At 38.0% G+C, this 72,089-nt stretch overlaps 1 protein-coding gene across 6 annotated transcripts; it reads left to right on the top strand.

Annotated features, from left to right (window-relative positions):
• The first annotated feature begins 13,414 nt into the window (after positions 1 to 13,414).
• Positions 13,415 to 68,011, top strand: MDFIC (MyoD family inhibitor domain containing). 6 transcript variants are annotated; one of them, XM_054814677.1, is made up of 6 exons: positions 13,430 to 13,511; positions 13,809 to 13,958; positions 15,693 to 15,848; positions 27,316 to 27,447; positions 51,617 to 51,892; positions 64,391 to 68,011. In XM_054814677.1, exons 3-6 carry the CDS (start codon positions 15,758 to 15,760, stop codon positions 64,636 to 64,638), a joined length of 747 nt encoding a protein of 248 aa, XP_054670652.1. In that variant the 5' UTR covers positions 13,430 to 13,511; positions 13,809 to 13,958; positions 15,693 to 15,757; the 3' UTR covers positions 64,639 to 68,011. The 6 variants fall into 6 exon arrangements, with proteins under 6 accessions (XP_054670743.1, XP_054670833.1, XP_054670366.1 ...); XM_054814768.1 differs by lacking the exon at positions 13,809 to 13,958 and having other exon boundaries at positions 13,415 to 13,511; positions 27,319 to 27,447; XM_054814391.1 differs by lacking the exon at positions 13,809 to 13,958 and having other exon boundaries at positions 13,416 to 13,511.
• Positions 68,012 to 72,089: the final 4,078 nt, after the last annotated feature.

Genomic DNA, 72,089 nt, shown 5'->3' with positions numbered 1-72,089 from the left:
TACTTAAAGGTCAGCCAAAGTAAAATTATATTTTGTTGGAGGTGAGATGTAAACAAATGTTTGATCTTGCCCTGCCATTTTTCTTAGGCCTTCTGCAGAGCTGGGTTACAATGTGCCAGTATTCATAAAAGGAGATTATATTTTCGAATCTGTATTGTATTATTCATAAATATTTCAAGGTACCTGCAAACCTAGGTTAAGAGCTATCATGTCTCGGGAAGCTAAAAAGGCAGCCATCGTGCATTCATTGCATTCTGCACAATACAACCATGTTTGTGCGTAACTTAATGCATTTATATATGAATATTTATTTACAGTGCTCACTTTCATCACTGCTTCCCCATCTTAGCTTGAAAGTAACCAACTAAACTAGGAAAAGAAAGCAAGGAATTCTTACAAACCTTGTTTCTCTATATCTAAATTCTAAGCCCCAAATATAAATTATTGAACACTTTGTTTTAAGAACTTAAGCATTTGCTCACTGCATTTTTACTTTAAACATGCTGTAGATACAGATGTAGTCTTTTTGCATTTACATAGGGCTGGTGTTATTAAGAATATCCACATGAGAAAAGGTTACAAAGATGATCCCTGTAAGAAGGTGAATCAGATAGCATATATTGTAATATAGAGTACTTTTTGCTGTAGCTGACTGACACTGAAGCTGATACTTTGATGAGAAGATCAACTGCACGATATTCTCCCAGCATCTTCTCCAGAGTCTCAATGCAAACTAACATAAGGATGCAATGTATGTGTCAAGAGAAATAAACACACATTAAACCAGACATTCATTTTCCTCAAACTAAGCTCTTAAAGCATATGCAACAAAATACTGGGAAAAGGTAGGAATGCCAACTTTACAGCAACAGCCGCATTTCAGATAAAGAAAAGCTTTTATACGAAGTTGTATCCACAGTCCCTAGCATAAAATATTAATAGTTCCAGCTATACCACTTTATAACTGGGGAGGAAGTGTTCCTAGGAGAGAATCATTTGATTACAAAAATCCTGCTGTTCAATAAGTATATACTATTTATAATTAAAAATATTTATCTGTTGGCTAATAGGTAAGACCATTGGTGATACATGTTTGATGATTTAATTCAGGTGTGTGATCAGAGTTTAACATAAAGCAGGATCATATAAACTTGCACAGGACTGCTGTTGAGCTCATATACTGAGGCATTAAATGACCTTATTTTTAATAACTTGATTAACCTAAAATGATCTTCCTGTTTTTTGTGTGAGGAGAACTCCAGTTAAATGTTGTATTCACTTGTCCTCTTTTCTTAAAATAGCCTGGGAGGAACTGAATGGTGTTGTACTTCCCCTCTCTATAGGCAGGAGGTCAGGGATTTTTGTTTCGCACAGGACACCTCTGCTTTACTCTGCCTCACCCCCCCTACGACATCCAGAAGAGGTGGCAAACTGCTTCTGACAACGTGAACCTCGCTACGTTCAATGTGAAAAGGGAGCTGGTTATGGTCAGATGTGGGCAGCAAGTTGTCATTTAGAAAATAGTTCCCAACTAATGGATAAAGTATTTTTAAGCATGCTGGAATGGTTCCACAGCCAAGCTGTTACAAATGAATAGGTCTTTTGTTGTGAGCCTTGATCTCTTCCCTCCTTCCTCCCTTTCTCCTTCCCCCCCCCCCCCCCGCCCTTTGTCAGGATGAGTCAATATCTTTCTAATTGGGTGTCCTTTCTGGACTTTTTTTCCAGGTTTTAGGCATTAAGAAAGTTCAAATCCTTAAACACATAGCCCGGGTGCCCAGAAACCATTTTTTCCTTTAACAGATTTATTGCTTCAAGAGGTATTCATTTCAGAAGGCTCAACAGTATTGTTACGGGTTTTTTGCTGCACACAGAAAATGTAAAAGGAACTCAGTTGTACTTCAATGAAATGGCATTATCATCCCAAGAATGAACAAACTGATTTGTTATGTCCTTAACAAGAAGCCAGTCAACTTCTAAATAGTGTTGCGGGATTGTTCTGAAACCGTGGCCCGGTATGCTTTCAGAGATAACTACCCTGCTATCTCGGTGGTAGCTCTTATTTTGTCATCACATCCTTTCTGCCCGCCTGAGGAAAGCGAAAGTGGGTGAAGCCATCTCTGTCAATAATACCACGGGTGAGATAGGCGAAACTTAACACTGATAGTCGGGCAACACTGAAAATCTGGTAAGGGGGCCTCCGAATGGAACATGATTGACAGGTGTATTTGCTGATTTCCCAAATTCTTGTCTGAAGATTTTTACAAATAAGATGCTTGGAATTCACTGGCACTTGCTGTCCCAGGATCTTAGGCAAATATAACCCTCCTGGGAATCAAATACTGCCATCCTTATTCCATAGATAATAAAAAGAAGGCATGCAAAGATTAAGTGTTTTGCTTGTAGATACAGTGAAAGTTTGTGGCAGATTTTAGAAGAGAGCTGAGGTTTCCTGCATTAAAAAAAAAAACAAACCATAAGGCAATAGTAGATGCAGAAGAAACTGTGTTTAAAGAACTGTAGCTGGGACTCAGAATTTAGATGCACTGAAACCGAATTCAGTCTGAGGCTTGAACGATTTTTAGAGAAAAAATGGAATCCCTCATCACGTTAGAGTGAGATTTTATACATTTCTTTATCAAGAACAGAATCTAATGATCGAACTGCATAAACCATTTTTGCATGTCCTCTTGTATGGACAAAGCCTGATGACTGAAGTGAAGAAAAAGCAGCTTTTTGCAAACTAGTGTGAGATCTCATTGTGTGTAGATGTGAAGGAATTATTCCACAGTTTTTATTACTGACTTTGTGCACTTTTCCCTGAAATACCTGGTGTTGCCTGCTCTCTGAGACAGACTGCTCTGCGAGACTCTCCGGAGTGACTGAACACGGCGGTTCCTCGGTTCTGCTCTCTCTCCGTGTGAGACCACATGCGTAACGGGACTTACAGAGCGTCTGTGAGCAAAGGGGAGCGAAAACCAGTGCCCCTCTGCAATGCTGCTTTCCTCTGTCTTCCCACCTCCTTCTGAAATTACCAAGGGAGAAGAAACTAGACATTGAACTTAGGTATCTAGCGACCGTAAATAAAAGTACCCCTGTATTTTACAGTGCAGTAATAGTCCATCTCCAGGCCTTCCTAGGATGCTGTTTAAAAAGACTGTTAGGTACATTCAGAAATTTGGATTTCCTCCCTTTTATCTCTGTGAACCATTGCAAGTGGATATGAAGTAAGAAAGTCAGAGAACTGAAGACAGAAAACTGTTGGGGCAAATGAGGCCTTCTTTTCTTTTTCTCTGTGACAGTCAGTGAGAAGGACAAACACTTTATGTTTCTTTTCTGACTGACAGTTAAGGAAGTACCAGCTTGCCACCGCAAGCAGTCATACCTGCCTTCCGTGCTGGCTACTTGGACAGACTGCAAACCTGCTGCCTGCCTCTCCAGCACCTTCCTTCAACCTTTTTTCTTCATTTCCACTAAATGAAACGAGGGTTGAATTTTGTACCGCCTTAGACTGACCACATGAGTTCAGAGGAATAAGACAAAGGAAAACGATGATCAGAAATGTCACTGGGTGTGTACAGATCGCTTGCCCCAGTTCTGGAAGTCACCAGATGACAGCCTGGTATTCTCGGGTTTAGTAGTTCAGCTGCAAAAGACATTACCTCATTTTTACATGAGTACCAGAGACGTCTTCTTTGTAAAATCATAAAATAACCAAACATGGCTATTTTGTGTATAGCAGACTACTGTATGGGACCTGTGAAAGATTTGAGTCTCTTCTTATTCACTGTCTAAATAAAGATGGAGTAGTATCCCTGCATTGGCCTTTTACTTGTGACTCACAGCATTAACTAAAAAAAAAAAAATAATAAAAAAAAAATCCCCCAAACCCTCAACTCTAACTTCCTTTCCAAGCTCTTATGAGGGTTTTCCACTAGGACCTCCCTTCTCTTAATTCCGTAGTGACCTCTTCCTAAGGCGTCATTCCTTACTTCATTTATATTTTTGGAGGTATAAACGAAACAGGCCCGTTCCCATGAGACCGGAGAACTGCAACCGCTTTGGACTTGTTTCCAACATGTGCTAACAGGCCAGTCTGGCAGATGAAAATTGTTACTCATTTACAGTAGCTATATGAAAATGAGTCATAAGCCACGTATGTTCACACTTCACTCTCAGCCCTCAGTTTCTACGCAGGTAACTCCCTCATGCAATTATTTGTCCTTAGCCCTGCTCTTAGGGAGATGAACATATTCCTTCCAAATTCTGTATACACTTTACCTACACCTGCCCTTCACGGGACACGAGTAGGGGCTCTCAAATGCAGTTACGTCACAGACTCTCAAACCTTCATTTACCTAGAAAAATCTGTCTTCTTAGTGTTGTTTGTTAAATGTGCTTCTCTTACTGGTTGATGGGAAAAATGTTCATGTGGCTGGAATATTCCAGCAATAAACAGCTCTCGTGATTATCAAATGCCTCGGCTCCACTTCAGCATTTAATCACCCTCAAAAGCCATAAATTGCCTCATATACTCCTCTACTATGAACATTTTCTCTTAATCAAACTGGATTAATAAGTTTAAGAGACATTACCCATTTATATGTGAATTTTGGTAGGTCATGAGAATAATGAGCCAGATGTACAGGAGATGTAAAGGACAATATAAGTTGCAAATCCATAACTTAGAGCTTATACAACATACAGAGAGCAGACATATCCGATATTAGCAGAGAAAGCTACCAAGAGATTCATGCTCATTTCAGCTTGACATGATACATTTATTTACCTTCAACATGAAAGTGTTTACATTATTTCTTGTCCCTAATGATGTCAAAGACAAGCTTAGACCTGTCAACAGGGTTAATTTTCAGTACTGTCTGATACTTGGGACTGCCTGTATTTTCACTTGGAAAGGGTTTTGTATCCCAAAGCAGAGCTACAGGTTTGCTCCAGATATTGGTTTCATTATTGCCATTTCTGAAGTTTCGATTTATGTTATCAATTACCGTCTATATGTTATTTATTTGTACTTAAAGAAAATAGACCAAATATTTGCTTATTCTAGGTGCTCTGAGCATTCCTGCTGATAGCTGTCCATAAAAGTCTACTGTACACACACCTTACCACTGCTCATTAACCGTATTGGAAATTAAAGTTTTTAACTGCTCACTTATCCCAAAGTACTAAAACTGAACTGTGTGGGCTATCAAAAAGTACAACATAAGCAAACCCTATCGGCAGCAAGGAGTGTGCCTCTGTCTGTTTGTGTTTTGAATCATAAAGCTGTAATGACAATATTTTATGGTAGGATCCTCTCGGTCCCAGTTCAAGAGCTTCGGGTCTGTGACACTATGATACAGGCTGTGCTAATCTAAATATAACGCTGGCTTGGTACAGTAGTGTACGTTTTCACAACTGGAACTAAAAATGTTAAATTGTGCTAGGGGATTGCAGATAGAGCCTGTGGTTTGCAAAGATAAGGGAGCTATCATAAACTGAACAAATTTAAATCTCCTGATTTTGCACAGGTGACAATAGTACAACTTTTGCAGTCTTAATAGAGCTATGTCTCTTTTAATTGATTTAGTTACATTATCAGTCTCCCAAATTGCACATGGCATGCAGAAAACTGATTCTTTCCCAACAGTGATATTTTATGAGATTGTCTGTGGATTTATAAATACCCTGAATGTTTTGAAATGAAACCAAAATCCAAAGACCGAAAGGAAGACTTAAGTAGAGAGAACCTAGCCATAAATCAATGAAATTAAACATTCTTCATACATTAAAAAATAAATTGTAGTATTGATTAATGCAGCAAGCAGCACAATTCCATCCCATTGCTACCATATTATTGTCACTTCAACCTGAACTTGCAATTTTCACAAGTTTCAGCATTTATCTTTGGAACTGTCACCTGTCACACTTAATGAAACTAAGTGACAATTGTATTTCTTTTAGTACATTAATATAATTACGGTTTTTTAAAACCCACTTCAGGGTTAAAATAAATCATAGAACTTCATTAACAATTGCAAGATAAGAAATCCAGCTTGCTGCTTTTTTTCTAAAGTACTGTAGGTTTGCCTTACTGTTACTTTGTCTTCTTTAATAAATATTGATTAGGATTAAATACTTTATAATATATCTTTTTCCATTCATGAGTTGTAGGCATCCACCTTCACAAATGAGGATAAATGTATAATCTCATGGTCTACTGTAGCATATCCTTTATGCATGCATATTGTGAGTGTAGTTAAGTATGGGTTTCTAGACAGATACTTAGACAAACATCAATGTCTATGTACAGAAATCTGTTGTGTATTTCTAAAACTTTCACTTTATTTTACCAAATTCCCAAATTGTGTATTTCCCTGCAAACTGCAGAGCGAATTAATGCAGTATTTTACAGATTGCTGTATCCATGGGTCAAGATCCTGATTTTGTTCATCAATGTGAGGGCAAAGTCATCCCATTGTTCCCAAGTTCATTCATTTACATTGAGAAAATGAGATCAAATATCTTCTGCTTTACTTTAAAAAAGTACTGTTCTGTCTCCTTTGTCCTGGGAGCTTGTTGGTGCTATTCACCAGTTCTCATTCCATAACAAATCTCATAAAGAAGAATTTACAGTGTGACAAGATACTAGAAGCTGTGGATGTCTTAAGACAGGGTTCTTTTTTGGTATCATAAAAGAAATAATAGCATACCTTTGTGTTTCTGCTTACCTTCATGTTTTGTCTTTTCCAGTTGCAGTTTTAATAAAAAGAAAATTCAATGGCTGATAACTTAGATGTTTCTGAAGACTTAGGGGTTTTGTACTAATTCTTTATATATGGCACCAGGCCTTCACAGAGTGACTTGCATAATTTTCACATTCTCACTAATTATTTAAGGTGGGTTTTTTTAATTCTTAGCATATTTGATCCCATTACAATGGCAGGCAGAAGGAGACACTTATTGAATATAGGCCTTGAGTGCTTCTTCACATAAATTTCCAGATGTAAATTGTATTTTTTTTTCCTCAAGAAAATAAGACCTTGGTGATGCTATGGTGTTTTGAGAGAGCACTTCAATAACTCTTTTCTAAATTCTGTATGATTCTTTTTCAGAATTACCCACAAATGAAGAGGCAAGATGCAATTCTTGTGAGAAGTATTTATTGGTTTGGGCTGAGAGCGTGGGGTGACCACATGAGGAGCGCTCCCATTCCCAGCCTCAGAACAGACTGATGCTGAGGTGAGGAAAAATGGAGCAGGCTGGAACATCTCATGTCCCTGCTGCAAGTGACAAATACACAAGAAAAAATAGCAGTAGCATTTGTGCTACTCCTTTGATTTACTCCTTAATTATATTTATGGTGTAAACTAATTAAAAGTATACCTTTTACCCTAAAAACCAGATCTCAAATCTCCTTCAAGCCCACAATAAAAAAGTGCTTGACATTTGAACTAGACTGTGGAGAGTATTGGATCAAACTCAGGACTGGTTTACCACTATTACATTAAAAAATCTGACCTTTTTTTTTTTTTTTTAATTTATTTTACTAACATAAGAAAATGGGGCAAAAATCAGGGAACTGGCCAGACATCCAGGAGTGGAACAGCAGAGATTCTACAGTGAAAGCTGACATGCCACAATTGCTTAAATTTTACTTGGCTGCAGATCACGGTTATCGGAACATTACTTTTATTATAATAAAGGATATTAAATAGAAAATCCAAATAATTTATTGAGAAGACTTAAAGCTCACTTTGGCAAACCACAGAACAGTATTTAACTCGTTTTTGTTGATCATTGATGATCAAGGTAATTTACAGACCACTGGCATTTATACCTTGAAACAATCTCTGAGAGAGAGCAGTTAGTATGTTAGAATCATAAAATAATTGAGTACAAACTATCTTACTTTTATTTACAATCATAAAAGAAAAAAAAAACAGCTCAGACCTCAAAATAACTCCTTGTAAAAGTTTACAGGCGCCTGTTTATAGCTCTTATAATGTAAAACAATGTTAAATAAAATTATACTTTAACATTATGCCTTTTACAGCATTTTCATTAATACTTTAAAATGTTTGAAATAAACCACAGAAAAACGAAAAGAGAAATGAAGGAATTTGTACAGTGTAATAGGCTTCCTCACTAAACTAAAATGTAACCATTTCTTTTGAAGGGAAAACACTAAAATTCCAGTGATTTTATGTCCACATACACACACTCTCTCTCTCTCTGATATGTGGCAGATATTGCGCATATTAATGGAGAATATAATTGTGTCCATCATTCAGTGGGCAGGACTGCATCCCCATGTATGTGATCCAAAAGTACCAGCTATATGGGGGACCTTTTGAATCTAATTTGTGTTTTCTGATTTTATTAATATTTTAGCTGAGCTATTATTATAGTCATGCATAAATATTTGGTTCTTGTATAGTTGGTAGTTTATACTTGCCATTAATTGCCATAATGCTTATCTGAATACTTTTTGGAGTTAATGTCTCTGTGCCAATATCAGAACTATACAATACCTTTCAGTACTGCTTATTAAAATAATGTGACTGAAAGTATTTTAAAACTAATAGTCAGTATGATCACTGTGCAGTCCTTGAAACGGTATAGATAATTCCCTCTTGTGTCTTTCTAGCTATTCCAGCAAGTCTAAAGGATGAGATGAGGAAGGGAACTGGGCAAAATCCAAATTGTCCTTAGCTTTTCTTTTGCTTCCTGGGAAAAATTCCCATCCTGTGAGCATAGACACAAAATTATATCAGGCCTGGACCCAAGATTTGCAGTACTTTCATTTAGCTAAGCAAGAAACTGAGGCAGAAGACTATTTTTCTTTAATTCCCTGTTTCAGACAAGTAAGGGTGCCTTTTTCCATCTTTACTTGCATGGGTTGCGAGGATGCTCATCTGTCAATGTAGAAAAACAATAACTTTTTGATCCAAATGAAGTTTTGTAATTTTTTTTTGGTAATGTTATTTTGTAACTGTATTTTGTAACGTTATTTTGTAATTTTAGTTCTGTCCAATCTAGACAATTGCATGTTCCTGGCTGGCAAAAAACCCTGTTAATTTAGGCAAATACACAAACAAACAAAATCATGATAGTTAAAAATACTAGTAGAACTGACTGAGCTTTATTTTTATGTTTGTTTTTCCTACAACCTGTATTTTACATGTAATATCCAAATGAGCGTTTGATGCTAAGACCTTAGTGCAGTCATTTATACAGATGCCAAAATGAAAAAACCAGGAGGATATATTCAGGCAATTAAAGAAAATATTGATTATAATTATCAGCTAGAACAAAGAGAGGGAAAAAAGACCTCATGAAATATTTTACCTCAAGAAAACTGTAATTCATAGAATTGTTGCAGTACCAGATTATTTTTTTTCTTTGTGAGTTGTAAAGATATGGGTGAGAAATGACTGTGCAAGATGGCACAGTTGTGAGTGAAAAGCGTGAGAAAATAACTTCTGCTTGTATGTATAGCGATGACTTTTTATCAAAGGTTTGATTGTGCATTCAGTATTATGGACTCATAACATGCAAATGCATTCTGCTGTTAATACACATTCACAGCATACATGTTAGTGGTTCCAAAGGAGCTGTTACAATATATGCTCTGAATATGTATTAGGAATAATACACAATATGTAAGTAAGGGCACTCTGTATTATGAAAATATAACACAGAATACACAAAATTTTTAATACTCATTCATAGCGTACTCTCTGGCAGCTCAAAAGGAGCAACTGTTCTGTGTATTGTGAACTCCTATTGAAGATGTACAAAATTAACTAAATTTTTATAGATCTCTGGATGTGATCCCGTCATCTCACACAGCAATATAACATACAGTTTTCTGTTCCACTGCATTATTTATTCTGTTTTTAAAATGTGCTTGGTTTAGTGTTTTTCATTTTAATATTTTTGGGAAGGAATGACTAGGTATTCTTTTCATATGGAAATATTTTTATTTTTGTGGAATTCTAGATACAGTATTTTTGCAAAAGTCATTTGATATTGGCAATTAGTTTGATACTGCTGAGAAAAGGTAATGTAAATTTCATGAATACTCACAATTGTAAGGAATGTGCATAAAATACTAATGTAGAATAATGCCAGATCCAGATACTGCTCAGGTTGCAGAAGCAAAAGGATCCTTGTTAACCTGAAAAGCAACAGAAATATTTGGCTTAGGATTTTTTTTTCTTGCTATAAATATAGCCTCCAGGATTATTATGAGTTAGTGGTTCAGGTAAATTCATTAAGTTATTCTAAATTTACTAAGTGTCTATATAGTTCGTGTTACAATATTCTGTGTTCAGTTAGCCACACTTTTTAATCAATATTCCCTTAAAGTTCCTGTCCCGTTAACTCAAAAGATGCTGTTGTCCACCGTTTGTCTTTACTAAGATGATCTTTATTGTCAAGACAAGTTCCAAATAATCCTGAGTGCATCAGTACAGAGTTTGAAGCATTCACTTTTGCTGAATTTCAAGTTTCTTCTGAAGTCCTAAATAAGTTTTTTATTAAGGTGCAATATTAACTGCAAAGTGAAAAGCTGAATAACTGAAGGGAATATATGCAAATAAATTAACTGTTGCAATCCAGCACACTTAGTTGTAATTGAATACTGAATATTTCTTCTTGACTTATTTGTAGGAATGTAATGAATTACTGGTTGACATTTTGTTGTGATGAAACGTCATTTTGCATGCCTCAATATATGATCTGTTACTTTTTCATGTGAGATCTATTACCTGCTTGAGTGAGCTACTTGCTTGAGCTTGCTAAGGAATAGCCGAAACTGCCATAAACCATGCCATGTGATGTGTTTCGCCCTAAGTAGGATAAAGCTTGTTGAGTTGAATTCATCTTCATGCAACTCCTCGGACTTCATTGGGGATACATCAGAAATAATCTCAGAATATTTCATTTTGTTTTACTTCATAATTTCTCAATTTTAATGAAATCTTTGTCATCTGTGTTAGAAAAGATTTTACAGAAACAAAAAATTTTGTATATTGTTATACTTACTATAAACAGGAAAATACCTTTTCATATTTTAAATTCATGTTTACACTACGTTTAATTCTCACTTGCCAGCTCAAGCCAGCACAAAGCAGTCATTAAGCCTCATATTGTCTTTCTCCCCACTGTGGAGCCCATCCTGTGACAGAAAAACATTGAACCTGGAGAAGAATCATTTGCAGCAGAAAGACTTCTTCTTGCTCCCGGGGAGCACCAATGTATCAACGTACAGCATTCCCGGAACCAGCTGCTTCTCTAAAAGAGAATGCATTTCTTTATTCCGTTTCTGGTTATGGAAGGAGTTAAATCTGCAAGTCTCATTTTAGGCATCCTACTGTTTGTTTGTATCTAGGTTTGCGCTCTGTGGAGGTGGATTTCCTCGGGCTAGGAGGGGTTGGTTGCCCTGTTAGGCCCAGCTGGTGTCTCAGGCACCGCCAGTGCCACAGCACTTCACCAGCCGTGTTCTACAGAGCACCAATCCTCACCTGCAACGCCGCTGCACCCAGCTCTGAGCTCGCACCCGACAACTGACGTGGCTTTAAACGGGGTGTTTTGGAGAAGGGTCATATACAAACTAGGCCGTGAACACCAGGAACCAAAAGTACTCCAAACCAGGCATGGTAGTGACCTTCAAATTCCCTTTTACTGTGCTTTTACGCATATACTGCGTGCATTTCTGCTTTGGATCTAAATTTAAAAAAAAAAAAAAAAAAAATTGTAAGCCTCACTTTGAAGACTGTTATTTTATAATATAATTTGGCTTTAACTCCAAGTGTTTTCTTTAGCCCTTTTAAATATCCTGGTGTTGCCACGCTACAAAATATTTAGGACAGAGATCCTGCCATGATCCTAATACTGAAAAGAGCTACGAAGTTTAGAGTAATACACAGATGTTAAAAATGCATATTACAAAGTTGCAACTCATGTTCCTAGACATAGCAGGGTAACTTGGACTCACAGGTACTAAGGTACATGCAATCAGTCACAAAAAGATTTACTAAATATTATGTCCATCTTTCAGAAACATTAAAGTGATACAGGGTGTTAAGAAGGATGTAAGATGTTTCCAGTTTCCTCTGCTCCTGTTGACCGAAGAAGTCGGTATCAGTTAAAGAGTAGCTTTGAGGAGGGAAAGGCAAGTTTTAGGATGGGGAGCAAATTTGGGTACCTACACCTGCATTGATCCATAAGTAATAGCTATTGATCTTCACTGTGTAAGCGGTAGTATATTTAATATTTTGTTTGTAGAATTATGCACAAATTTTCTACAGCATTGTTGAGATGAGCAACTCTGCTATCCAAAACTCCTCCACAAGAAACTGATAGAAAAAACCCCTCAAAGACTACAAGTTTGCCTTGGAAAATTCAAGCTAGAAATACAGCTTGAGTTTTTAATAATGTCAGTAAATAACCTTTGGAACAGTTTATTTTGGGATATTGTGAGTTTACTTTAAGTAAACAACTTGTGTCTTTCTAAAACACTTTATCTCATGCAGTGACAAGTCTATTTTGGCTGGAGGCAATATCTATCATGTGGCTTGTGTAGGAGCTCAGACTAGAAAATGGTGATGACCAATTTTGTCCTGAAGACATACAATTATATTTTGCATTCTGTGCACTTTTAATAGGAACCTGTTTTACAGAAATTTTTTAATGGGGAAAAAACTTGGAAGCTTTTTTTTTCTTTCATAAAATGTTTACCTGCCTACAAACTACACTTATTGCCTTTTGCAAGTGTTTTGAGCTTCCCTTCACATCCATCCCAAAATCTGCCATTATGGTCTAGAAGTCTATACCTTAATGCTATCATCTAGCAATGGAAAGGTATATTGGAATATATATATAAGCAACAGCCTATAACTTGGTTGCTGTAGTGAGATACAGCATACTTGAAAGGCTGCTGATGTTAATGTCTGAACTGCTCACTTCCTGAGAGTTTTCAATAACATTTTAGAATGATACATATTGTAAAGGAAAGAAATAAAACAATTATTTTAGATTAGCTGTGTATTTGTTAGAACGATGTTGTACTGTCAGGAAGTGCTGTATGGTTGGCTTATACCAATGAACTTCGTCTATCAGTGGTATCTCATTAACAGTGACCACATCTGGACCCATCTTTTTTACAATCATTGCAGTCTTTGGTACGTAACTGCTGCCCAGTTGAACCTTGGCAGGGTGAGCTCATCCCATCATGTCTTTAAAGAAGATAAACTGCACACCATGAAGTCTACCATGTGGGTTTCATAGATAAGGTTAAAAATACCCCGAACACCAGCCCTGGGCGGTATCTGCTCTTCATAGGCATTTATTATCCAATGAAATATTTTGAAGGCAGGGTGTGGTTGGCTAAATTATTGCTCCTCCCATTCTCTGCTGTTTCCAGTTTCAGAGGGAAAAACACAAGCTTGTACATTGAGCATGAGTCATAACCTCTCTTCTGCTACTGACTCACTTGGGAGTTTGAGGTAAGTCGCTCTACCTTATGTCTCAATTGCTCTACCCCCAGGACAGCAAGGAGAGAAGGCACTACGGAAAGTTATGCAATGTTTTTGTAGATGAAAAGTGTAGATATTGAGACCAATATTATTATTATTATGCAGTATGATAATAAAAGCGTGCCTCAAATGGATTTTTTACATAGCTTCCTCCCCACATAAAACATTTTTTTTCCATTTTGTCATGAAAAAGTTTAAAGAAAGATTATGTTGTACCAAAGAACATCTTAGGTTACAGAAATACTTAAAAATGATTGTATTTCTCAGAGGGAAGTATATGCACCTTGCATCATACTGCTCTCTTGTGCGCCAATAATGACCAATAATAAAGCTGTGCAGTGGTGCTAAGTTGACGACTTCTGAAATAAGACAAGGCCCTGCAGCGTGGAGTCTCACACAGAACGGGCTCCTACTCAGGTGCTTACACTCTATCCTGGTTGGTTTGCAAGCATTGCAGGGAAATATTAAACTTTAACAAGTGAACTCTTAATACCTGAGCATATTCCTTAGGAATATCAAAATAAATACGCATCAGTTATAGTCTTTTATGTTAGGATGTAGATAGCCTATAACTTGGCTATTTTGTCTTCCTACTTTTGTTTCCTAAAAGATACCTGGTTTTACACTGTAATGAGACATACTAGTAAAGTATATTTATTAAACCATAATAAAAAATGTGCTTGTAAGTTTTAAGGAAACTACAGTTTAAACATGAACACACTTGGTTACAGAAAGGTGATATACTGTGATAGCGTAAGCAAGGTAAAGCACGTAGCTTATAGACACGAGCACACACACGGGCAGTAATTGCAGTACTTCATGGTGCGGGCAAGAGCAGGGTATGAGGCTGATGATCAAATCAATCTGTGCCATAGGAAAGAAATGTGTTTCCCATACAGAGAAAGCACAGGTAAGACCACTTGGCAGGTGATAGCGGAAGAAGCAGTTTGTTCTCTGGGGCTTTACTTTTCAAAAAATGCCTGTTCTATCCTTTGTGTTCCTTTGAATATTTTCGTATGCCCGCTTTAAAGTCCTTTTTTATAGACATATCCGAGTGTTACCAGTTAAGGTACACGAGAGGGTTAGGTGGTGTTAGAACCGATCTTTGAGAGGGGTGGAAAGACCGGGAGGGCAGGCGTGGAGGCCTACGGCGTTTCACGTGCCTGCTTACCCCGCTTCTGGGGCGCAACTTGTTGAAGGCAAACAATAACCGCAGCGGACAACTTCTGAGCCAGCGGTTGCACCATTAAAAGTGCCTCTGCACCGCTGCCAAGCGCTACAACTGCAAACCCTGTCGAGGCATGAAAGCCTCCCTTTCAGAGGGTTGGGGTTTTTTTTTTTTCTTCCCTTCTTCCCTATTTCTGCTTGATGAGTTTCGGCCTCCTGGGGGAATTTCCGTGGCTGGAGGCCCGGCTGGGGGCGGAGGGCAGTGAGGCGCCCCGCCGGCCGCCCCCCCACGGCCCCGGCCCCGGCCCCGGCCCCGCGCAGCCCAGCCCAGCCCAGCCCGCGGGCCCGTCGCTGGCGGGCGGCAGGACCTGCACAACCGCCGCCCCGAGCCGCGGCCGCCGCCAGCCGGAGCGGGATGTTTCATTGTCCGGAAATGATGGAGAAGGAGTGACTGGCGGCGGGGGGGACAGCGGGTGTGAGTGCCAGCGTGTGCGCCCCCCTGCCCGGGGGGAAGACCCGCGGGCGCGGGGCGGGCGGCGGGAGAGGCGGCGGCCGCCGCCGGGGGAGACGGAGCAGCGGCGGCGGCGCGGGGAGCGGCGCGGAGGTTCCCGCGGTCGGGGCGCGGAGGAGGGCTGGGCGCCGCGGGAGGAAATGCGGAGGTAGGGCGCGCCGCGGTGCCGGCCGGCTCTGCCGTAGCGGCCGGGGTCCCCTGGGCCCCCCCCCTCCAGGGCTGTTCTTCTCCCTCCCACCCCACCGGCCGCCCCCCGCGGCCGCCCGGCTCACGGCCCGCGGCCGCCCCCGCCCCACGGCCGCCGCCCCCCCGGCCCCGCGGGTCCTCGCCGCGGGGGGCGGGCGGTGCGTCCGCCGCCGCGCCGCAAAGTTGCTGCCGCTTCGTTGCTGTCCCTCCTCGGTCCCTCGCCCCCGAGCCGTGAGTTTTCTGCATAAAATACATTAACGAGTCCTTTCATTTGCTTGTTCCTTCAGGGTCGCGTGTTAGTTTTGTTGGAGGGGGGTGCAGGCTCTTTATTACTCGGTGAGAGAGCTGGCAGATGTCCCAAGTGAGAGAACCTCTTCCTCCGGGGCCTGAAGGGCCAGAGCAAGCTCCGACTGAAAACAGCTCTTTGATCTCTCTCCCTCGAGGTAAGTTGCTTTAAAGTTTCACTGTAATTGTTGCGCCTTTTATTTGAATGACACGTTTACTGATTTGTTTTGTGGGTTTTAACCCCTCTTCTCTTTCCCCTCCCTCCGACTTCCCCTCTTGGTGTAACTTGGTAACACTTTCACTTCCACCACTTTATTGTTTTAGCCAGAAATTCCTATATAGAAAATGCAAAAAAAAAAAAAAAAATTGCACTGATGTCACCACCGGTTTTCAGTACTTGAAAAACTGCAGTCATTCAGAGGCAGATGCTCCTTAAAAATTGGCTTCTTGTTTCTCAGCTTTGTGTTTGTGTTTAGAAGCTCTTCCCTGTGAAGCTCTCCTTCCAGGTCTTGCAATAGATTGAGAAAGGTTGATCCAGGAGCAGGAGCATTTTTCAGGTTGGAGGTCACTTTGCTGGGTTTTGTTCTTAGGTTACTCTGTGATGCTGCAGCTAAAACCAGTTTCTCAGTGTTAACTTGTTTCGTAGCAGCTGTTGAAAAAGTTGTTTAAAAGTGCATTCATCTTAAAGAGAAATTCTTTAAGTTATGTCTTACTTGCATTTGCACAAAATACACTGATATTCTGGTCACCTTCATGTAGGGAAGTTTGACAAGGTATATTGCAGGTTATCCTCAAAACAGGAAAGCGTGTTTGCCTACTGTAAAGATAAGACTTAATTACTTATTTTCATTTACAGCTGCAGCTTTGTTTTCCAGGATTCTGACAGTAGTTTAAAAAAACTCTGAAGAACAGACAAATAAGCTTGTTCAAAAACTGTAACTTTATTCATAACCGGTTAACTGGAGCAGATCCTGGTAACACAGTTGTGCAACTGTGGATTAAAGATGCAGTCTTGTTTTTGTAACTTGGAAAATCAATAGCTATGTGAAATCAAAGTTGAAGACTCATTTGAGAAACCAGAAAGTATCCGTAGCTAAGTAAAAAATGTTCTGGCAGGGAGACATATTAAATTGGCTTATACTTATCTTATTGTTGGGGGTTTTTCTTGTCCTAGAGAATGACTCATAACTTCTAAACAGTAAAAAATAATAAAAAAAGATTAGATACAGAAGATCAAGCATGCAGAACTGAACTGTTAGAATCATGTTTTTGCCAGAAACATCAGTATCTGTGATACATGTTTATTTTCAATGTCTTGTTTTTATCTGTCATGGGATCAAGTGGCCATACTGGTTAAATTCTGCATGTAGGCCATACATCAAAGTTACTGAAGTTGTAAGTCAGTGAACTAAGTAGCCTGGAGAGCAGTCTACTTTATATTGTGGTTTCACTATGAAATAAAGTCTTATGTGATTCCATTTTGTAAGACTTTCAATATGTGCTCTTCTTTTTATGAAAAAGTAAGGAAACAAATACTGATCTGTCCACAGACAAGTTATGTGCAGAAAATCTGAATGACACAATTACAGCTCACAGCTGTTGAGGTGGAGGATTATAAAGTTACTTAAGGATCAGTAAGGTACAAACAAGTGTAATATATTGCTTCAGGTTTGCTTACTGGCCACACCTTTCAAGGCACACACTCAATTTCAAAGCATATGTATAGTTCACAGAAAGACAAGGCTGGTTTTTTACAGAATGAAGCATTCAAATACATAATTTTTATTCTAGTGAACTTAGATTTAAGGATAACTGTGGATATTTGTTGCTTTTTTCTAGCCTAAGTCTGTTGGGGAAATGGGGGTGGAAAGAGGAAGAGGTGAGTTCATAACATTTCCAGTCTATATTCCAGCATTTCTGTTGTCAGCTTTGCAGTGTGTGGTTACAGGGTAAGGTAGTCCAGATATTCCAGGACTGAAGATATAAGATAATGTGCCTGGGACTTTCAACACCCCCCACTCTTTCTATACTCTGTCCCCTCACCCCCCCGCCCTGAACATCCAAAGGTACACTGACTTCTCTAGAATGTGGCAATAATTTTAAAAGACGGGGTTGAAATTCGTATTATTTCTGGAAATAGGCTAGAGGTATGTGGAAAAATCTGCAATAATTTGAAATAATTACTACTTTACTGAGAATCACCTCGTCATGTTTATGTGATGACTCCATATGTTTGCAGTGAGATACTTGAAATCTGTGTTCACCTAGGAGTAAAGATTCTTTAATCAGAAGAAAATGGCTGATGTATAATAAAGTATTAAGTGCATTCTAGTAAGAAAGAATTTTTAATTGGTAACAGCATACTTTAATGTGCTTTCTATATTTGTTTAACTGGTAGAGATACCTCACAGAACTACAGAAAAGAAGTAGTTTGTTCTCAGCATAAAAGGTATCATAAAAATATCCAGATCATCAAAGTGCTCCTTTTGCTAGCTGTCATACGCATTCAGGTGCTGAAGACTAATTGTATTTTTCCATGAAAAGAAACTTCAGCTGAATTTTAAATATTCAACAAATAGCTACCCCACAACCTAAGAAAAAACGAAACAAAAGTAATAAAGCTTAGGCAGGTTGCAGGGATGTACATCAGTTGTGGAGATGGTGAAAACTCTGAGTTGAGACATAGTTTGGCCTACAGATGTGGCATGCTCTGGCTTTCGCAACTTAAAAGAATTTTTGTGTGTTACTTTAACCAGCATGCTCTCTCAACATCTCCCCTGTCACTGATCTTCCTCGGTAGTTCGTTTTTGATTTAATGCCTAAATATTTGTGAGATTATTAGACTTTGCCCCTCCACAATTAGTACGCTATGAGACACAGTAAATGAAATCATAGCTTCTTGTGGCAATGTCAATACTCAATTTCACTCCTTAAACCATTATTTATGCCAATGGAGTCTGCTGCTCTAAGGTACAGACTACAGGATGAAAGGTTTAACCTAATTTCTGCTAACAGCTAGTTAATTTTTGCCACATCATTCCAAAAGCATAGCTCTACTCGTGCACCCTTGTTCAAGATCCTGGTCATGCCATCCCTCTTCTGTAGCTCCACAGGCCTTGGAATCAAATTATGACTACTGCTTCTGCCTGTGTGCTGTGTAATGCAGTCAGAGTGAGTAGTGTCATGGCTCTGCTTACACCACTTCAATTTGCTGTGATCAAGCATTTTCTGCACTGGTGGGTACCAAAATAATGTCCCTTAACAAGGCATGTGACATTTTGTGACCGTTAGCCTCTCTGCCTTAAGGAGAACGTTTCATATGTTAGAAGTCGTGCCATGTTTATTGCCTGGACTATAGGTAGACTTTTTCCATTAAATCCTCTACATTTGAATAAACCAGAGAATACAGGAGAGAAATTAAACAAGCATGGAGCTATATTTAGAGAATCAGGCCACATTTTAGAAAATGTAGGACTGTCATCTATAAAGTATTTGGAATGCTCTTACATTTCCTTGTTAGTAACTAAATGTAACCTAGAATAACAAGTGTATAATATTTAGTTTTCTCAATTTAGAAAGAAAATAAATAAAGGAAAACCCCCTCTACTATGAAATTGAGACTAACAACTATAAGAACTTTCTAAAAAGTCTTCAAAAGATGGAAATCCACTAGAATTTTTATTTTTATGGAGTGAGGGAGAAGGATGGAGAAGCCTAGTAGAAATATAAAAGCTCAAATTCTGTAAGTGACCATTCTCTCTGGTGCAAATCATGTCGCTGTTGCTGGATGGAGAATGCAATTCTGATTTGGTGTCTGAAGAAACATATTCAGCAACTAATACTCCCATTCAGAAAAGTACAAAATGCATGTGCTCCTCTTCAAGAATGTGTTTCAAACCCCTTAATGTTTTCTGTGCTTAACTATTTTCATGGTGAAGAATGCTAAAGGAAAGTGCTGGCTAGATGAAATCGGGTGACAGAAGGAAGATTCACTGTGGGGAATGTCTGGACATTCTTTAAGCAACAACGATTACTATCGCCATAATTGTTGCACTTTACCAGCAGTGTCTCAATGTTATGAGTAATGGATTTTTATTTTAACGGTTAGCCAGTGCGCCCAGATTGCTCAACCTTACCAAATGCTTCCTCTGTATTTGTGTTCCCACTTGCAATCTGACAAGAGTTGAGTAAATCTGTGTTAATTTGTTTCATTGCTGTCTGTCAGCACTGAAGCATTTATTGAACATTACTAAAATACCTAAAACCTAAACCTAAACTCTAAACCTAAAACCTAACTCTAGTTTGTCATAAAAATATACTTTCATAAGTGTCTAACTCTAGTTTGTCATAAAAATATACTCTGCTTTCAGTTTCACATGCATGCCGTTCCAGTAAAGTGATTCACGTCCACATGGGTGCAATAGGCTTGTGTTTCATGGAGCTGACTGTAAAGTCCTGCATGAAAATTGACATGCTTTTGTTCCATCTCATAGGCTAGTTTTATATCAAAATATTCTTCTCAAGTTCCATTCCAGGTCTTCAGAAGTTGGCCTTATCTTTGTTTTAAACACTTGTTTTTTCCTAATAAGTGGCATCCAGCAATGAGTGTGTTATGCTAGTGTTTTCATTTGGATCAGCAGTGTGGTTTTGAAGTGAACCTGCTGTTCACCCCCACTTTGGTCTGCATTGCGGAGCAATCGTGGGGTGTGACCTGGACTGGATTCCTTTTGGACAAAATAATCTGGAAGATGCATTGTGGGAATGTGCCTAATGCACTCCAGCCACTAATGAGCCTTCAGTCTTTGAGATTAAATTTGAGAGCTAGTCCAAAGTAGAAAGCCCCTGGAACATGTGTAATATGGAAGGTGTCCATAAAATCAACCCTTTCGCTCCACAGGCCCACTTCTATTGGCCCATGCTATTGCTAATACAGATGTAGCCACTGAGTATTGCTTAGCACTTACGTGAAGCTTATGTTTTGTACACATGTGAAACATTGTTGGATGAATTACACAAGTTTATAACTGGCTGTACGACAATTAGTATGATTATTTGTGCAAAGAAGTTTTTGCTTATGTATTTGAACTATTTAATGCTTTTAATAGTGTGGAGTACCTATTTGCTTGTTGCTATTAATTTTTAATTTATCACAACTGAAATTTGTCCAGTGCTGTCAAACTTGTAGTACATCCATACTTGTTCCGTAGCTTGCACCTGGAAAATTCTTTGTAAGAGCTTTCCAAGAAGTTCAGTTGAATTGCTTTAATTTTAAGAGACTGACTTTTTTCAGTGGTATTATTGAGGCCATTGAAAGTTGCAATGAGACATTTAAGTGAAAGCCACTGAAATTAAATGAAAACAATGTAGTTAGTTTTAAAACAATTTAACATCTAAACTCCATAGATTCCAACTCTCTAAGTTGTGGATTATCAATATTAATTAGATTGTACAACCAGTCGTTGATGAAATGAGATTGTTTCAGGCAAATCATGAACTGGGATAAGCATTCTGTACACGAATAGCACAGTTGAACTTAGGTGTTACGTGAAATGCCTAAAAGTTTTAGGCATTTCATGAAGTAGCTGGTGGGTGTTACTGTTAATGGTTCCATTGTGAAACCTGGTATTACTGCAGTTCCATTGTGTTATTGTTGTGAACAGTGGAATTTTCAGTAGGAAATAGCATCCTCGGTGGTTCCTTGCCAGCGAGGATATTAATGAACAAAGGAAGTGTTAGAAGTGCAGTGTTTGCCACATGCTCTTCAATCCCTCCCAACTGCTGTAGGCTTGAGACAGAGAACCGCTTTGTTATCTTTCCTTTTGGAAACATTCTTCAACTTTTTTGTTCCTCATAGACTTACTTTTGTGTTGGTTTTTTTTTTTCCACTTTGATAACTTCTCTTTTTGCTTTGAAAGACAAAATTCCATTTGGGATGGTTTGATGATTTTTGTTTAAATCTGCATCTGCTTGTTCAGGGATAACTCAGGCTTTCTGAGGATTCATGACCCAGCACCTAGGTCAGGTTTAGGTGCCTAAGTAAGCTTTGCCCTGTGCTTCCATCATTCCTCCGCCCTTACACAGTAAAACTGTTGAGCTGTTCCAGTCTCTGCATTTTTGGAGGCTGCAATGACTCCACTGTGCCAGTCCATTCTGCTTGTCCCTTTCTCCTTGATGAGAATGATGCACTCAGGTTTCCAGAAGCCTTTCCCACCAGTTGCTTTTGCTTTATGTGTTACTTGGTGTGTTCCACCACATTGTTGAACAGAAAATGAATGTGTCATAGCAGCAAAGCCTTCTATTGTTGCAGCGACGGGATTTTTAACTCATTTTACATCCACAGTGTCCTTATGTCAATAGATAAACTCTAAACCTGTTTCTCAAGTCCAGTTTGTCATGTTTGCTAGTCAAGCACTTTTATAGTTCACATGCATGAAGAGATAAATAGGCGTATGTGTCATCTACTGAATAGAAATCAGCTGCCAATCATACTCTGAGGACATGCAACCCTGTGCCCCTGTGACCACTTGTTTCCATTTTTTTTTGTGTGTTCAGGGATTGAATATTACGTAGTTACTGATGCATTGAGGTATGATACCACATTTGAACACAGTGAGACCCATTTCTGCATAAACTCAAGAGATGTAGTGGGGCGTGAGGGGGCAGCTAGAGTGTGAACGTACAAATGGATAAGCACCCGGAGATGAAAAGGTGGTTATTTGTCAAAGACTTGAGTTCTTTGAGCTGTGTCCTGCAAATATACATCTGCTGCCTATCTTTTGGGAATAGTTTGCATATTAATGGGATGTCCACTCAATATGCTCTACATTTTCATAGAGGAAGATAGAATAAATATAGCTCTGAAAAGAAGGATACTTCATTGGGACGTTCTAAGAAGTTTTCAGGAATTAGTTTGATCTATATCCAAGCAACTTTATAAAGGCATAGAAGACAGGATTGGAAGGGATCTGCAGAGATTGCCTTACATACCTTTCTTGCCTAACTATACGTGTCTGTCTTGACAATTCAGGCTATTTGCCAAATTTTCTTTTTGATAGGGCTCTTGTAATAGTAACCTTGTTGCTGACAAACTATTCTGCCACTATTCTGTTGGTGGAGTCTTGTCAAGTGTATTTGATATGATGCAAAGAAATGTACGTAATCAAAGGCACATACTCCAAACTAAAACAGGAGTTAGCAATCAATGTTATAGTAGTCTCAATGGTGAAAACAAGTTTTGATTCTATGAAATACATGTATTGCTATGTAATTTTTAAAATAAATATGACAAGACTATGGTAAAACAAATGTATGTACTATAAAAGTGATTTATATATACTTTAATAATTCCAAATAACAAAAAAAATAGGAGTTCATTTATTTCATGAAACAGGAATTTTGAGATGTGATTAAAATTGTTAATTTTTTCACTAAGCAGCTTACCTGTTATCAGTAGTATAGATATGGTTTGGCTGTTAACAATCTCAATTCTATAGTTTGCTTACGTAAACCTTAAACTTGCATTAATCTCTACACAAGTAGAGTTTGTGCCCATGCGTACCTTCAGGATAAACCACAGGGTGCTCTGTGTGGGTGTCAGTCCCGCAAGGCTCCTCAGCCTAGGGACTGCCGTTCAGTTAGGAGAGGTACAGGTTGCTGATCTAGGGGCTGAACCATGGCAGGTAAGAAGGCTATGTTGCTTTTGTGATGTGACCAAGAGTAACTTACTGTGGTTTTGAAGAGAGATTGGATTTCTACCTCAGCACTGCCAGAGTCAGAACATAATGAGTCTTTTCTTTCCATTATTTGAACTGCTAGGAAGAGCATCTCTTTTTCTTCTTGGCTGTCGGTTTTGGAGGTTAGTGACATGAAAGTGGAAGGGTGTACTAAAGGAAGCAGAAGCTAAAATACTAAGGAAGTATTACATTAAAATTCTTAAGGTTAACCTTGATTAAAACAGAGAAGCGTTACAAATTTATTTGAAGATGCAGTAAAAAAAAGCCATGCCTGTCTATGGTCAGATCCAGCCATTAGTTTTTGTTCCAGCTGTAGGTTTTATTAAAACTGCTCTGCTGCAAGCATGGCACATCAGAGAAGACTAAGGTCTTTGCATTGATTCTTACTGGACTTGTAAATGTGTTATCTTTCATAAACTACTCTTATCACTATTCTTATGCACCTAACAAAAATAATGTCAACAACAAAACAGAGACTCAGGAGTGTTCTTGAGGGTGTTTCCTTGTGTGATTGGTTGTAGTTGGTATGTTGTAGTTGCACCTCTAGAATTAAAAAAAAAAAAAAAGAAATGTTATGATCCCATCATCAGCTGTTTTTATAAGGGAATAATCAAGAAATTCTTTTGTACTAAAACTGACACCTTGTACATGTTCAAGAAAAAACAGATAATTAATCAGGATACCAGTGTTTGTGTATTTACAGCGTTCTGATGCATTGGAAGGGATGTATGAAAAAATCTTAAATAAACTTAGCTTAAGGTCTACTTTTTCTGAAGCCCCAATGTACAAAGCCTGGCTGGGATGGAGTTAATTTTCTTCAGTGCAGCGCTTGTGGCACTGTGTTTGGGATTTGTCACTAAAACAAGGTTGATTGATAGCACACTGGTGGTTTGGCTGTTGCTGAGCAGCACTTGCACAGTGTCAAGATCTTCTCTTTGCCCACTCTGCCCCCCCCCCAGCAAGTGGGCTGGGGGTGGGCAAGGGGTTGGGAGGGGACACAAACCAGACAGCTGGCCCAGGTTGACCAGAGGGATATTCCACGCTATATAACATCACGGTCAGCAATAAAAACTGGAGAGGTTTTCGGGGAGGTGGCCATTGCTTGGAGACTGGCTTGGGCATCAGTCTACTCATGGGAGGTGGCGAGTGGGTGCCTTTGCATCGCTTGTTTTGTTTTTTCTTCCTCTTTCCTTCACTTATTAAACTATATCTTGACCCACAAGTATTCTCACTTGTGCTCTTTCTGTTCTCTCTCCTTGTCCCGCTGGGGGCTGGGGAGGGAAGGAGCGGTCCTGTGGTCCTTGGCTGCAGCCCGGGGTCAGCCCACCACACCCCCAGAGCAGCATCTGCCACGAGATTAGCTGCTCCAGTGGGTCATTCTGGAGTGCAAAGGAAGATACCAAATACATGTTTAATGATGTAGGTTTCTGTTATGTACATTCGTGGGGAAGTCTTCATCTGAATTTAACAGATCAAAGAACAGATACTCAATGTTAATTGTTGTAAACTTCCTATAAAAATTGTTTGGTGTTCACTTGCAACATTGGGGTTTTTTTGCTTTTTAATAGCACCTCTTCTTTCTTGTTAACTATTAATATTGTTTACATGACTTTGACTGGCTGTTTACCATATCCAGCTAGAATAATAAAAGTAAACATGAGAAATACACATACAACCTACATAGTATTAAAAAAAAAAAAAGAAAAACATGCTGAACCAAAAACAAGCAGAGGAATGAAGACTAAATCCCTATGAATAATGATGATTGATTGTATTCTGCACTCCTTCAGCTTTATTAGATCAAAATGTAATCTAGAACACTGATGGCCCCATAATATTAACATTAATGTTCCCTCCATAATATTGCCATTAATGTTTCCTTAGAGCTGTTCATTGTTTACTACCTGAAACAGTAGGGCTCTGCACAGTCGGATCCCATGCAAGAAAATTATGTACAGTAACTCTGCAGTTTTGTACTACCACTGCTGGGTAGATATTGTTGTAATCTTGGTGGTGTTACTGCAGTAATTTAAGAGCAAAATCTCTTAAAATAGCTCATTTAAGCTTACTGTATGTGGCAAGCAGAGTGCACAGTGCTTGCATTTCTTTTACACTAGCTCTCTCCAGGACACTACTTATTTTCATTCAGTCTATTTCAGGGCACTTTTCAAACACTTTTGAAACACATTTACACCTGATACCTGACTGCACAGGCAAACTCATCATGCTTCAGTACAATCGGATTTGTATCTGATAGATATCAGGTAGAAATAATTTGTATCTAGTGTCTGTCAAAAGGGGTTGAAAAAATCTGAGGTTTTCTTTTGGATAGGATGAGTATCTAGGTAAGATTAAGTCATCAGGGCAAGATGCAAAATGGACTGAAGTCAATGGATATCTTCCCAATCACTTCGTGAAACAGTTCATCTCAGGATGGGCTTGAGGAAATACTGACACGTTGTTGAAGAAATGGTGATGGGAGGGAGGGCTGAGAGGTAAGTACCGCGGAGGTAGCTGGGTCAGACATTTCAGAGGTGGAAATTAATAGAAGGGGAGCAGTAGTGCTTGAAGGCACATGCTACTATACATACAATGTGGCATATATTATTTTGAGTAATGTTCAATGCCTCAGTTTAATAGGGTGGATAAGAAAGGCAGAAAGTTAGGATTTAAAATCAAACTGCTGTTGGTTACATAAAGAAACTAACCTTTAATATGTTGCAATAGCAATAAGTGATTTTTCTGTGTCTCAGGATTGGAATCATTGCTTTACTAGAGGATATGGTATCGTTACATTCTGATAAGTGGTTTATGAACACGTTTGAAACAAATAAATAGAGCTAACTGACTTTTCAACAGTTGCTCATTTAGATTTACTGTAAATATTAAATGTTGTACATATACTCAAAAAATACTCGAGACTGAAAATACTTAGTGTTTCATAGATCCCTCGAGTAAGTGATATAAACTGATAATCTGTCACTGTGAATAGTGAACAAAGTAATTCCAGGTTTTGAAATGTTTCCTTGAATGCCGGTAGGAAAAACCTGTAGCAATCAAGAACAGAAAGATTTGTGTGTGTGAATTTGACTATTAAAACATTAATGACAGCGAAAATGAAAGCTGTCACTTGCCTTGGTTTGAGAAAATGCAGGGCTGCATGTGTTAACTGGCAAAATCATCAAAACAACAAGATCTGCTATCTTATGAAATAAGTTTAAGAATCTCTCAAATAACCTTACCATGGAAATTTCACTCACTGCATCTTGTATATACTTGGAGAGAAAAAAATCATTTTTCCTTTCACCATAGGCTAAATGTTGACTTTTATTCAGGAATGACTTTTAAAAGGCTAGTTTTTCAATGAAAAATAGGTAGTCGTGTTATAATAAATTTTCTGAATTTCTGTACTAATCAGTTTTGAAGTTTCAACAATATTCATCTTTAATTATACATTCAGTTGTAAATAATAGAGAACAGACTTTTGTGGAATTTTTGTGGCTTTTATATGCCAGAGCCACATGTACGTGGGCAGAAGTAATGTTTTTTTGTGTGACAAAGCGATTCAAATTTTTATTGGAAAATTTTATGGAAGGTAATTAAATATAAACAAACTCAACTGTACTTGTTGTTACGAAAGCTGTGGAGTATTATTTTGCATGATTAAACACAATATGACTAAAAGACTTTTTTGAAGAGGAATTTTTTTGATCTGGACAAGCAAACAAATTGAAAATCAACTCTTCTAGGAATTATTTCTAAGGAAACTACATGAGATGCTAAGACAAGTTATATTTTATGCTCTCTTGTTTTTAATTTTCAAAGGTGAGTTTTCCTCACATAGAGGAAAAATACTATAGAAACTAATATCTTAAAATTTCTTTTGACTTAGAAGAAACTGACCAAGAGAATACTGCGGCAGGAGATAAAGACATAAAACAGCCTTCCAGTAACCAAAGTATAGAACCAGAGATACAAGACCAGGCCGTCTGGGGAAATCGCACTGATGGTGACCTCATCAGAAGTAAGTATTTCCAGAACAAATTGCTGCCATTTGGACTTGCTTTCGCAGTGTAACGGGATACTGCTGCCTGTTGACTCAGTTAAATGTGTGTCAAATGCAGTTGTGTTGCAACTATAATGCACGTCTACCAAATTTATTTCCCGGAATGACTCCTGTCAGCATGCATAAGCAACGACTTCAAAGAAAGGTGTGATTTGAGTCGTGCAGTGTAACATTGACCTCCGTAGCATCTTCATTTTAAAGCCTTAGTGTTATATTCTTATCATTCATAATGGGATCTGTATGTTTAGTAGGCACACGACTATGCAGTATGCAACTGTGCTAGGTTCACTTGATTTCTCAGGTTATACGTTTAAGTGGCAGAGTAAACTACGCTGCGAGCAGTTGCATCCGGATACACTGGAGTATGGGTCAGATCTAAGTTTATAAAAAGAGGTTTGAATCCTAAAGTAGCTAGTCCTTTCAAAACTAGAAAAATGTTATAAGACAAGCTTTTAGGCCTTAAGTGCTATGGAATTCCATTTTTTTTTTTTAAATTAGTTTTTACAAGTCCACATTCCTAGTGTATGTCTTGGATGCTTTAAAACATAAAAAGGTATGCAAGGTTATTCCCATTCTTCTGTCTTGAAGTGAAGATAATATGCTGTCCAAAAGATCACCCACAATTGCACCTTCCTGAGGCGAAAATATTTCTGTCAACTGCCAGAGCTAATACTACTTTAAAACTCTGTGAATGCTTGAACGTTAGTTGCTCAAGGGAGGGGCACCATGAGAGAGTGTTCTCTAATTATAGGGTGTATTCAGAAAGCAAATGGACTAAATGCTGAGTGGTGCTCCAGCTCTCTGAGATCGTTGTCTGACCACACACAGCAGGGTCAGTCTGTCTTTACACTGCACACGTACGACATGATACACAGCGGGGTAAATTCATATTTCTGAACTTGCTGTTGTCATAACTGGTGATTTTCTTTGGAGTTACCTGTTTCTTTTTAGGTCTGTTTTTGGTTTTGTTTAATCTTATCTGTACAATCAACTTCTCCTGAACTTTGCATTAGCATTTGAAGTTCTTTTCAAATCTTAGTTCATCCTTTTTTTCTAAATAATGAATCCCGGTAAATAATTAGACCCTTAATGTATTGCATAGTTATCTAGATCCTTTAAAGGAAACTGGAATTTAGCATGTCCGATATTTATCTGACAATTTAAAAATAATTCTTAAAGGGCTATAAAGAGTGAGAATTGTCCTGCACAGCTTGAGAGTTCACTTAATCCGAAAAGATTGTTTTAGACCTAGCCGTCCCTGGACAAGCAATTGCTTTGTGCTTGTGTTGAGGACATGGGAAGGTGTGTATGGCATCTGCCGCTTTTGGAGCGGCCGCCTCCGCGTTCCCTCTTCCTAGAGCCTGTCTTATTCCCAGACTCATGGGAAAGCAGATTTATTTAGTAGCAGTTAGCATCATGCCTGAACTATGGAGGAAAGGACCAAGGACAGTAGGGTGGTGCTGTGCTTCCTCTGATCTGGTCACCGCCAGGACGTGCTGTAGTGGCTGCACTGGGGAAGCGGGAGAGGAAAAGGTAAATCTTTCAACGTATAGTAAAAATTGCAGCAGACTGTGCCAGTCCCTGGCTGATAAGGAAGGGTAAAGTGACTTGACAGTTATATGCAGTTATATGTCTCTGCGATCAGAGCGTTATCTGAACTGAAAAAGTAACAGGAAATAGAGTAAAGGTAGGATAAGATTCTGAGGTAGGTATGTATGTGTGTATGTATGATGCACTGCTCCAGTGTGCATAACTCTGCTCCTCCTGGAGTCACTTTTAGTTTTACCTTTGACTTTGTGAAAGGCAAGTTTAGGTGAAAACTGGAAGTTTCTACAACTCCTAGTCTTAAGAGAGTTTTGTGTAGCAGTGGCTTTATTATGAGACACGTTGGAGTAGCTGCTATGCTGCAATCCTCTCTTTGTTTCAAATTCATTTAATGTTCCTAGTGCCAAAGTCTTCTAGATGGAAGAAGCCAAAATGGTGAAATTAAAGCAGCTTCATTTTCTTCTGGTTTTTTTGGGGGGGGTGGAGGGGGATGTGGGGTGGAGGGCGGAGAGCTGTGGCTATAAGTAGGGAAGTCTGTTCTATTTAAAAAAAATAATTGAGGAACAGTGTTTGGCTCAATTACAAGTACTTCTTGTTGCTTGCAAAAGTTTTACAACTTGATCTACCTAGTAACTAAAGCTTGAAAAATAAAACGGAGCAAAGAGAAGCTTGTTTATCACAAGCATTACTTAGGTATTTCATCTTAAATAACAAGTGTTGTAGGCTGTGATTCAATCGGATCTATTACCCCACTAGACTAAAGTTTGCAGAATATTGCCTATTGAAAGAAGCTTGAGGTGAGAAATAAACAGTGTTTTGATCATTATGGTCTACTTCAAAACTGTTTCTTTAAATTGTTTTCGCCAGGGCATACTTTAATTTTCGCAGGTATTAACAACTCTTTATGTCAATCCTAATGATTCAGTTTCTTTTTTTTCCATGCAGTTTGTTTTCCACCCCCACGGTTGATACATACTCCATTTGTGTTAGCCTTGGTTTTCAATTTATAAATGTTTCCAGCATTTAATTTCCAAGGTTCTCCTTGTTTGCATCTGTTTTATCCTGCTGTTATATGGAAGTAGATTAATCAGTCAGTTTTATTGGCACACCAACAATGAAGTCCAGTGTTAGAGACTCAGTAATGACTTCATTATGTATGATTTCTCATTTGCACTTGTGAACTCAGTTTACCAGGCAACATCAATAAACTGAAATGCTGCCCTCCTTTTCCACAGTAAGACATTTTCAATTCACCTTGCCCTTGCAGTCCTTTTCTCAAGCCCCCTTTTTTTAACCTCTAGATGATGAGATTTTCCCCAGATTAGCCCTTTCCCCACCTCCTTTGGGGCATCCCTTCTCCCCAGAATGAAAACTTCTGTAATATCCTAGGTAAATGGCTAATCTTATGGGAAGCTTCAACCAAGGAATTAATTGGTTTTGAAAAGAGCTTGAGAGTCATGGTAGAGGAATATTAGCTTCCTGTGCACCACTGCTTCAAAAGGTTACTCTGTACTGACATATAAACAGAGGAGAGCTAAATAAGAAGAAAATGATTATATTACCTTTCTGTATTAATTGTTAATGTACTTGCGTAACTGTTACTGGAATACTGCCCTCAGTTGGAGAGGGGTCAGGGGAGAACCACAAATATCTCTGGAATGACTGGAGTAGTTGAAAACATGCCTTATTGTGGAAAAAACTCCTGGAGTTCAATATGTTTAGTGTTAACGAGGGGGACTAGGCAAGAGGGGCTTGCCTAGTCCCTAATAAGCATGATACCACAATGAGCAGAAATTTGGTAAGACGATTCTTCAGCTGTCACAGACAAAGGGAGAACTAGATGGAGTGTCTGGAAGTTCAGTTAGACTAGAATTAAGGTGTACGTTTTTTTATTTGAGAGCAGGAAGAGCTGCCAAATATTTGGTGGGTTTAGGTGTGTTAAGTTGGCTTTACTCTTCACAAGGTGGCCGTTGCTATCCATATCCTTCGATTTTAGAACTTGAGTAAGGGACAGTCTCTTTTCCATAGCAGTTCCCCCAAATGGAGATAACTTCTATATTTTTCATCTCAGGTATTGTTCAAAGCAATATTGAGACCTATTTCTTTCCCTTCACAGATGCACACATATTTTGTATTTTATTTCAGGCTGTAGAGGTTCTGCTTTTCAAAAGAGCTTAATCTTAGAACAGCTCCATCTGCTTTTCCTTCTTCTTTGGCAGTGCATTTTAAATATCTGCAAACACCTTCTGCTTATTTTCATTGTATGATCTGGTGGCCTGTAATGGAGACGTTCTGCTTCTGTTATCACTCACCTTTGGCAAGTGAGAAAGAGCGAATGTTATAACATGCAGCAGGGTAACCTGTGGCTATAGGAATGAAGCCATAGGAGTTTTTGCTGCTCTGCATTACCACAGTGCCTGGCTTTGTTCTTGGGAAAGGTTGGGTGTTTTTCCCTTCTTAAAAAAAAAAAAAAAAAGGCTATAAAGGTGGATTTCAGCATATTTAGGGAGAATTTTTACAGAGGGTACTAGGTTATCAATGTGTGCTGTTATGTAGGGGAAAGAACGTTTAGGAGGGAGGAAAATGCCAGTCTTGAACACTATTTGCTTGTGAGGATTTAATCTCCTTTCCGGTTCTCAAGCAGGACCTTAGCTATGTGATATTTAAGAAAACAAAAAACATCTACCATAGATTCAAATTGTCATGAATAATTGATTAATAATAATCCAATTCTCAAGATTAAATACCTAAAATATGCCCATGTTTTACAGAGAGAAAGGTCATTGCTATCCATCATTTCCTGGCTTCAATTGCCTCTTTCTCCTCCATGAAACACTCTCCTGATAGGAGTGGTTCTTTGGAGAAAGGGATGCTTCATTCAGCTCTGTGGGGATTAAACAATTTTGCATGTTCTTGTGCCCACTATTTCATTTACTAAATTCTTCTTTATTGCGTTTTGTTTGAAATATAAACCTAGATATTTTTTATCTTTTTGTTTTCTCTATTTTTATGCTGACATTTTTACTTCACATGAGTATTTATTTAAGTTTAACATCAGGAGATTCCCTTCTCCTATTGGCTAAATATGTGGATGATTTTCATAATTTAAATAATGTAGTTTGAGTTTGGGACTTTTTTCCCAACAAGAAGAAGGTAATCTGCTGTTAGAACTGTTCTTTTTATTTTATATTAATCCAGATATCTTTTCTTGTCTAATTTATAGTGCACAGTCATCTTACAGTTACTGTGATTTTAAATGACTGTGTTTATTCTGTCTAAAAAATAGTGCAAAGTGCTTGAGGTAACTTAAATGGTTCTGTTCAAAGGTAAAAAGTATGAGAGATACAGTCTTCTTGCAGTGTAACTGTGTGAGTACAGAAGTTGCACAGAATATAATGGCAGTTATTCAAAATATATTGCTGAGTCTGAAAGGTGTATTCTGTTAGTTAAAAAAGTGATTTGTGGACAGTGTTCTAAATATACCCAGGTATTTGCTTCATCTGGCTGTGAAAAGAGTGTAAGCCTATGAATGACCAAAACTTGAATCAGTTCAATACTTAAATATAGGAATGCAGTATTTGATATTTAGATCCTTCTTTAAAAAAGATAAATCTTTGAGGAATTTGGCCAGTAGAAGTAATAGAGGTATGAAGGACCTCCCTGAGACCTCCTCTCCCAGAGATGTTTTCTAATCTTCTCGCCAGCACACCCCCAGCCTGGGTTACTTCTGTTTCTCCCCCTGACATGGCAGATTTACTATTTCTGTTCCAGAAGTCCTTAGAAAACTCCTCTCATGCCTATTGAGGAGCCTGATGGGTTCTTCACTTCTTCCCAACCAGTTGTAAGATGGCTGACAATGCATGCATTTTTTTAAACATTCTTTAAAAATGCTGTGCATTAGCTAGTTCCCTTAGCAAAACACAGAAGGTAAAATGTGATTTATTATCATAGTTTTGTACTGGTTTTGTCTGGGAAAGAGTTCATTTTCTTCATAGCTGAAAGGGTTACACCACAGCGAGTTTTCCGCTACTAAGTAGTGAAATAAGACTGATTATATAAACTGGAAAAAAGCTAAGTATGTTGCACAGCATATTCAGAGTATTCATGCCAGTCAAGATAAAGCATCTCATAAAGGTGGTGGTGAAAATTATGCTGTTTAACAAAATTTTGGAATTTAGTTGGCTTGAAGGCAGGCCAGTGTGTTGTGCATCAGAAGTACTTGGGCCTGTGAAAGACCCATGGATTTACTCCTACTGATGATGCACCAGTTGAAGCTGAGAAGAATGAATAATAGTGCTCTTGCAGTAGGCTGAGACATACAAGTGAGAAATCAGAAGCCACTGCTGTATCAGGATACCAAGAAACCAAACAATTTCAGTATTCCAAATAAACTAATGAGAGCTTGCAGCTGGTGCACGCATAGGCAACTGGAACTCATGCTCGCTGCTGTTCACCTGAATCTTGATGACTCAGCTGGGGTTGTTTAGATTTCTCTCCCCCTTTTTTAATGGGTAATGATGATGTACTCTTTCCAATCTCTACTTGGAGGACTTGTGCAGAAAGATAGGCCTTTTCTTGCTGAAAGTGTATCCATCTTCTTGCCATTTTGATTTCCAGTTGAGACAGTTTTACATCCAAGGAATTTCACACCTCATTGTTGTACAACAAAAGCATTTTCATTTAATTTTTATATAATCATCTCCAGGGCAGAGAGGCATTTTCAGATAGCTGTATCCTTACAGTTACAGTCTTCAGAGTCTAAGACTGGATCTTCTGCGTTTACAGAAGTCACCTGTGGAATGACCTGGGTGTTGCTGAAGTTAGTAGTCCCTTACTTGTGAACAGAGCTGCTGTGGGATGCAGATGTTTTCAGTGTAACCTCTCCCCTTGGACTTTGTTGAATGTTTTGAAGGGATGCAGTTAATGATGGACTGCGATAGGTGAGGGGTTTCTATACTCAGTGGTGAGTCCATGTGGAGAAATAAACTTCTTGCTGTTGTTGACCCACTTGCAGAACAGTCGTCAAACTTCAATAAGAGCTTGAAACCGCACCAGATGACCATAAGATAGATGTGTATATTCTGCATATTGCTAGTAGCCAGAATTACCTGGAGCCTTTCATTTTCTGTTTTACCTTACTTGACTCTCAGAACATCACCTGAATTTATGGTCTGAGGCTGAGGAAGTTTGGATGGCAGTAATCATCAGTACCAGACAAAGGTGAAATTCTTCAAGTAATGTGAAGATTACGGTGGTTGCTGTGTTTGAGCCTGAAGTAAATTGTATCTTAATTTCAGAATATTTTCCTTTGTTGTATTGGTACTGTCTCAGAATTAATGTGCTGCTATGCCTAGATGGGAAAGTATATTTATATTCTTTTCCTGATTAGTTCCTTGTATAGGGGAAAAAGTACAATATATGTGTAGTGGTTCCTTAAAGACGAAGAGTAATAAGACTCTGACTGCATTCTATGTGAAATATTATACTACAAAACCAATGAGTCAGTGTGGTTTCAGTCTGCTATTTTCAGTACTAACGGTATTCAGTTAGCCATTTTTAGCAAAGAAAACACCAAATTACAAAGTGCGTGAAAGTATCGTCATGCAAGTTGTACTTTTAGGAACCTGTTTTCTGGCAAAAATGTCTTGAACTTAAACCGTGGCAAAAATTATCTTAGGTTTTCTCTTTTTAAATTTTATTTTACATTTGCTGTTGTGTGTGGAACACTTGGAGTATGTTTATACAGCTGAAAAGTAGTACTGTATATTGTGTGTACATCAAAATGATTAAATTAATTCTTCAAAATAAAGATAGCCAAAATAGTTTTTAATCTTTTGAATTTTGTATTTACTGCTTAAGAGGGGCTCATGGTCACAGCAGAAGGCTTAGCTAAGTAATTATGGTTAAACATTTTTCTTCTTTAAATAGCTATGCAGAAGAAAGAGAGGTCTGAATACTACTTACTTCTTCTGCATTCTGGTAATACCTGCAGTGCAAAAGGACTCACAAGTACCTTTCTGAAGGTATTTTTGTAAAGGACAAGGAAAAACAGGAGACTATGACCTATTTGCATGTTGTTGTGGTGGTGGCTTTTTGTTTTCTTAAAAAAAAAAAAAATCTTCATGATCCAAACCCAAAGGATTCCTTTGAAAAACATTCAAATGTCAAACAGCATGGTCACTCAGACTGTTTCTAGTATTGGTTTTGTTAACTCATTATCCTGACGAGTAGGCCTCCAGAAATACTGAGGCTTAATTTAAGAGAATGTTGAAGTATTTGCCACCTGAGCCTTAACTATTTTCAAATGAACTGTAGTTTTCTGGCATGTGAGAAACATGTTTTTGTGTGGAGACTGCTCTTGAAATTTATGACATGAAATGCAAACCCAGAGCATTTTAACATGAGAGCTTTCAAATTCTGTTCTATGCCCGGACCTATGAAAGTTAGAGGCTTAAATTTTTCTTTTAAACCTGCTTCCCTCAAATTCTATGCAGTATCTTGATTATCATGTTTTTGCTTTAATCTGAAGCTATAAATATTATGACGTTTAGAGAAAATTGTAAGATGTGGCAACGCTAATGTTAATTACAGCAGAATTTCAATCAAGAGACTATTTCCTGTTGCAGAGGTTCCTCAAGTTTGAGTTTTACTGATGAACAGCTCAGACTTAAGGTTGTATAATGTTTGCATAAAATGTTACGAAGTTTACTTTTGAGACAAGTCAAGTAGAGCAAACTGTTAGACAAGCCTATAAAATATGTAGCCTATGAGTCAGATTTGACCTTCCGGGCAAGTTTTTGCCCCTGAGAGACAGCACAAGCTGTTTGCCCGTTCCTCAGCGGAGCAGGAGCAAGGCTGCCTTCAAGTCTGGGTAGCTACGAAATATGTCTGTCTTCAAAAATAAAAGCTCTTAGCCAGTTAGAAGGTATGTGCCTTTTCCCATCTCCCTTCAGTAAATGCGTAATTTAACTGCATTCTCTAAGTTGCAATTTGAAATAAAATTCACATTTTTACAGAAAAGCAGTGAAAGATTCTTATGCTGACCAAAATTTGCTGTAAGAGCAATGCCAAACCAGAGTGAACAACTTTTAGGTCTCTGCAATTCAGAAATACAGGAGATTAGTGAACGATGCTCCTTTTGCTTGAATTTCCAAATGGAGGAAACATTACGTTTTAGTGAGACGATTTAGGATCAGCCTGCCTGGAAGGGTTTATCTGAGTGATCAAACTAAGTGTTTCATAGAAGTGATATAAAAAAATATTTGGATGGTGAGGCGGGATACAAAGCTAGTTTGGGTAACGCACATGTAGTTTTCATGTATGTAATTTTCTTAAATTACACCAGCTCATTTAACAATTTAGTATTTCCTAGCTATTTGCTTTGTAACTGTGATCTTATAAAAGTATTTCCCTACCTCAATATATATTCTTTTTATTGTGTGCTGACTTTTTAGTTATAATAGTCACTATCATATTTATAATGGAAAATCAATTGAGAAATATTTTTATATGGAAATAGCTCTTTCAGCAGACTGTACACTAATCACTCTATAAAGTATCTAGCACTGTACGTTCATGCATCTGAAGTTGTTATAAAGATCTGCAACATGTTTCATAATAGTCTTCATTACAGCCATTCTGTAAACTGTTTTGTGCTGCATCAAGACTTGGAAACACGAAACTAGTGTGAGTTTTATATTTACAACAAATAAGACAGTGTTTAACTTCTAAATTATATAGAAGGGAAAAAACCCAACACACAACACAAGTTTTAAAAGGAAGAATTCTAATAAACACTACCTTTTCCCCTCCCTTCCTCTTGTTCCTTTCCTTTGACTGTTACTTCATCTACTTCTCTGTCCACTGGATTTTCTGATTACCATCTGTAGGGTAGTGTTATGCCTAAGGAATCTTTTCCCTACAAACTTACTCTTAATTTTAAATAAATCACTGTTTGTTTTTGACCGTTTATACATGACAAAGCATCCGCTACTCTCGCTCTGAGAGAAGAGCAGCCCAATGAAGAGACTTCTTTTGCTGTGCTCTGCTCCCTTCTTGAACAACAGAAATAATCTGGCAAAAGCTTTCTTTCATTATCACGTCTGCATCAACACCAGGGATTCTGCTGAGATAGCTGGAATAGGGCAAGAGGTTTAGGTCTTATTATCAATATTTTGTTGGATATATGTGGAACAGGTCCTTATGGAAAAGGACAGTAGACTTGTTTGATTAGCACAGGGAAGGTTCTCACTTTGCTCTCAAAATTTAAACTCACAGTTAGAAATCTGTTTCACAGTGACTATAACAGAATGGCATTTGAAAGTTTGGATCATTAAAAAAAATCCTTTAGAAATTATGGACATTTAGGAAGAAAGTAAAGGATATGGATTGGTGATACGGTAGAAGGAGCAGTGGTGGCTATCATGGTGGAGTCAAAGTTGGAGGAGCGCTGAAGGTTTGTTCTCATTCTTAATAAATTGTGCTGTGTCCTCTTGCCCACATTTATTTTATAAAGTAAAAAAAAGAGAGAAAAGACTGATCCAGTCCTATTATAGTTACTGTCTTTAAGCCATTTTTCTCTTTTCTGCTTGCAGAGTTTTCTCTAGTCTCCCCTTGCCCTCTTTTTGTTGCTGTCTGTTTGTTTGTTTGAGCAATCCTTTTTCCTGTTTCCCCACTTCTTTCTCTATTACAATTACTTATATGTAAGCAATGACAAGAAGGTTGTGCTTAGAGGCTGACTGGAAATGTTTTTAAAGTGCTTCAGTATAAAGGCCTGTTCAGCTTCTGGGTGTTAATATCAAAATTGCATTAAAGCTATTTTGTAAGTAGCAATGAACCTTCTTATTAGAATGAATATTTTGACTATTGGGGAATTAACCGTAAATTAAACATTATGAAAAAGTAATGTGCATTCAGGAAAAAAACCCCACAACTGTTCATATTACAATGTACTTTGAAAATCTCTGCTTCTGGAGTCATGTGATTATGTGAGATTTAAATTTTCATAAAACAAACCAAAAATTAACCTAGTCTTAGTCTGTAGCTACTGATGAAAGCTGAAAGTTAAAGACTCAAAATTGAGAATGCCAATAAAAAGGATGTATTGAAAAATAAAATATTGATGATTTTTGAGTAGTTTGGCTTGGCAGTACTGCACTGTACGGAAACAAGGAACTTTGTCTAAATGAGTGTAACACTAATTAAATATAAGGTGGTAGGGTGAGTTGTTAATTCCAGCAGCCTGAGTCAATGATATGGCACAATGAAATGTAGCTAGTTATGCTGAAGGAACAGTAAAGAAAAGGGTGCTGGCATTAACTCCAGGTGGCAGGGCTATGGGAGCCGCGCAGCTAAAATGGCAGGTGGCATGAATCTTTAGTAGAGTGGATAAGGATGTATCAAACCCAGTGCAGCTCTGCCCTTTTGACAGTTGTTTGAATGGTTTCTTAAGAGCTCCTCTGTTTGGGGCCAAGAAGTACAAGAAGGGCGGCTGAGATGTTTCCCAGGCACGGAACAGCTGTGGAGCACAAAGGGATGGTGGCAGCAGTTTGGATCCCCCATCACCAGCCTGGTCGAGCTGCTGTTGCTGATGATGACATAAATGCTTTTGTGGGGCTGAAGGCTTGTGTGAGCAGCGAAGGAAGGTTGTTTGCATGTGATGTAGTTGCTGTCTTTGCTGTGAGACAAGGGTTGCTGCTGTCCTTCAGATCCTTTTGGGTAAGAGGGGGTTGCTGCCTCAGCTGTGACTTTTTAAAGCACTTGAATTTTTAAAGGACAAAAAAATGAATGTAAATGCTTATGCTTTCACTTAACATGCTCTTTCTTTCCTGTAAAATTTGTCAGCTTATTTGCAAAACCTTCTAACAAAGTGGTTTAAGATGTAAAAATGGACACTTTTCAGTATTGTGAATAATGTTGACAGAGCACAGATTTCACTCCTGTATCTGCACTCTGCTTAAAAAAAAGTAATTGTGATTAGTGTACAGAAGGTGTGGGGGTTTTCTCCTTAAATAAAGGGAACTATGTCTTCTAAATAAGACAAAACAAAAGATTTTTCAGAAAAAAAAATCCTTGTTGCAAGAAGCACTGATTCAAAGCATGGGCATCATCCAAATTTAAATGCTAATTAGAAGCATTTTTAAACAATAGGTGAACTAAATAAATGTCAGTGGGCCAAATTATGTAGTTTTATAAGTTGAAAGAAATATTTTTTTATATCTTAATAGAAAATGAAAATGATTCCATATGTAATGTTGAATGCTTTTAAACATGTAGAAATAGGAATACTCCCTTTGTGTATGTTAAACACCAGTGTTCTGCTGCTATTCAGTCAGTTTTGCAGTATAAGGACTTGCAGGTGCTACTAGTCTCTACTGTAATGAAATAGTTTGAGCATAATAATTCCATAGATTTGTATCTTGTTTCACGAATGGAGTGGAGAATCTGAATTTTAGTTCAGTTACGGGATGAAAGAAAAAAGTTGTATGAGTAATTTCATCCCGTTAAGACAATTTACCTGTTTCTTCAGATAATCTGGTATTTTCTCCTTTGTGTTAATGCGTTTCTTCCTCTGAATTTTTGTGCTTGTAGCTGTTGGTCACTGATGTGACGCTGTATTTTTCTAGCAGGACAGATTTGTAACTGTGTGGCTTAGATAGCAGAGCTTTCTTGTGAATTGTTTGAGCAGCCTATGCTTTGCTTCCTTTCAGGAAACTAAGTGCATCGTTTTTACAGGAAGTTCGGTCTTCACCAGCCCCAGTCAGCAATCTGACTTTTGCACTGCTCAAAGGGATGTGTGCGTGAGCAGCAGGCAAAAACTCATTTAGCATATTTATTTTTTTACTATATTGAATTCATATAATGGAGGTCATGTATGAAAGCTTGGTCAGAATGGGTGGGTTTGTCCAGCTGAGTCATAAAGAGGACTTCCTGGATGATTTTGGTAGAATGCAGTAAATAAGAAGTAAAAAACATTTTCCTTTGTGCACGGTATCGGTGACAATGATTATGTGTGAAGCTTTGAATTGAACACACAAATCTCTTAGATGATAATTTTTTACATTCTGAAATATAACATTGCCTTTTCCTTCAGCATATGAAACTACTGAGGTCTTTTTCAACCAAACTGATTCTGATTCTACTGTTTTAGTGTAAAACAAAGTTAAACTGCCTGTGGGGTGGGGAACGGAAAGGGCAGCGAGCCCTGATGCAGAGATGCAGCCTTTAGTCCTGCTTGCACTTTTGAATCTAGGAAAGGAAAAAAAAGAGAATTTAGGTTTTTCAAGGACTCTGATAAGAGGACCTTTCAAGGTTTATTCTCAAGAATCTGATTTGTACAGCTTGCACAAAAACATTTTGGGTGAGATTGTGCCATATCTCTTTAAGGCACACCTAAACAGTTCAAAAAAGGAAAAAAGAGCTCTCATTTCTGGGTCATCCTGATGCCAAGCTGGTGCATTAGTGGCATAAAGCAGCCCAAGATCCAGCTTTGGTTATGGCAGGTCTGCCTGAACTCTCTGTGTGTGACTTAAAATCCTGTGGTGGCCTGGGGTCCCTGGAGTGCTTTGGGATGGGGAAGCCCCCCCTCATCCAGCCCATGGGAATAGCAGCCAGGTGGATTGGTGATGGGAAGTCCTGTGCCCATCTCCTAGACCCTGCTTGTCACGAGGGAATTCCTGTGGCTGAAGGACATCCGTAGCAGAGACTAAGGCTTCTCAGTGTGTTTAATGTTGTCCATGCAGATACATGTTGCTTTTCTTTCTCCTCACACTTTGCTTTTTCAGAATCGGGAAATAGATGGACACTTGCTGCACTCTCTACCACGCTGCCACATCTTTTTTTCTCCTACTGACAGTCACTCTATTAACTATCCCGCCTGCGTAAAGACAATCTGGGTCCTGCAGAGTTATTGTTGTGGACCTCAAGTCCTCACCCTGCTTTCTGACAAAGAATTTCCATTTTCCATCATGCCGCTCTTGCTGAATGTGGCTGATTTTTGGCCTGGGCACCAGGACGCTCTCTGACCTTGAGCAGAAGGGGAACTATTGCTTCAACTGTAGATGACTGTGCAAATGTGATGTGTTTATCTTTGTTTAATTTCATTGCTTATCAACTAGTGATTTATCATTTAATTCTTTTCTTACTAGTAAAATTTGTAGCAAATACTTGAGCTGTAGTGGGATTTCAGTTGTGAATTTTTTTGTTCCTTCTTCCCTACTCTTTTCTGCCCTCACAGACTGAAGTGGCTCAGCTCACTATGTATTTTTTCCCTTTCTGTCTCCTTCCCCTCCAGTGCTGTTGTCTTCTGGGTGGTTGCTATCTGCTCTTTTTTCTTTTGATGTTTTTGCCCTACTGTTGTTTTAATAATGTAAAATCCCAAGTTTTAGCCTGTTCCTCGTGGTTACTGCCCATTTGCTTCTCCTGTTCCATTTTCCTTGCAGCTGTGCTTTCTCTTTCTCCTTTGGTTTTCTGTTACTTGATATCTGCTGATGCCAAACTTAACATCAGCTCTAGGTTGCTAGAAAGAACAGCAGAGAGAAAATAAGTGCAGCAAAGTGATCAGAAACTCAGATATGAGTGTGTGCATTACTATTTTTATACTGATACTCTGTGTGTTTTCTCACTACCTTTTTATATTACCTTGTCTTTGTTGCCATCCTGTTTTAACTCCTATTTTTTCTTATTACATCTTGTTAGCTTTGTTAATAGTAGTGTTAGGTATTACTTAGAATTATAGAGATGACAAAAGACAGAGCACTGAGAGCAGGAGGTAAGACGTACACTTGAGGTGTAACGCTTTTTGGAGTCTTCTGAAACTCTGTCACTTATGTGAGTGGAGGACTATAAATCAAGGGAGCAGTGAACTTCAAGGGAATTGCTCATTCCAAGCATTTGCCTTCGTGTTCTTTTTAAAACCAAGTACATCCAGTTTTTGTGTATGTTTCTATGAGTTTAACTGAACACTGTAATGTCATCATCTGAAAAATCAGTATATATGGCCAGTGGAGAATAAACTTGAGCTTTTGAGTGTTTCCTCACTCAAAGGAGAATGGTTAGGTCTAGGCTTAGAACCTATTTGCCTCACCATCCCATGTTTTTTCTTGCAGTGAAACGTTGTCTAGTTTGTCAGCGGTTGTTGGGGTTTTGAGGAAGGGAGCAGGAGGTGGTAGAGCCAAGAGAACCTGTTTGTGCACTTGCCCAGGTTATGGCTGTTAATGACGTTGAGGTTATCTCTCCTGTCTGGTACATCCTGCTGTACCGCTTATGAGGCAATACCCAGCAAGCGATATCCTGTTGTTTGTAGCTTCTCTTTGATGTTTTTTATTTGATTTGGGAACAAGTAACACAATGGTGAGGGGCATCAAAACTGTTCCAAATATTTGACTTAATGTCTTAAGTTCCATGGGACGCCAGTGTGTCTTTATGCAGTGGTATAACCATATGTTGTAATAGGTACTAATTGCATAACTGCTGTGATTGTCATGCCAACAGCTTGGATTACTTTTTTGCATCTAGTGGTTAATTAATCTTTTTAAAATTAGAGCTCCAGAAGCAAAGCATTCTGTTCCTCAGTGAGGTGGAATTCTGTTGAGTTTGCACCCCTTTGTACCCTCTATAGTTTGGGTGACTGTCTTCACACTTGTTAAAATACCAATTATTTGTGTTTCAGAAATAGATCACTTTCAGCACTTTAAAAATTAACAAAAAGCCTAATTCTCTGGTTTTTAATTTTTGTATTTTGTTCTCATATCCAATTTCTACAAGCCACAGTGCATTATAAAGAAAGATTTAACAGTAACAACAACAACAGCAACAAAAATCAAGGAGATCATTATGTGTCTTAATATGTTATCTATGTAGAAAACATAGGAAGAAATACCTAGGCATTTAACCTTAAATGAAAAAAAAAAAAAGTCACTTTCAGAAGTAATCAATTAATGTGTAAAACACCATAAAATGTTGTAATGGTGACTATAAGTTAACCTGCCATTGCACACATTGCTGCTGCTCTCAGTAGTTGTGATGCTATGAAACATGAGCGCAGATACACCGCAGTTCTTTTCCAGTCCTCTAGCAGAATGCATGAGGACAAAATGGATAGATAAATGTTGCAAGTGAAAAACTTGCCATAATATTCCCACTTTTGAACACAGCTTTACATAGAAGTTTATTCCCCAGGTGTCTGGGTGCCTGTTACCTACAATGTCCTGTTTGGTGTTTGGCTCTTCTCTTGGGTTTTTCATGGCAAGCTACTGCTGCTTGTTCTCAAGAAATGAAAAACTGTATGCTACAGTAAGAACTATATTCCACTTTAAGTAGATGTGGCTTATCAATCATGGCATTGTGTGAATCATCTTTATTTCTACCTATGTTGTGATCTAGCAGGAATTTCCAAATCGTCTTCAAAGTTTATCATAGATGCCAATATTTTCAGTCTCACAGAAACCCTTGCTAATTATGGCAAGATTTCTATATGATAAAGAAGGAGAATTTACTGCTAATCTATGGTAATTAGAAGACAAAAGGATATTTGGATTTTGAGATAATTGTTAAAAGATAATTAAAAAAGCGTTAAGGGATTTACTCAGTTTGGCAACAATTAAAAATTTGCTGTTGCTATCATTAGAAAAAATCAGCAGGCATTTCTTCATTTTGCAAAATCACTTCAGGAGAGGATTTGTAAATAGAAAAATTCACGTTTTCAGTGGGAATGCCTATCAACTTTGTAAACCTCTGGCTACCAGCCCTTTTCATGCTTCCCTGTGGTAACTGCTTCTTTCTGGGTATGTCAAAGACATCTTTATACAATTCCTGCAGCCCTTCAAACAGCGTGTAAGGTCCTGCAGTGCTTCCAAAGGAAGGCACTGCAGGTGTCTTTGCACAGATTTAAGAGTACTCTTGGCACCTTCTCGTGCACTCACGTCGCCTTCTCAACCCATAAACACACGTGCACACATGCGTTTGCCATTCTTGTCAGCCCTTCACCGACCGAGAGCCGATGGGATAAAATGTCTTTTCCCTTTGTCCCCTGCCAGCCCCGTCTCTGTTACACCTGGTGTTCCCTGGATGTGTTCTCAGACATATTATAACAAAGTGTTCTCAGTGTGGGTCCTGTAAAACTCGTACCAGCAATTTTACTACAGTATTTTCATTACAAAGGACATCCTGTTTCATAATAATATATTGTATTCATTTTGAAGATGTCCTCTTGTCTTACAAGAAGCAATTCTAAAAAGGTGGTTGATGCTGTTAGTTGGTACTTTGTTTTCCTTGTAAAGTCAGCATGGTATAAAAAATTCAGTGTAAAAAATTGATTTTTAAAGATAGATTGTACCTTGATGGTACCTTGTTATTTAGTTAATGTATGCCTTCTGTGATATGGAAGCTGCAGTATATGCTATTTATGTCCTAGAAAATATTCAAAAATAATTGCTGACAAAAGCCACTTCACAGGTTGACTCAGAGGTACATCTTGTAATCTGAATGTTAATATTCTGGATAGCTCGGCATAGAAAACTATTGATGTAGTTTGAAGATCCATGTAGAGACTAGTCAGTATTTTAGTTAGAAAAGTGGGGAGTGAGAGGGATGGAGGTAGTTGAGTTCTCCCAGCTTCACTGAGATTTTATGCTTATTGAGCATATGAATGCATACAATTTGTAATATTTCTGAAAAGGTAAGATTTTTTGCTAGTCAGTTTGAAATGTTTCCTTTTATATCTCAGGAATTTATGTCTTTTCCAGAAGCAATTTGGAATCACCTTAATTTTACTCTAGAATCCAGGCAGCTCCTGGTTTTACTGTGCAATCCATGACTATCTGTCATACGCTTTATTTTTCCCCTCAAGCTTAGGTCTGTGTTAGAAAGAAGTACTGACAAAAACCAGAGGCCTGATTCTTACCTCCCTTGCATGTGATCCTTTCCGTGTGGTCCATGCGGAGGGAGTAGGAGCAGCTACCACTGAGATCAAACAATTTCCTAAGCTCAAATTAGCATGTAGATCCTGGTTTTCAGCATTAACGGACCCAAGCAGGACCTCTGTATTTCCTAAAAATTGCTCATCCTCTTGTTGTGGTTGCAACTGGTTTTGGGAGGCAGACAAGCGTCTAGGATATTTTGAACTGGAACGATACTTTGTATTTTCTTAATATTTGAAAATGCCGAAGGTTATATTTTTTTACACCCAGGAGTCGTACATATTTATTCCTCCCTGGTCCACCTGCAAAAATACAGCTTCTGTGGCCTGATCTGATGTCATAAACTACTGTGTCATAAACGAAGAAAAACAGCATTCTTACCTCTCTGGGTGTGCAGTCAGATGACCCAGGCTGTAAACTGGAAAGTATTTTTTCCATCAGTGGCATTGGCCAGGCTAGCAAACTCCACGGGCATCCGTATCAGCTGCCTTGGAATTGCTTTTGATGTGATTGGGCTACTAATTAGCTGTCTCAATTCTTCTCTCCCTCCTGATGTTTTCTTTTGATTCACTTTGACTCCGAGGAGTCTGTGTTCCGTGTATATTTGTTTTTGTGTTTTGTCTAAAATCCCTAATGATAGCTTAGACTGTCCTCTTTTGGTTGAGAGTTTCCCTGTGTTGACATACATTTTTCTGTTAAATGCACGCATCAGGATTTTTCTCCTAAGAATAGCTGTTATGTTGCAAGGTGTAAACAATGTATTGCCAGTGAGCACATATATGTGCTTATTCATTTAAACTGCGCTAAGGATTTTGCAGTCTGAATGAGAATGGGCGTAGTTACTTCAAACCCATCAAAACCACAGTAAATGGTTAGTACTGGAATATTTATTCACCAGATAGTAACAATTAAATTATTATGTAAAGTCAGTGAAATAACAGCAGAAGTTATTGTATTAAGGCCCACTTTGCAAGGAAACCAATGACAAGGAAGCAGTGAAACACACTAATAGATTATATGCTATAGCAATATATTGCCTTTTTATTGCTTTTCCACAGGCAGCAGATTCATGTATAGTTATTACTAGCTACATTATCTGCTAGTTTTCTATCAAAAAAGATTCAGTCTATTGAATCATTAATCCAATATTTATCATTCTTATTGAAAATCCACTAGTGTTAGCACTGTATAAAATATTGACTTAAATCTACTGGTTTTGCTAAAGATTAAAAACATATTAACCTAAAAAGCACAGTATTTCATAGGACATTTGAAACTATTCATTGTGGATGTTTGAAATGACAATATTTCTATGTTGTGTGAGGAATTATTTTTTTTTTTTAAATCTTTACCATATAGTAAGTGACCAGTGCCATCCTGATTTGAAGATGCTGAATGTTCATCTAACTCATATTTGAAATTTTGATGTGTATTGCATTAGTTACTGAATATCAAGAATAAAATTTTTGCTCATACATAGAGTGTAAAATGGGATCTTTTGTAGCAGCACACGGCCTGTTTAGAATGATATAACAGGCGCTGAATGTTCACATATCAAACAAAATGCCATCTTTCTGTAGAAAAGAGGTGTCAAAAAGTTTCTTTGTACCTTTAACGCATGTGATTATGTAGTACAAAATGCAGAGTTTGTAAAATTTCTTGAATATACAGGCAAAAAATGAATAATTCAAAACAACTCATAAGTTCTACATTCTATTGTATCTTTTATAACGCAGGCAGAAGATAGCATTGTGTTCCCAGTAGAGCTGAATTTGCACAAGTTACACCTCTGAAAATGCCAGATGGTCTATGGTCTACTTTTGAGAGCTGTCACATATGTAAAGATTTGAAAAAAGAAAGACAGCTGAATGAGAGCAGTGGATCATTAAAGAGAGAGTGAGAGTCCCTGGGTATCACTGTGTTTTAAGAAGCATTGTGTCGTTCCCCATATTACACCTTTTTTTTTAAGATATACACAACCTTTAAAAAATAAGGTAAAAATATTTCTGTTTTAAACTGAGTGGTTGTGGCTTAATCTTAGAACTGTCAATTTCTTTTGTTCTTTATGCTAGAATGCGGTCATATGGTTCCTAATTGGTTTCAAGTGTGTTTTAACCATAAGATTCAAGTCTCCCTAGTGCAAAATTATCAATAAAGTTAAAATAAATTTAAATTGAGATAACTAATCCATTTGGGGTTTTATTCCATTTTGATTTGACCTGCGTATCACATGTGAATACTGTAAAGCCAGTCAGCTAAAAAGTTGTATGTTAATGCTAAAAGACTGAAGTAAGAGTACTTTGGGAACAGGATTATTTAATAAAAAATTTAAAAAACCCAAACAACAAAACCACAACCCCCCCCACCAAAACCTCCCAAACCTTTAGTAAAAATAATAATAAAAGCAAAACCATATAACTGTTTAGATTCCCCAAGACTTCACATTCAGCCATGGTTTGACAGAAGCACACCTAATTTTGAAGACTGAATTTTGGATCATTTGTCAAGTTATTGTATTGTAGCAAAGCACCAAAAATATACAAACAATTGTAAGCTGCCACCACCAGTTTAGCTGGCTTAGAAAAGGTCGTAACTGTCAGTTTAAGAAACTTGTGTGTCCAGACATACAGAATTTTTAGTATAGTCTATTGCTTTTATTTATTGAGGAAGGTTAACCCCTCCCCGGTAATTCTAGGTTACTGGTACAACTGCACAACTCCAGAGTTGGAAATCAAAGGCAGCTCAGTGTGAGGAAACACAGAATCATAGAATGGTTTGGGTTCAAAGGGACCTCAAAGATCATCTAGTTCCAACCCCCCTGCTGCCAGCAGGGACACCCTCCACTCGACCAGGTTGCTCAAAGCCCCATCCAGCCTGGCCTTGAACACTTCCAGGGATGGGACATCCACAGCTTCTCTGGGCAACCTCTTCCAGTGCCTCACCACCCTCACAGTGAAGAATTTCTTCCTTATATCTAATCTAAATCTACCCTCTTTCAACTTAAGGCCATCACCCCTTGTCCTGTCACTACATGCCCTTGTAAAAAGTCCCTCTCCAGCTTTCCTGTAGGCCCCCTTTAGGTACTGGAAGGCTGCTCTAAGGTGTCCCTGGTGCCTTCTCTTCTCCAGACTGAACAACCCCAACTCTCAGCCTGTCTTCATAGGAGAGGTGCTCCAGCCCTCTGATCAGCTTCATGGCCCTCCTCTGGACTCGCTCCAACAGCTCCATGTCCTTCTTATGCTGGGGACCCCAGAGAACCCCCAGGTGGGGTCTCATGAGAGCAGAGTAGACAGGGAGGATCACCTCCCTCGACCTGCTGGTCACGCTTCTTTTGATGCAGCCCAGGATACAGTTGGCTTTCTGGGCTGCAGGTGCACATTGCTGGGTCGTGTTGAGCTTCTCATCCACTAACACCCCCAAGTCCTTCTCCTCGGGGCTGCTTTCAATCCATTCCCCACCCAGCCTGTAGTTGTGCTTGGGATTGCCCTGACCCATGTGCAGGACCTTGCACTTGGCCTTGTTGAACTTCATGCAGTTTGCACGGGCCCACCTCTCGAGCATGTCAAGGTCCCTCTGGATGGCATCCCTTCCCTCCAGCGTGTCAACTGCACCACACAGCTTGATGTTGTTGGCCAACTTGCTGAGGGTGCACCCGATCCCACCGTCCATGTCACTGACAAAGATGCTAAAGACCGCCAGTCCCAATACTAGCCCCTGAGGACCACCACTTGTTACTGGTTGCCACTTGGACATTGATCTGTTGACCACAACAATTTAAGTGTGACCATCCAGTCAATTCCTTATCCAACAAGTGGTCCATTCATCAAATCCATGTCTCTTCAATTTAGAGACAAGGATGTCATGCAGGACAGTGTCAAATGCTTTACGCAAGTCCAGGTAGATGATGTCAGTTGCTCTTCCCTTATCCACTAATGCTGTAACCCCGTTGTAGAAGGCCACCAAGCTTATCCGGCACGATTTGCTCTTAGCGAAGCCATATTTTTAAAATGGAAGGAATACCTTTTGATTTTGAACAAAATTAGTTTTGCACATATGTGGAAAGATCACCTACACAAAGGGTTCCTGGGCATATACTTTTAATGAATCCAGTTCTGGTAGGAGAAGACTCCCTAAAAATTTGGGTTTGGGCCTTTACAAAAGTTTGGAAATATTAACAGAATATGTACTACAAATTGTATTCCAAAGTGAAGAAAGTGCCTTGCTTATGCTTCTGTTCATAGGTTTTGCAAACCCTAATGTGAAATTGAAAGGAGAAACAGTTTCAATATTGCCAATGAAAAACTTTTTGGGCAACAGTTAGTTGTTGAGGTGTCAGAAGACATTGTGATCCTGCTCTATTGGCTTGGAGTTTCGCGAGCAGTTACTGCTGGTAATGGAAGGGAATGGTCTTTGTCTTCCCTGCAACATCTTTGGGGAGGCTAAAGCATAAGTATGTTCCCCAGCCCTCCCTTTCTTTACTGCAACACAAAATTACCACTTGTATAAAGTAGGGTCAATCAGGGTTACTCTGACGTAGATAGAGGTGGGCAGTCTAGGGTATCTTCTTAAAATCTTAGTTGCTGTGACTAAAAATATCAAAAAGCAAGAAAAAATGAACCAGTTCATATTTAAACTGTTATGAAAAGTATCTCTTTTTGCCTGTGAACGTGACCGGGACTTAAAGTTTAAGATTTATCTGAAGTTTAATCTGAACAAGTTTATGATAGTTGGAGGAAGCAATCTAAGAATGGTATCAGTGTCCTTGATAAAAGGGTATCATTGAGGGTTTCTTAGGCAAATTCAGAACTGAGAGTATTTTTAGTGACCGTGTTGTTTTGTGTGTCCCAGTAGTATTTGTCTGAAAGTTTGATCACTGTACCTGAAGTGGAGATGTTTTTTTTAGAGGAAGCTGACTATAATTATCTATACATGTTGTTGTCTTGGACACAGTGTAATCTACATACAAAGCTATACTGTGAAATCATCTGAAAAGAGAATGAACTGCAACACTGTTTTTCTGTACTGCAGGTACTGTCTAATCTTTCTTCAGTTGAGCGTTCAGTAGAATCTGGGCTTTTTCCATGACATTAGATTTATAAAGAGTTGAAGATTGGACTATCTGAAAACCTCTTTATGTCCAAGCATGATACAGTAGTGTTTTGATTAGGAGACGTGATTGGGCTGATGCTTTTGATTATGAAATCTTGTTGTGTTACTATGTGTATAGTTTTATTAGTTTTCAAAAGAAATCTGCATTTTTTTTCCTAAATAAGAATCTTCAATTGGAAACCACTTTTTCATTATAAAACTTTACATAAATAAAGATCCTGCATATTTTTTCTTTAGATACAGACTTTAAATACATAAACAATGTATTTTCCAAGTTATTAAAAAATATGCTCCTTTATGATAGAGTAGCTCAATGAAGAACGGTAAAGTTTCGTGCCCTCTCATTAGAATGGGTTTATAATGTGCACTCTTGGAGCCTTAACTAGACCACTGCAGATTCCTGCCCTGGCAAGTTTTGTAGTTTTTTAACTTTGGCCATTTCAGTTTATTGCCATTAAAGCCCTATCTGGCCCATTATAGCCAATTTTAAAATTGTGATTCTGGATTGAGGAATATGGGCCGGGGGGGGGACACACGACACACACTCTGGTTTGCTACAGCTGTGCGGCGTTTGAATGCATGTTCCTTCTGGTTACTGGATCACCTCCTCCACAAAACCAGATTTTGATTGGTTTTGTTCTTCCCAGCAATCAACAGTCTTCATGAATTTAAGCTCCAAATATTGTTCGTTACCTGGCTATTCCTATTCTTCTCTAATATACTGGTCCTTGGTGGCTGAATGTTGAGGTGCCCTACCATGTCATTCAGGTTATTTTCTGAAGACCGGAAGGTTGGTCAACGTGCAGCTTCACTTCTGTTACTGCAGTCTGTATCTTCTCTCCCATACCTTTTTCTCTTGTTCTGTTGCATTTCCCTCATTCTTCATTTGGCTCCCTTAACCCAAATTTATCTCATTTTTGCTGCTTTTTCTCCCATTCTTGATTTTTTCCTTCTTCAAATTGCTTGCCTTATTCCATCAATGTGATTCATGGAGCCTTGTGAACCTTCCATGCAGTGCCGAACGGGGAACCTAGGTCTCATGCAGACATGAAGCACTTGCTGAATACCTAATAGTTATTGTTAATCTAGAGATTTTTCTTTTTTTTTTGCTTTCTAGTTTTGATGGGGGAACGTTAACTTTTCTGTCTGTTCTTTGATCAATAACAGCAATGAAAATTGCCTTCGCAGTCTAGCCTCAAGTGTTCAGTTATCAGTTTACAATTTAAATTAACCCTTTCTTCCTTCCTTCCTTCCTTCCTTCCTTCCTTCCTTCCTTCCTTCCTTCCTTCCTTCCTTCCTTTCTTCCTTCCTTCCTTTCTTCCTTTCTTCCTTTCTTCCTTTCTTCCTTTCTTTCTCTTTCTTTCTCTTTCTTTCTCTTTCTTTCTCTTTCTTTCTTTCTTTCTTTCTTTCTTTCTTTTTCTTTCTTTCCTTCCTTCCTTCCTTCCTTCCTTCCTTCCTTCCTTCCTTCCTTCCTTCCTTCCTTCCTTCCTTCCTTCTTTCCTTCTTTCTTTCCTTCTTTCTTTCCTTCTTTCTTTCCTTCTTTCTTTCTTTCTTAGCACAACCTCAACGTTTGCCCCAGCCGAATACTTCAGCACTGGAAAGAGGTGAGGAAGAAACTGGCAAAATCCAAAACGGCCACGTGGGTCTGAGTAATGGAAGTGGAATTCGCAATGGAGTCAAGCATGCGCCTGCAGACAACAGAAAACTTTCGGCTCCTGTTTCAGAAAAAATGCACAGAAAAATTCAGTCCACCTTGTCTGTCAACAGCAACAGCAGCAAGAAGAGTAAAATAAGCTCTGCGTTTTCTCAAAAGCCAGGTACTTCACCTGAAGGTAAGCAGAAATTCTTATTAAAAAAACCCAAACTGAATAAAGACTAGCAAAACCCCATTCTCACTAATAATTACACAATCAACTGAAAATAATTGAAGAGCATGACTCGTGCTCCAGAAGCAAATAGAAATCATTATGATAAAACACAAGTTACTTCCCCAAAGGAAAATATTAAGTATTTGAAGGAAATTGAAGCAATGGGAGATTTCTGGCTTTCAAACATTTGGCCAACATAGTCCGATAATGTTTGAGTCTCTCTAGTTAGTATCCTGAACTGATAGAAACTTCTGTCAACATTGTCACATATACACCAGAAAAAAAAAAAAAAAAAGATAAAGCACTAGTTCAAAGCATAGTAAATACTTCAATCCAGTAATGGCAGGCTCCATGAGGGTAGAGTTTGCTTTTGAAAATGTTCTGGTACCAGAAATTCTGACTAGCCATGAGGTATGAACACTAGATAATAAAATTTGGACTTGTGCTTCGATGTTTAATGTGCCTTATGCTGTATTTGGGCTGTAAATAATTTGCATGAAAAAGCTTCATACTCCCTATGCACAGCTTAAATAAGCAAAAGTAAATAATTTCCCCTACGTTTTAGCTCTGTGTGAGTGTTTTCACTGCTCGCAATTACTCTAATGGTCCCAGAGTTCCCGAGCCTCACCTCAATCCACTGCCTTCCCATTAGCACTAATACACTCGATGGGCTTTGCTCCTGCCCGTTACAAGAAGGGTGCAGAGGCTGTATAAATTTTACTGGTTTGAGGCAGGCATAGATGCGGCTGATTAAAAAATAAAAAAAACGCTGGGTGGTGGGTACAGACACAGGTTCTTAGAGAAATGGGAAACGGTACTGTTCAGTGAAATGGGGAGGATTCTCAGCCTAGATGAAAGGAAGAGGGATCAGAAGGACTGCGCGTAGTGGCCTCAATGAAGCCTACTGATGTCAGTGGAGTGACTTCTCTTGACTTCAGCTACTTCAGTCAAACCTACTGAGTGAATTTGTGTAGTAGTATCATGAACAGCTCCTCTCATACTCTGCCATGGACGGGTCCCCCTTGCTGTGGTTTATTTTCGTATTTATGTTCAAGAACCTACTGTTATTTTTGTGTTGCACTTTAAGTTCTCTAACATTTGTTTCCAAAATCACAACTTCATACTTGCTATATTCCCTTTATCTCCTTCTGTTGTGTGAAATCCAGTTCACCCTCCAGCCCAATATTTCTCTTACGTATCAACAAACAGTAGATTGAGACCTAGATCTGTTCGCATGACTGGTACAAAATGCAGGCCTCTGAATTTAGGAAATTCAAGCTCTGAAAAAGAAATTATGGAGTTCTAAAGAGATGACGCCTGTCCTATTCATGCTCTTATACAATTATTTATGGCAAGCACTTCATTTTTTCTTCTAAAATTATATTGGAATAAATACAGTCAGTGGGTTTTTTGTTTGTTTTTAATAACCTTAGATATAGCTGTAAGTTCTAATGTCTGATTTTAATATCCAAGACATGATTGTGTTAGTTGCCTGAAACTGCCAATATACATTTTTTATATACAGTCAGAAATGTTGATTTTTTTTTTAAAGGTATGTTTGATTAGAATATAGATAATTACATTGTGTTGTCACACTGTCTAGCTCATATAGCTTGACCCACGCTGCTAATATCTGCTGCTCTAAGTTTTCTGTTAACCAGTCTGAGTGAAGCACAAGTTTATTGTGCGGTGATTAAAGTATATCTATGGTATTTGTGTCTACACATCTACATGCACACATGTCCAAGCCTTCTGACAGTTTCTTCAGCTTTTCAGTAATTTACCCTAACTATAGGCTATAAGTAATATTCTTATCAAGTTGTTACCTTGCAGGAAGTATAATTTGTTCTATCATCCATCAGTTTTTTGATAAGATGCGTAATCAGAGACTCTGGCAATGGTGAGCTGAAATACCTAAAATAACACAAAGAAGAGATGGCTGTTTAAGGAAAAATGATTTATCCATAACTCAAAAATAATGGTGTTCGTGAATTTAAGAAATCTTAATCCCTTATGACTACTTCTAGAAGGCTACACTTAAAAAACTTGATATAATTAGCCAGGTTATTTGTTCAAAGGAGTTTAATTGCATTTCAACCATCTATATATATATACTTGATGAATACATCTAACTATACAAAACTGGAGGAGTGCACTAGTAAGTCCTGTGACTGAGGATTGCATAGACGCTCTTTCAAAATGGTATACACAAATTAATTTGAATCTAACTTCTACAGCTTCTTTGTATTATGAATCATACTATTGTTGGCAAAGAAGTATTTTTCTGAGCAGTTGCTTCTTCTGATCCAATGACATTTCTGTAGAAACTACTCAAAAACTTTACAGGAAGATGGAAAATATAGGAAACTATTGGAAATTATTTGCAACATTGCTTAACTACTTGGCTTTGCTTTAACTTGTACCATGTTAACCTCATAAGCCGTTGGTTACTGCTGAAGAACTGCTGGGTTTGAGTTTACTTGAAGGTGTGCATTTGTGTTTGTACACTTCTATACAGTATAATAATATAATTTCTATGCAGTTTTTTATGTAATCTTATGTAGAAAGAGATGAAATAGATTAATTTTTGTACTGTGAGTACTGAATAATCAATCACCTGAATTAACACAGCTGCTGCAATTTACTATCATGTCCAGATAACTTCAGTAGAGAGAACGCTTTCAGATATTCCAATTTAATTTTGCTATTCCTTATGTGTGACCTTGGATTTTATAATCTAATTTATAGTGAATTTTTTTTTTAAACCTGAAAATACATGACACATATTTTTACTTCATCTGCCTTGTGTTCCAACTTGAGTGCTTTGCTCTATTGCCAGTCGGGAGAATAACTGGTTTTGTTAAGTGAAACAAAGTGGCCAGAGAAAAGAAATAGAGTATGTCCTCAAAGGGAAGAAAAGTGAAAATTCTGGTCATCAAGCTGAGTTTAGGCTATAGGAAAGAGAAAATATTTTTCACTCTTTCTTATTCCTTCCCAAAAGCTGCATTCTTCTTGTTTCTTCTTAAAAGACAAGATATGAATATTTCTGGAGCACCACACCTATTTGTAATGCAAAATAAGTCCAGCTCTAGTAGTTATTTTGCTCTAGAACATCTTGTCTATTGACAGAACAGAAAACCTGGTAGTGCTGGAAGCAGGGTAGAATCAAGAAACATCCAGATTTGCCACCTATCCTGCACAGGAGCATATTTGGGCTTAGGCTTATTTAAAAGGCTAGCAAATGCAGCATGCTGCGTCATATACTGCAGACTTCACTACATATACCAGAAAGCTAAATGAAGGCCAGTGTTATTTTGCCCAGGATATCATAGCTTCCCATAAAGAAGGTCAGTACTGCTCCTGTTGGTCTCCAAAGTACTAGACAGCCCTAACACAAGCTATAAAGCCCCCCCTGCCCCCGACTCCACCAAAATCCCCCCCACCATAGTTAAAAACTCTTTTATTGATTGTTCCAGCCGCAAACTCCACTTGTGCTGTAGATCACATCTTGTGAGCTTTTGGAATTGAAGTTGCATTGGAAGTGCTTAAAATGTAACAGACATTTTGGTGGTGGTAGTATAAAAGCTTTAAAATCTGCCTTTTGAAATGAGCCTGTAGTGTATGGAGTCACATCAGCACTCCAGAATATGCTGTTTAGAAACACTTTCACATCCAGTGAGGCTTAGGAGGGTGTGAGTGCACTCACCAGCTCTGCTCTTCCTCTGCATCTATTATTAATCCATATTGTCCCTGAAGAAATCTTACTCAGCTCCATAACTTACACTACAAGAAAACAAAGGAATTAGGAAATAGTAGGAGTGTCTCTCTTAAAAAGCAGTTTTTAAACACTGTTTCCGTTCTAAAGATTTTTCACAAGGACTGAATAGGTTTCAGCGCATATTGGGAATAAGAGGTTTTTTTAGTCAAAGAAATTTTAATAATATTTTAAATTATTGATGTCAGAGGTGTCACAGTTCCTCCAAAACTCTGGTCGGTAGACCACTTGCAGAGAGAATTGTCATTCTCTTGCACCTGTTATGTGTACTGCAGAGAAACACCTTGGAAACCTGAAAAAGCAATTGTAAATGAGTAAAAAGAAGACAATCTAGCTGCTGTGTTTGGAAGCAGAGGCACCTGTCCACAGCGACTTAAAGAGGGGAGGAGATCTAAAGGAGACAGCAAAGAGGCCGCTGAACAGTAAATCTAGATGTTAGGAAATGAAGAAAAACGGGTAACTGAATACTTACATACGTGTATCAGAGTAGTGGAAGGTAAGTAATAACGATATACCCAGGGTTGGAGGAGGAAAGGGAAAAAGAAAGTGGGCGATGGGAGGGATGGAAGATAATTAAGGGGGTGGAGGGGGCAAAATGAAGTAGGCACTAATTATTTTGTAAAGTCCAAACAAAGTTTTCCTACCAAAACCTTATGAAGCTTGATGTTACGCATTTTTTAAAGTAAAGCAATTGTTTATAAAAAGTTAATGGTGGAGAGAGGGAATACAAGTTTTAATTCAGTTTTGAAATGGAACTCTTGTTTGTGGTCAAGTTGCTGTGACTTTGCAAGTTACTACGTTTGTCAGGGTAGTTCCCACAACTCCAATGACTTGTGATAATTTCAGTTTAGGGTGATACTTCACATACCCAAAAGGCTGAGAGCATGCACAATTGCTGTATACATCTGGAAGTGGTAGCTTGTTAAACTGTGGTGAGTGGATCCTGAACCTCCCTCCTGTATGTACGGTGAGATCTTCACTTTATTCCTTCCCAGGCTCTCAAAACCAGAGAGGCACTAGAAGGGATCTTCTTTCCAAGGATTTTTTTCAAGATAGGTCTTTGGAAGTGTAGTAAGTCTAGATGCAGGAGTGAGGTAGATAAAGCCTGCGGCATGGGGTGAGGCTCTGGGGAGGGACAGGCAATGTTGTAGGCTTGCTGCCAGATTTAAGTTACCACTCGTGGTTTTCCAGGAGCAAGGCCTGAAGCAACCTTCCTCAACTTTCTGGATTGCGTATCTGGTGCTGCTGAGCTTAGAGATATGGTGAACAATCTCACCCAACGTGTGGGGTTTTTTTTTTAAATCCAGTGTTTAAAATTCAACATTTCAGGGTGCACTTGAATTACACTTTTTTCCGCCCTCCTTTTTAGTATAAAGCAACTTCATCTGTTCTAGATGTTGAATGCAAGCACGGGATTGGTGAGCAGTATTTAACTCACGCTGCTGGCTACATTGATTTATTCAAGTATCCCAAGTGATATTGATGGCTTAACTGAAGGCCAAGCAACTCCACCAAACAGCCTTTGTGTTAAGCCAGGGCCATAAGAATCACTAAGGGCATATACATGGAAAGGAGTGAGTAGTTCTCTTAGCAGGGTAGCAGTCCTCTGTTTGAAGTAGGTGCATCTTTCTTTGGTTTATATAATTTTGTATAAACTGAAAAATAGTTTTCAGTCAACTTTCCTTTTGGGCATATGATTTTGAATAGTATTTTTTAATTATTTTTTTTTCCTTTTGAGTGTCACAAGAGCAGCAGTAACTTTTCTTTTAGTATTATTTACTGAAATTCGGTATGAGTGCCCATTATACCATGAATAGCCTAACATTGCAGAAATATCTGCTGACCACCTCTCTCTCTTTTTTTGTTTTTAAACATACATACACTTCTAAAATCCATTTCATAGCATTAAGTAGCATTTAGGCAGCTACTTGGTATCCTGAAAATCTCTCTACTTGGGCCAAAAAATTCCATGGTTACCTTTTAGAATTTGATGCAAAGTAGATTTGTGTCTGAGCATGAAGTGCTAAACAGAGTTTTTGTTAGACAAGGTTGTATCAGAACACAGATGTCAATCAGGCAGTGGGTAAATAACATTATCATGGTGAAACCGGTGATTTTTAAGACAGCATTTTGAAGAGTGGTGTATTTTACGCATGGTGTGTATTTTTATTTGCATAGAAGTCTTGGGAGGTGATTTAGATGTTGTGTAGCATAAGCGAGTGGAAAACAGGGCCTGTAATGAAAAAAGGTCTTCCCACAGTATCCATTTTATAAGGTCATGGTATAGCTAACGCCTAACTACTCTCAGTACGTGCGGTGATGGGCAATGGCAATGAAAGCTGCAGATTCTAAGGAAGCCTTAGATATTGTAAATTGGCACATTTCTTAGGATATTTGTATGTTTGAAAACGAGATCATTTTTCTCCTGAGGCTATATCTGTATCGAGAGTTTAGGATGTAAGCTTACATGAAAGTTTCCATGTGGTTTGCAGTGTAATTTGCCTGTTCAGGCAACATTTTAATTTTCTTGACCAGTAGAGATGATCGTTTTCTATTTTAAAATGCTGAAATATCATGTATACTATGCTGTATAACTGTATTTTCCCCTGTCTAAATAAACATAGCTCTGTTATGTACAGATAACTGTACTCCATGCAGCAGGTCAGTTTGTCCTTTCTGCATTTCTTATTTTTCCTTGAGCATTTTCCTGGGTGCAGTGAGTTTTCTAGAAAGTAGCAGAGGCTGCGCACGAGCCCCGTACGCTGCAGGAGCGATGGTGCGATGGCGAGCGTGCCGCTGCTCGGTACGGTTACGCCCCACCTCTGCGTAATGCACACCTTTAAGAAACTTGTGCTGGGGTGATTTGTCTTTGTCTCGCCGTGCCGCTCTGGCCGTGGGCTGTCTCCGCCGTCGGCACCGCGTGTTCATGCCCGCCGCTGCCGGCTCCGCGCTGCCCGCCGGCGGGACGCCTGTAGCACCTGCTGGGGCTTCTGTTCAGGGCTCTGCGGGGGCCCGGAGTAAACCCCCGCTGAGGACCTCAGCTGCCACTTTGATTGCGGTTTTGCCCTTTTTGATTCTCGCTGTGAGACAGCGGAGTGCCTGGAGATTTGTTTTGAGTTGTCTGAACTCGGTGAATATAGTTAGTAAGAAGCTGGCCAAGGTCACCATCCTGTAAGTGAGCTTATTTACCATTGCAGACGTGAAAACCTTTTATCATATGTGACCTGCCTGTTTGGTATGAAAGCTTATTGGGTCAGTTTGTGACAGGTTAGTGTCAAACATTACAAAAGCAGCGCAGATCAGCCTGCACATGTGTTTTCTCTGTACGTTTTTCAGTTTAACTTCTGCATCCCTTGTACAGTTTCGATGGTCGATAGTTCTCGTAAAAGTCTGTTTCTTAAGTAGAGCCGCACCTTTTCATAAAAATGAAGAGGAGGTGATAAAAGGAAAGTTGAAATAAAAGAAATATATATTTCAGTATTTAAAAGGAATTGGATATCAGGGTAATACCTATATGTAAAGATTTTAGGAATAAAAAATGGTGTGCAAGTTCAAATGTTTTAGGACATGGACAAAAATTAAAGTTGTTTTATTGTTGACATTATTTCTTTTCCTTAAATGAGCATAGCTGTTACAACTGGGATAAGGTATAGAGTGGGGCCCTCTAGGCTTTGAATAACAATATGTAAACAGTTTTAAGGGATTTTAGGCTTTTTCTTGTCTGGGTATTGTCTGTGGTAACATTTATAACCCAGTTAAAGTAGATGTTATGTGTACTGTATACACTCTTCGGGTAAATCAGCACAAAGTAGCTGGATGTGCGTGTATGATGTAAGCAGCAAAAACTTGGACGAATTGGTTGAGTTTCTATTTGTCTTGGCATTGTTTAACAGTTTTGATGAAGTTCCCTAACAAATCTGTAACTTTTGGGGATGTGCCAAAGGACTAAGGAAACAGCTTTACTTACACAGCTATTTAAAAATGACCCTTTTAACTTCAGGTCTAACTTTCATCCCAGGCAAAATGAAAGGATAATTGAAGATGAGCTTTTGTGTCTGAAAGCTCATCTTTTTTCCCCAACTGTGAGTTAATCTAATAAGATACACTATCACTGCCTACAGACCAAGCCTATCATAATTTATGCCATTCAGCAAAGCTTTGGGGAGCTTGGGTTATAGTCAACAAATGTGATACTGTGTTTTGATGAAATCAAATGCGTCTGATAAAAGAACTAAGGCAGATGTACTGTTTTGTTTGGGGTTTTTTTTGTATAAAGTATACCTCTGTACAGTGTTTGACACCCCACATCCTCACTTTTGTGTAGTGCCAACCTGTTGTGCTGCATTTAGGACAAGAGGAAATGGCCTCAAGTTGCACCAGGGGAGGTTTAGATTGGATGGTAGGAAAAATTAGGAAAAATTTCTTCACCAAGAGGGTTGTCAATCATTGGAACAGGCTGCCCCTGGGAAGTGGTGGGGTCACCATCCCTGGAGGCATTTAAAAGACGTGTAGATGTGGTGCTTAGGGACATGGTTTAGTGGTTGGACTTGGCAGTGGTAGGTTAATGGTTGGACTTGGTGATCTTAAAGGTCTTTTCCAACCAAAACAATTCTATGATTCTATGATTTCTACATTAATTAGAGAAAAGTGTAATAGAAGAATTGAAAAGCAACGGAAATTTGAGACTGGTGTGGTGTAGGGTGGAAATCCGAAGGAAAAGCTCATCTTCATTAATAGTGGGCTTATGTAATGACACATAGACTAATTTCTTCTTTCTCTGTGAAGGTATTTAATGAAAACCTAAACCCCAAGAAACTTGGGAGTTGTAAAGACATACCCCTAATTCTTAATTGCATTAGCATAGCTAATGGCAACAGAAGGAGAAAACCTCTAATTCTCAAACAACAAAAAAACCAAAACAAAAACCCAACAACCAAAAAAGATCATCTTAAGCTAGCCTCTCTTTACAGTAATACAGTGTCATAACCGATATTGCTATATCATTTCTTTGTCAGAAAAGACTAAAATATATTCAAGGTTTCCAGAAAACATGTTGTCAGACATTAAGATCATCAAATTTACTTTTTTTTTCCAAATCCTTCCCAAATATTTAAATTAAGTTTAGTTCCAGTTGGATTAATGTGTTCCACTACTCACTCATCTGCAAAAACTATTAGGATTTTGATGTGGTAAGGTCAAAGAGTGGAAGTTAAGTATAGTCTTTATTCTTAACATATTAAAATAGTTTTGAAATTTAAAATAATCTGTAATTTGAAATAGTCTCTTTGGTCTTGGAAGCAGGAAAGAATTATTAGGAAGTCTTGTGCAAGCAGTGAAATATATTTTAGTGGTCTCCAATATGGTAATGAAAAACCTGAGGTCATCTCTTTTGGAGTGAGTTTTATACATCTTCTTTGTGGCTGGATTCCACTGATCATGACACCCTGCAACAGCAACCAAAGGAAGTGGTTTTTAGCTGTATAATTTTTTCTATGGAACTGACAGGTTGCTGTAGTACTAGAGAAGGATGTGTGAGTTTTCTGTAGCACGTAGATCTGTTATTATTACAAAAAACCACTGTGACTGTATCTTTTCCTTTTCCTTATAATTACATCTGTAGATAAGAAGCTAAGAAGTTGGAGTCATACATGGAAGAAATTATTCTTCCACCCATTTTATCTGAATGTATTACAGACCTTTATAGTCACGATTCTGAATTCAGCAAGTTAGATAGGGCTAGGTAACAGCATGCTTTGTCATGTGTTAAATAATTGCTACCTGGATAGCTATTAAAAGTCAATAACATGAAGAGTATAAAAGCATGATTATTTCAGGTTTGTCCTTGAAATGTGGATCAAAGTTTATGTTCATTGTGCAAATGAGTCATTGCAAGAATGAAGAGAGCAGTAAAAGGTATCTCTACTTTAAGTGTTTGTGTAGGTTAAGTAAAATTGTTATATAAAGATTTTCTAAATGGAAAATTCATTTTGCAATCTGGAGAGAAGGATAAAAAAATGAACAGTAGGTAAATAAATCCTTTTAGTGTTTCAGTCAGTGAAGAAGAGGTGGAAGGAAGGACCCTCCACAGAGTTTCCATCATAGCACTAATGGTCAAAATTTCTTTCTGTGTCTTGGACCATTTTTGATAGCTTTTACATTTGAAGTACCTTTATTTAAATCAACACAGCTTCTCCTTGCAAGTATTGATTTAGTGGGTTTTTTTAGATTAGGAGGGAAAAGTTCTCTTGTGGGTCCAGAAAGTGCTTTCTGAGTGCAGTCCCTTTTGTTTAACCTGTGAACTCTGTCTCTTGTGCATCAGTAAATATGTATATTATAATTTCTGTAAATGTTTATTTCTCTCCCTGCAATTTTACATATCTCTGCATGAAGCAGGCAAGATTTGTTTGAGCATCTTATTTTCAATACTGATACACATAAAGTTTTATTGTGGTGTTTTGTTTAAAAAAAAATTTGTAGAACAAAATTTGTTGTAGTATTTGCTTCTTTCAGCTGTGTTTTAACGATGCAAAACAGTAAAAACCTCAGTTCCTCAAATATGAAGGCTTCTTAGACAGAACTCTTGGCTTCTTTATCTTTTTCTTTCATATTAAAAGAAAATCTGAAAGGAGATTGTACCTGAACAAATTTAACACCATCTCCATGACAACCAGCTAATTAATCGCTATCGGTCTGGCTTTGGTCCTCTTCAGTGAACTGATACTCCCCAGCTTTATTTCACAGATCTTCTGGGTTTTCTATGAAGGTCATTTATTTAGCGACAATATTTCTTTGGGAAAAGCAGCCTTTTAATGCAAGCAACAACTTTCTTTAAAAACAGCTCAATCTTACCTGTGGTTTCCTCTCAGTTTTGCTTCCTGCACAGTAGTAGGGAGGTTTTGAGGTTGTTTTTTTCCTCCTTCTTGCTTTTCCTGATATTTTCATTCTTTTTCTTTCGGGCATAATTGTTCATTACGTATATTATGACTGTGACCACATTGCAGTAGAAGTATTCCCAAGCTAAGTTTGGATCTAAGTAGTGTAGTAAGTAGGAGATGTGATGTTCAGAGCGGGCTAAGAGCTCAGGTAGCTTCTTGGGACAGATTTTGCATGTCTGAGCTTCTTACCACTGCATCGCTGTAAGTATTTGTGCTTGCTATTGTAAAGTCATCTCTACATTATCCTGCAGTCAAGAGTTTCTGCAATGTTAGAGGTACTTTGAATCAATCAAGATACTCGCCACAGTTGCTGCATCATTTTTGAGATTATAAAGATGTTTAGGAGGGCTGGTAATGGTATTACTGTTGCAAGCTTTCCCCTGTGATAACAGCCTCCAGCCTGTGAACGGTAAGAACATAACGTCTGTAGATGGTGAGACAAATGCACATACAGCTCAGCATCCTGTCTTCCCTACCGGCCTCTCATAGCAGATACCTGTGATGGGCTGTGGGGACGGGGAAGGGATGAGATGGTGCAGGATATTTTCCTCAGAACATTGTCCCAGTCTTCAACTGCCTGTGGCTAAAGGAGTTAAGGGCTTGCAAGCAGTAAAAAGGAGAATGAAAGCTGAGGCCATGAAAGAACAGTAATTTTCTATCCCGAACATTTCTTGTATTTTTAAGTTTACATTTTCTTTCTGGATGACTGTTCACTGCCTCTTACAAATTAAATATGGGGGTACATACCAATTTATACATGTTACGTGCTTAGTATGAGAGGAGAGTGGAAACAGCTGAGTATATCCCTCACTCCTGCGGTCTCCTTTTCACTGGCACATGTTTAGTTCCAATCTTTGTGTTTTCCTGTCATGTCTCGTGGTTGTATTAATTGTTTGAAGTTATTCTATATATTTTCTCCTTGGGTGCCATATTTTTTGCAGACAGTTTGCGGGACACCTCAATTATCTCATGTAATTTAGTAGTACTTATGAGAGATGGATATTGATGTGCAGGTGTAGCTATGAACTCTATTGAAGATTGAAGTCGTACATTAAAAGGATTGCCGAGAGATTTGTGTAGAAAAGCAAGAGAAAAATCTGTGTTTTGACTGAATGTTTTGTATATTGTTGAAAGTACAGAAATACATATAACATGCTGTTATGCTGGTTTTAACATGTACATAAAACCATAAAGAAAGCAAAAATGTTGTGGCAACTCCTGTATTTTTCTTCGTAAGTGGCAAGCCAACAAAACAGATTCAGAAGGACAAGATGCACTGGGAGAAGCAGGAAATAATTTTAGATATTTTCCTTCATAAGCTGAATTTTTAATATTTTTTTTTTAATCACTTTGTGGGCCTGCTGGAAGAAGTTATGACTGAGGATAATAGATATGGATATTTTACATAATAAATGTCTGGAGAAATGGATCTAAGCAGATGTGTAGTACTTGGGATTTGCATGAAGTGAAGTGGCAGAAGGAAACGTGCACCAAAACCAATACTGAATTGGAGAGGAGTTAGGCTGCAAAAGTGACCTTGAAGATGGGAAACAGGATGTTCGTTGCGGTGTTAATATTATATCTATTCTGAATCATTGTCTTTCTGCTACTTATTTGACATTGTGACATATCTGACATTTAGAATAACAGAATAACATATTAACGATTTTTTTTCTTTTTTCTTTCCTTTTTTTTTGTTTGTGTGTTTTGTTTGTTCATACGTGACATGCTACTGAACTGGTACGTGTGAAGATTGCTGTGTTCACTGTATCCTGGCTTGCTTGTTCTGTGAATTTCTCACCCTCTGTAACATTGTTCTGGGACAAGCATCCTGTGGCATCTGCACGTCGGAGGCCTGCTGCTGTTGCTGTGGGGACGAGATGGGGGATGACTGTAACTGCCCGTGTGATATGGACTGTGGCATAATGGACGCATGTTGCGAATCTTCAGATTGCTTGGAGATCTGCATGGAATGCTGTGGGATCTGCTTTCCATCATGAAATATTTATCCCTTTTTATTTTATTCTCTATAAAACTGGAGAGCTTTTCTTTAAATACATTTGAAGAAAGACAAGGTAGGATTTTCAAAGAACCAACTGGTATTGCACTGTTAATTCCCTATATATAAATATTTTTTTTAAAGCAATCCTCGAATCTGTATTCTAGCACAAATTGTATAGTTTTGTACGTGAAACTCAAGCTACATTCCAACTTCCTTTTGGCTTTGCAAATGGAAGACTTTATTGAAACCCAATTACAGGCCTGATACCGCAGGCTGTGTGAGGGCAAAATTGCCATTCGAATTGAGTGACAGGTTTTGGTCAGAGAAGAGACTACAGGGCAAAAGCCTTAAGTATTTACCTTTATCTACTTTAATGTTTAAATGCTTAAATGCCTCCATGCATAACATGCCTTTACAGGCATTCTGAAAAGCAAAACGTCTTTTTTCAATCTCTTTGGGTTGAAAGCAACTTTGCTCTATTATTTTAAACTTAATTCAAAGTCAGCATCAGGAGTCTACTGTTGGTTTTGCTATAGTGGTCACATTGGCAATATTTCTTTTGTTTTTCATATCTCATTGGTTTGAGAGAGATTCCTGGTATTTTCCATTGTCAGTACTGATACTACGGGAAGATTTGGCAAACTAAAGTCAATGTAAGTTTTGCCATGGACTACAGTACCAAGATTTCGTTGTTATCAATCAAGAGTATAGAGAACTTATATTTTACTTCAGTACTAATACTACTTGAAATGCTTCTTGTTAGAAAGAGACTTTGGAAATCTGTGTAGACATGAAATATAGCCTTAGACTAACAGACTAATTAATAGACTAACAAATCTTCAAAATTTGGCTATAAAAGGGAAATAATCAGATGTTAACTCAAGAATCCACACCTGTACATTAGTGGCCCTGTCAGTCTTTGTGGCTTTACAGCCAGTATCACATAACTTAGTATTTATTTCTTCACTGTGTGAGAGAAATCCACAGAGGATGGCAGAATTTCAACAGGGTATAAAGACCAAATCCAAACAGTCTTGATCAAGGAATTCTGTCATTGAATGCAAAAAGCAAATGCAAAAATGTTTATTCTCAGATATGTTTTAAGTGTTATTTTTAAATAACCGTATTAAAAAAGGACATTTTAAAAATGTATGGTATCCTTTAAAAATAAAAGGAATATGATCTAAAATGTTTGAAAAATATAGTTAGGATCCAGTGGGCAACTTTTTCCCTATTACATCATTAAGGTTTTCTGAGAAGTATCTCTCTCTGTCATTGTAATTGTGAAATTAATTTGGTCCAACATACAAAGAGGTTTATGGCATTCCCAGATTTAGGGAATAATGGTACCTATTTTCTTCACTATCTGCTAGTTTCTCCCCACCATGTCTGTAGCTCATTAACTTCTCTGTGTAAACCACCTATACATCTTGATCTCACATACTTAAAATTTCCTATCTACACTCCAGATTTCCCATTTGTAGATTGTTGGATCTCATAAATTTAGGCCTTGTTACAAGAGTCATCGATAGCCAATAGCGTATTTCTGTTGAGTGAATTGACCATAAATGTCTCTTTCCGCTGCAGTGAATTCAGTTTATGCAAATGTGACAAACTAAAGATCACAGGAGTGTGAAGCTAAGTCAACAAATGGGCTCATATTAACCAGAGCTTCTCCCTGTGAACACTGACTAGTAGTGCCTACTACTGCAAGTTATCACTGAAGGTAACATAGCTGAATCCTCAACTATACTAGGGAGCTGGGAGGTGTTACGTTTTACCTTAACATCTGCAATATTGTGATGCATTCTGATGAAATGCAGATTTACTGAGAGGGTTTCTTATCTCTTTTTTGATAGTTACTACAAGAATTGATTCTTATTGTGGTTATTTTTTTCCCCATATATTGGGCCAGATTCAGATCTGTGTTGCATAAACTAAGTGCATTTCCATTAATGTCAGAATTTTCCATTGGTTTAGCTCCAGCTAGAGAGCACAGAGATATTATGGTAATAGGCAGGCTAATAAGGAATCATATAGTTAAATTGATAAATTCCCTGAGCTCAGAATCAGGCCCATGGGGCTCAATTATGACTCCTAAAAGTCTGAACCACATTGGGAAGGGGGAAGAGGTGCCTTGGTTGAGTGGCAGTGCCTGGAGGCATTTTGCCTTTGTAAGGCATAATGCCTCTGGGGAAATTGGGGGCATCACAGTGAGCACTGGGACTTGATGCACCTTGGAAAAAGTGTAGACAGTGCTTCGCCCATTGTAGGTCTGTGGTTGACATCGTGGTGGTGGGGACGTGCTGTCTGGGGCTAGGCAGCGCCATTAGCTGTCCTTCCTCGTGTCCTGGTCACGGGGAGGTGAATTATGGCTGTTTCTTGTCTTACTGTGCTTTTGGGGATGGGGAAGAGGACTTCCAGTCTCCTGTCCTGCCCTGCCGTCCGTGCCCTGCCAGAGCAGTTCTGGTTTTGTGTTTGGAAAACTGCACACTTGCATATCAAGCTTTTAGTGAATACTGGATGTTAGTTAAAATTACTTTTACTACAGGATGATACAGTATTAAAAAAAAAAAATCAATCTTGGGAGTCACTTTTCTGTGTAAAAGTTTATTTATACAGTTTGCTCTGCACAAACCCTTGTTTCTGCTTACAGGAACTCAGACTTTTTTTGGTTGATTGAAATTATGAAAACCTGGGAAATGTATTTACTATTAAGCATTTACTTCCAGTACTGTTAAAATACAAATACTGAATACAAGAACTCTGTTCATGCATATATGCATATGTGTACAGATTCTCTCACACGTGCACGCACATATATGCAGATATATTGTTTCTTTTCCCACTTCATTTGTGAAATAGTAGGAAATGAAAATAGCGTGTATTAACCCTCATAGTGATTAGAAGTATCAAAGTATTATGGACAATTGAAAAAAAAATAGACAATTGTGTGATTTGTTTGACATTTAAATGTAATCTGCTACTATTTGTCATAGAGATATTAGCACTTTTGTAAAATGTATCTTTGTAGCAGAGAATATTAGTATGTAGTTAAGGAGTTCCTTTCTATATTTATATTCTTAAATTCTATTTTGTAATTTTCACTCTATAGGCAATCTATAAGCACCTTGTGTAATTAAAACAAGCAGAATTAGAAGGAGACAAATGTGAAAATACAGTTTAAATAAAATTAAAACATCAGAACTTAACTGTCTATTTTATAATAACTTGTGAACTTGTACAGTGTTTCACTATATAGTTCTGCAAATGGCCCATTTGAAAAAATGGTATCTTGCTATTTGTATTTTATATCAACTGGATGTGCTATTCTCAAACACTATTTTGAAATAAAGATCTTTATTTTGAAACTTTGGGATATCTTCTTCTCGTCTTGCCCTGTTACTCTTCTGAAAGATAATTTCATGTCTTGTTTGTGATTCTTCTGTTATAACACTTGCTGAAAGCTTTGGCCTTTGGGTGATTTGCACAGAGGGTGAGCCAGTGTGGGTGAGCCCTCTTACATACAGAGCTAAACCAGCTCAGGTGCTGGAAGCTGCGCTAGCGTGAATCTCCCACAGTAAAAAAAGTTTGTCATTAAGAGAGCAAATTAATTCCTTGGTGTAATTGTATTAATGAGGTGGAATTCCAGTAATGATTAAATTTAATCAAAATTATTGTAATACATCTACTGCAACAGTCTTCAGTTTACTAAAAGCGACCTGAACACGGAGTGTAGTTTGTTCATAGTATTGCAGTGGAGAGATTAAGGTCTACTGGACTCTGTGGCCTGTGTAACTGAAGGCTTATAGACAGTACCACTATTTTAAAGTAAGGTATGTTTTTAAAATCAGTTAGTTTAAACACAGATAGACCGCTTTACCTGTGATTTAAGCAAAGATTTTTTTTCCTGTTGGCTTAAGCCGAATGTAAACATGCCCATGATACTTTAAAACTGCAGAAACTGCATGTCTAGAGTCTTTAGCACTAATTTTTCTATGTCTGTTTTAAATTTATTGAACGTTCTACCATGTCTGTGTATACATGGGCCCTTAAAGGGTCTAAAATAATTGTAATATGTCTCCTCTGGGTGTTACAGAGGTAATACGTTAAAACTGACAGAAATTCTGTGCTTGAATGTGGACCATGAAGTCTTGCCGTTGAGACTGTGTGCCACACTTCTCTCAGAAAATAATTGTTCCTGAAAGAGAACTAATAAAAGCACAGACAAATAGCACCGTTTGAGACTTATTACAGATGTTCTAGCTGGTATCTGTAATACATAATATTTCTAGAAAGAAATGGCTTCTATGAAGAGGGATCACGATCAACATTTGGGAGCTTTTAGATTGAATATTGACTCTATTTCAACTATAGTACTTGTGTTAAGAACTGTTTGTTGAGTTTGGTGAATCATTGCTTTTATGAAGTAGTCTTCTGAATGAAAAGCTCTTCTGAGCTGTTCACACATTTAAAAAAAAATTGTTTAAATGATTGCAATATTTGCTGTATGTTCTTGGAGAGCAATGCCAATTGTGTTGATGTATTTCCACAGTAAAGCTCCTTCTGTCAGCAGCCTTGTAACTTTCTGAAAGGCAACAGATGTATCCAAAATCTTACTCTTAGCCCCTAAATTAAATTAAAGATTAGAGAAATATCTCCCTCGTATCTTCTTTCTGTCCCTCTGTCTGTCTGTATGTGAGTGCACACCATGTGTTGGAAGACCAAGTAGTGTTGTTGATGACAGTAGTAACTCTAGAATCCTACAGGCATTAATCTTACTTTTTTTTCTACCTTCTAACCCTTCTGCCAGTTCTTTTAACTTCCAAAGAGAGCAGGGGGACCTTAGCTCAATTTTAGCATCAGGATATTGAAAGAAGTTAAATAAAAATAATACCCTGCACCCACTTATGTGACGCACTTGTTGGCTGTGCTCTGTATACTCAAATGTGATTGCTGGTACAAAATTCAGTGTCCTCATAAGCACTTGCTTATGCTATTTACCAGTGACTTGGTGCTAGTGACATAAAAGGATGGCCTTTCTCTTCTTTAGAAGTCTTTGATATGATGGGCTATTTCTACTACAGTTGGAAAGAGAAATTTCTCTGAATTACCATTCTGCAAAACAGACAGATGTTGAGTTTGATTAGGTGATCTTAATCTCTATATGGTTTTTAGTATATCAGTTCACCTCACTTAAAACTTAATTTAATAGAACACTACATGCAATCCTGTTTGTCTCCTTTATGTATGTATATTATAGCAATTGTTAGTACATTACCATTCAATACTCATAAAAATGGGATGTTAGGTGAAAGATTGTATAATACCTTTTATACCTTTAATTAGTATCTTACTAATTTTTATTCTGATATGCGTATGCTATTTTAACTGGCGAAATACTCCACTATAATTGAGGCTCTTTATATCATCTCAGTAGGGTATGTAATTGGTGCCCAAGCACTATGCAATTCCTCTTCAATCAGTGGTGTAGGCTTCTGCAATTTGTCTCATCTCCAAGTTGCACAGAGTGACCACACTGTGAATACGCTGTACTCCAACTTGAATGTGTTTCACATTACAATCTTTTTCCACAGTGCCTACCTTTGTTTCTTTAGCTTTATCACAAGGTGGTTTGTTTGGTTTTGGGTTTTTGTAATCTTTGCTGTTCAAAGAGAACAGAAAGGGCTTTTATTACGGAGGTCTAGGACAAGACCAAGATGTATGTTATGTTGTAAATTATTTCTTCATCTTTTCTATGTTCACTGCTATTTGTAACTCCTAGCCAAATAGACTTGTGAAAGTAATATCTTTGGAACTTTGGAATATAACGAAGTAACTGCAGCTCAACGGTGTTTTACATTTGAATATATGAAGTTCAAAATATATTGATTGTGTCTTGCTTATTGAAATAAAGAACTGAAAGTTCTGTTGAGATGGACTCTGCAGAGTTTTGCAAACTGGCAATCTTCAAAATAGTTCTACTCACAAGAACAAGACCAGTACATTATTTTAAAATTAATACCTTTTACAGTGGCATATATATGGTAGCTTTTAGATTCTGTGCTGCTTTCAGTTACTGAAGACTAGTAATAACAAGCTTAGAAAAAGAAATGTATTAAGCAACATGGGTTTGCTTTCCTTCTTAGGAAATGCAGCTCTATTTGTCTGTTTCTTCATGTGAGGAGGAGACACCTTGATTACATATTTAATGTAGACTAACAGCAGTGGTTTAGAATCTACGGTAACTTCAAGGTCATTACAAGTAGCGTGTGAAGGATAAAGGGAAACACGGTGCAAGGATTCCACTACTGTTGACAACTGCTGTCTCTTCATCAGTAATTTGCTTTGCAACTACCAAGCTTTCATGGGGTTAAGAAAATTAAGGTATCCATGACTGAAATTTTATATTCAGTCTTGTTTCTTCAGAAAGAATAATTAGACATATTTACACAATTACATTTTAGTAAACTATTATGCCAGCTTAACTGTAACACATATTCGGGTAAAAGTACATTAAACAGCAATCCAAAAGCAATTTAGCTGCTGAAGGCATTATTTTCTATCTAATTATTCACAAATTAATGAATAAAATTAAATTCCAATCACTGAAAAAATGAAGCAATGGTGAGAATCAGAACTACAGATTAGTTAAAGCTATGCAATGCATAACAGAATTAAAGCTTTCTTTTATTCAAATTCAATGCTTAAAAAAGAACAAATCCATCATCTTGAAATTTGACTTGTAGCTTGACATTAAAAATAATATGAGTAGAATTTTCAGTGGGGTAAGCACAAAACTAGTTCAAGTAGTGTCACTCTCAATTAATGTACTCAGGTGGTGTGCCCATTAAAATTCCCACTTGTGGGTTCAGCTCTCTATGCAAATGGGGTCATTACCTGGAGAATTTAATTGGGTATGACACTGGGAGTAGGAATTTTCCTTTCAAAATAAACCTACTTGCACACATTTTCACTAGAAATTTGATTGTTACATATACTTCATATTGTTTGGCTCTATAAATATTTACCAAAATTGAGAATGTCTTCACTTATTTATTTTTTTTCAGGTGATTCATAATGCATCAAAATGATTTTTAAATTGTTCCATGTATTGCATATGCAAGTCTTGTTACAAAAACCTGTGATGAAAATGTATTTTTTGGTGTTAAAATGATACTTTCACATGGTTAACATCTTTTTAAAGCTCATATTAATTTTTATAGCATCTGAAAGCAGAACTGTGATATTTCTGTAGTATATGTACATGTAAATGAAAAAAGACTATATAATACTGAACTTGTATCTCACACATTGTTTGGAAAGGACAAAAATACACTGTGGTTCTGAGTAATACTAACTTCCAACTTTTAGTGGAAATTACTTTGCAGATATTTGTATAAATATGGCTAATACTGAACATTAATTAAGAAATGCACAAACAATTAC

The sequence above is a fragment of the Grus americana genome, chromosome 1 (genome assembly GCF_028858705.1).
Source record: "Grus americana isolate bGruAme1 chromosome 1, bGruAme1.mat, whole genome shotgun sequence".
Lineage (NCBI taxonomy): Eukaryota > Metazoa > Chordata > Aves > Gruiformes > Gruidae > Grus > Grus americana.
This window is presented reverse-complemented; position numbering and strand designations above follow the sequence as displayed.

Excerpts from the sequence above, each read along its gene's own strand:
- MDFIC (XM_054814391.1), top strand. The coding sequence starts at position 15,758 with ATGTCCCAAGTGAGAGAACCTCTTCCTCCGGGGCCTGAAGGGCCAGAG. Across the intron at positions 15,849-27,315 it reads TTTGATCTCTCTCCCTCGAG|AAGAAACTGACCAAGAGAAT; the intron begins GTAAGTTGCTTT and ends CTTTTGACTTAG. Across the intron at positions 27,448-51,616 it reads TGATGGTGACCTCATCAGAA|CACAACCTCAACGTTTGCCC; the intron begins GTAAGTATTTCC and ends TTTCTTTCTTAG.